The sequence below is a fragment of the Cygnus atratus genome, chromosome 2 (assembly GCF_013377495.2).
Source record: "Cygnus atratus isolate AKBS03 ecotype Queensland, Australia chromosome 2, CAtr_DNAZoo_HiC_assembly, whole genome shotgun sequence".
In the NCBI taxonomy this organism is placed as follows: domain Eukaryota; kingdom Metazoa; phylum Chordata; class Aves; order Anseriformes; family Anatidae; genus Cygnus; species Cygnus atratus.
The window spans coordinates 142,519,409-142,591,497 of NC_066363.1; the positions used below are offsets into that span (position 1 = coordinate 142,519,409).

At 40.2% G+C, this 72,089-nt stretch overlaps 1 protein-coding gene across 2 annotated transcripts; it reads right to left on the reverse strand.

Moving 5' to 3' along the window:
* Positions 1-35,146: 35,146 nt before the first annotated feature.
* KCNV1 (potassium voltage-gated channel modifier subfamily V member 1) lies at positions 35,147-45,130 on the reverse strand. Of its 2 annotated transcripts, none has more exons than XM_050709173.1 (4): positions 44,981-45,130; positions 44,058-44,499; positions 41,722-42,248; positions 35,147-35,985 (listed from the first exon to the last, which is right to left on the reverse strand). In XM_050709173.1, exons 1-4 carry the CDS (start codon positions 45,111-45,113, stop codon positions 35,474-35,476), a joined length of 1,614 nt encoding a protein of 537 aa, XP_050565130.1. In that variant the 5' UTR covers positions 45,114-45,130; the 3' UTR covers positions 35,147-35,473. The 2 variants fall into 2 exon arrangements, with proteins under 2 accessions (XP_050565130.1, XP_035402028.2); XM_035546135.2 differs by having other exon boundaries at positions 44,058-44,570; positions 44,981-45,104.
* Positions 45,131-72,089: the final 26,959 nt, after the last annotated feature.

Sequence of the window (72,089 nt, forward strand, 5' to 3'; positions counted from 1 at the left end):
TGAACAAAGCCTGGCTCCATTTTCTTTGCACCCTCCCTCCAGGTATTTACAGACATTGATGAGATCCCCCTGAGCCTCCTCCTGTCCAGGTTGAAGAGGCTCAGCTCTCTCAGCCTCTCTTTATAGGAGAGGTTCTCCAGTCTTTGATCATCTTGGTGGCCCTACATTGCACTCTTTCCACAATGTTCATGTCTCTCTTGGACTGGGGAGCCCAGAAAATAAGTATGCCTTTAAACTATAGGTACCTATTTAAAGTATAAATACACATGTAGAAAAACTTCCAGGACTTAAAAGAGATTTTCGGTTGCCCTTGCTCTGACATCTCCCTCACCCTTCCTGTGCTGCTGCTGTCTGTGTGTCAGCACGCTGCCCTGGCTGCCCTGGCTGGAAGAAGGATCTGTGTGAAACGCGGTGTTTTTGCTTCCCCAGTGTGTTTTAGCAGCCTGGGTGGGGAGCAGGGAGCAGCCAGTCAGAAATACTGAGTGCAGGGGAAGAGCCTGTTGCTCTCCAGAAGTTGAGCACTAATCAGTGTTTCAGGAAGGTGTTTTTTCTCCCTGTGGTTTGTAGCCAGGGAAGCATGTTATGTCCACATAAAGGCACCTCCACAGTCTATGTATATTTAATGCCTATTTTTTTGGATCACAGTTTCGCTGCTGCAATCTACTTTATGTACCTGAATACCTTTCAGTATAAGTGAGAGTTTAAAGATTGTCAGCACAAAAGTAATAAAAAAGAAAGAATGGTTAAAGACTTTCAGGTGATACATATTTTATACTAAATAATATTTCACTTAAAAATAGTAACGGAAAAAATCCATTTTGGGAATAAATACCTGAAAATGAAATCCAGCTGCTGCACTGAGAAAGATATTCATGCTGAGTTTTGACCTAAATCAAAATCTGTCTGTATTTGTATTTGTGAAACATGAAAAGTTTGGTGAGAAACAGAAATAATAAACTAGTGAAAAGTTAGGATGATGGAAAAAGAATTTTTCTTTCATGTTTTGCTATAAAAGGATAACAATCTTCAGCGATTCCAAACTCAAGTCCCATATGAAAACTTAGCCTGTGATTTTTTCATTCTAGTTTAAAATAATAAAAAAAGACAATTTATTAAAGGTATTAATAGAAAATGCTCACAGTTTTGTATATGGGTATACTATGGTATAGCCAATTTAAAAGGGTAACATAATAAGAGGAAGAATACTTAAACCCTTTTTGGAGACAATAAACAGATTAAGGGAAAAAAATCTGCAAAATTCCTAAATTAATAAAAACCTATGCAAGATCTATTTATTTAATTAAAATTTATTACTGTAAGTTGTTAAATACATAATAGTATATGATCTCTCTATGTTTATCTGAAAACGTATGTAGAATATTCTAGCTAGGAACTCAACGAGATTTAGGGGAGTACAAGGAAAAACTACTTCAAATATTTGTTCTACATTTTAAGAAATTTAATAGTATTTTTATTCATAAATATACCAAATAGTATCATTCAAGATCAAATTGCTGTGTTAAATATTTAATAGTCATAGACTGTGTTTTACAAGAAAAATACTGTTATAGCATAGATAATTGTAGCTGGAGCTGTCTTTAAAATATTGGCAAGAGTTAATTAATAAAGGTACACGTCCCAGTTATTTCTTTGATAAATCATAGTTAATTTTTCTTAAATATTCTTCTGTATCTTTTTCATATTTTGAAAAATATGATTAATTATGATTAGAAGAAAAATGGATCTAGGTAAGGGAAGGATGAAAACTTGATGGATGGAGGTCATTTGTTTTATGAGATCTGTGACAGGGATATTTCTCACAAACCAGATCCAGCAGGCTGGATCAGTGTCTGTCTCTAAAGTAGGATAAAGATGTTAAAGATCCATTCTCTAGCGAATTAACATGAATACCCTGTTTGATTCTAATTCATGAAAAAAAAAAAATGTTAATAGAATATTCGTTGCGGTAACGAGGTCAGAAGTAGAGTTTGCCTGTTGGACTGGAGCATCCTTTGTATGCAATTGTAATCTGCAATATAAACAGATGTTGTTAAAGCAGAAGTTCTCAGCACTTTTCAAAATAAGGATGCTGTGTCCATAAAGAGGTGTCATCCCTGCTCTCGTGTTCACCTTGGTTCATTCCACAATGTAAGGACTAGTTGCTTATACTGATTAATATGAGGATCTACAAACTCTCCTGTTCGCTTGGGCCTGAGATGAATCCTCTCTTTAACAGGCATATTTCTGCTGATCAAGAGAACAGTTTTGGCCAGACTCAAAAACCTGCTGAAGTCAGTGGAATTTCTTCCATAAATGCTGCCAGAATTTCCCCCCTCTGTTATTAATGGTAACAGTCTCTGCATATGTTTTTGTGAATTTACAGGACACTTATTTCAAATTAACCTTCAGCACACAGGTACAGCTGCAAGGAGCCCTTGCTGGGGCCAAGCCATCCTTGGGTGTGCACATGAAAGGGACTCGGCCGCCAGCACAGATCTGTAGCTGCAAGGACTGCCCATGATCTTGGGAACAGCCTGGCTCCATTTCCTACTGCTAAAAGAGCCCTTGTTCGGAGCCAGGTGCCTGAGCACGGTGTGTCCTCCCTCCTTGTTTTCTCACCATTTGGCATACCTGGCCGCACCACCTCATCGGGGTGCTCCCTGCACAGGATTCCAAAGCTTTGTCACCTTCTGCCTGTCCCTGCTCCCCCTTGTCCCCTTGGGTCCCTCTCACCTGCTGCGTGCTCAGAGTCCTCTCCCTGCTTGGTTGGCCCTAACCCCATGTCTTACTCATGTTCCTGGGGTAGGGGACAAGGGTGGTTATCAGTGTCCTAACTGTGACATGGGGGCATTTCCAGCATCCAGTAAAATACTGTGTTTTATTAAATATCTGCCTTGTGGTCTAAACAAAGCTGCTGAAGCTGGTGTGCATGCTGAAGCTTAGGAGAACAGAAACGGGCACCTGGCAATCACAGCTAGCTGCCAGTTTGTTATTGGCTGATTACGGGCTCAGACCCCCAAAAACCAGAGATGTTCCAGGTGCAGCAGAGAGCTCCCACATGCAGAAGCTGGGTGTTTCTTCACCATCCTTGAAGGACCTTGCCCTACCTTGCGACTGTCTTGTGGAGTGAGCACTGCTGACTGCTTTGCCATCCACGTGAGATTGTCTTCAACAGATAGCGATTTTTGTCAATTTCCAAATGTTTCACCATGGAATATATCTGTTTTCCACACTGAGCTGTTGTGTGAATTGCAATTGCCTCTGTAACCATGTGAAGGAGGTACCTCTATTTGCCTGTCCTACCTGATGACAGCTGGGGATGCAGCATTCATCTCAGTGGAATTGTGTCAGCTGATCCAGCCGAAAACCTGATATTGTGGTTGTTACATATGGCCAGAATTAGCAGGATGTGTAGATGCAGTTTTGGAAAGATGTGAAGACAGTTGCTAATAATAAACTTATCACTGAGCATTCATATGACAGAAATAAATTAATAACTTTCGCAGCTTGCATGTGAAGGGCCTAATATGTTTAAGAGCATTAAGAAGCTTGTGTTAAGAAATCTTTGTTGTTGTTTTAATGCTCCTGAGACTGCTGAACAGCTGCCAGCTGTACCTGAGCAGAAGAATACGGCTACTAACATATTGCCAAGAGAATACTGTATTTTACACTGTTGCATATTTTAATTGTGCTAGCCATTATTTACAGTTCAAATAACTGAGGCATTCAGAAATTGTGTTGTTATTTGAGGTAAATTGTCATTTACTAATTTTTTATTCTAACATATGTATTAGGTCTTGATTTGCTTTGATGAATGTAATTTTATCTAAATGGGAATTCTGTACAAATCTAGCCTAGTTTTGTGATTTACTTAAGAAAATAATACCAGCGAAATAGAATACTAAGGTTACTGGTAAGAAGCTCTTATGGAATATAAGGAGTATTGTCATATAGTAGACTCCTATTCGAATAAGCTGCTCTTTATGGCCCAGGTTTACTCCTGTGGTCTGTTATTTCTGTTTCTATGAGGCTGGCTACTTGTGATAGCTATCACAAATGGACTGAAATCTAGTGAAGAAATAGAGATCATTGATGTTATTTAATCACTGCAGACATCCGCACATCGATGATATATACAGTGATGAAACTTGACTAATTTATATTTTTTCTCCTGGAATAACATGAAAAAAGAAAGAATTCTCCAGAATTAGTCGTTAATGTTCATCACTGCTGAAAGAATAAAATTCCTCATCCCTCACTAGACTGGATGGTGCTTGCAGTTTCAAATTTGGGCTAAGTACTTCTCAGAAGGCAATCTTGAAAATTGCCATATTTCTTAAAGGCCACGAGCAATCTATAGAGATGGCCTGCTGGTGTCACACAGCTCCCCATTTCCCCAGGTGTTTGTGAACTTTCAGGCTGGTCAGAGATTGAGTTTGTTTCAGAGGGGACCAGATTGTTTGTGGTTAGTTTGTGTGTTGTGAAGCTGGGTACAAGACTCCTGAATTTCAACTGAGTACCATGAGCCAAGATACTAGGAGGAAGCAGAGGTTTCATCTTTTATTAAACACTTTTCTGCACTCAGATGATGTGATTTATTGCTGCACAGGCACTGAAATATTGTCAGGATAGTGTCGTTCTGCAGAAGTGGTGGGGAACCTGTTTGGAGCAATCTTATCCAGTGCTGCTCTGTCTCGGAAATGTGTAACTTGGTGGACAACTGCCTCAAGGGCTGCCAAAAGCTCTGGAAACACTACCCCACAACTCACATTCATGTATCAATACTTTTATTTCAGTTTTCCCTTCCCTTCCCTTCCCTTCCCTTCCCTTCCCTTCCCTTCCCTTCCCTTCCCTTCCCTTCCCTTCCCTTTTCCTTTTTTTCCCTTTTTCCTTTTCCTTTTTTTTTTTTTTTCCAGATGATGATCTGTTCTTCCTAAAAGAGAGCTGGCTCAGTAATTTTGAAAGTTTCAGGGTTGGAATTTTGTGTCTCAGCATACCTATTTCCCACACAGTGAATTAAAAGCTTTTGCAGCTCTGGGTCACTGGGCAGTCTCTTGCATGTGCTGCTGGAAGACCCCAAAAGCAGCACAGTGATCACATAGTGGTTTCCGAGTCCCAAGACAAAATCCTGAAGTTCTGTGTCTCTTTTTAAATCCCATGCCAGATACTACTATTTCCAGATCTAAACATTGCAATGTAAGCAAAACAAGGTCAGAAATACCTGTTTTAGCTTTGGTGCAAAGAAGGACTTTTGAAACTAACATGCTGTTTTAGTAAACAATTATAAGTCCTTTTAACACAACTTTAACACTAATGATCATAATGTGTCACGTTTTTATTGAAGAACATTTATCCTTACTGACAGTCATATGAATGTCATTGCATACGGATGTCATCATGATTTGAGAACATTTCAGACTACAGAAATGTCAGGCTTGCTCTTGAAAATCCCCTGTGGACAGCAGACTAACATTTTATCTCTTTGGCAGTTATCTTCTTGTGCACAGGATTGAGCAAGCAGTGTTGCCAATTAGTCACTTCAGTAATGTTTGTCAAGATCTACTTATGAGCAGCAGTGCAATAAAACTTCTGCTAATTATATTTTGTGAAGTTGAAAACTGGATCGAAATCTGTTTGTTATAGGCCAAACTGGCACGGAGAGGAGCAGCATCACTGTCTGGCCACCGTGCATTGCGGGTTAAGCTGTGTCACCCAGAGAGGACTGTGGCTAGTGACAGAGAGGATGGGGTCAACATAGACTGAGTTTGCAAAGCTCCTCCTTTAAAAAGAAAAAAAAAGAAAAAAGAAAAAAAGAAAAAAAGAAGGAAAAAAAAAAAAAGAAAAATCAGGAAACCAGACCTAACAGGCTTTGAGCCTGACTGTGGGCATCAAAGATGCTCCATGCTTAACAAGGTCTGCACAGATGATAGGAGCTTTAACCAGTGCATCAATGGGAACTGGACCATATACCTTTCGGTGTGATACTTAATTAAAATTTATATATTTTTTTGATGTGTCGAATACCATCTCAGGTTTCTTCAGGGTTATTTTTTTATAAAGAACACTAAAAATGACAAAAAATATCTTTACTAGGGTATCTAGAAGTACTAGAGATTAAAGGGTGTTTTCTTTTTTTTTCTTTTTTTTTTTTTTTCTTTTTTTCTTTTTCCTTATCTATTGTTAAACAGGAGAAATATTGCAAGAGGAGACCTTATGCATAACACTATACCCAGAATTCCTCCAGTGACTCTTGTGGGTTTCAGTAGGCATCAGAAATTTGTGAGGCAGAGGTGGAAAAATCTTGCTAGTCTTTAATTTTTTCTCTACTGTGTATTAACTGGTCACAGATGATTAAAAATTATTTTAGAAGTTGTAGAGAGCAGTAGGAGGATCAAATATCTTCCTGAAATAGTTTCAATACCCACTGCTTCAAATAGGTGAAGACACTATTGTTGAATTAAGTGCATGTACTTTACTGCAGGAGTAAGTACAAAGTTTTCTTGGGGATGGGGATTTCCTAGTTTGAGGAAACTTCATTGTCAGAACATTGAACAGAGTTCAGAAGATGCTGGAAAGAGGAGAAATATAATAATAATAATAAAAGCTGACTATTTGACAAACTACCATTTAAATGACTAAATTACATAACCTGTATGCGTGCTTGACATTTCATTGTCACCAAATTAATTTCATATGAAGATTCATATTTTTACAGCCAAAATAATACCAAAGTGTATTGGTATTATGTGTATTGAAATCTAACTTGTCCAAGGCCATGCAGTAGGACATTTCTGAACCAGCAGTAAATGAAGGAAGACAACATTTCCCTGCAGTGCACTTGGCACCACACCAACAACCAGCCTGCAGCGAACAGGGTGAGGGCCCCAGGAGGACAAATCAAGGAAGACACGGCTTTTGTGCTGGCCTTGCCTGCCTCCTCAAGCTCAGAGACACAAACTGTGGTCCCAAACCATGTGTGCACCCCAAATAAGCAGAATTGTTGTCAGACATCCATTGACTGATTTTACTACATCATGTTAGGTTACAATAGGCTATGAGAGTTACATTGAACAATGTATTTCAATGTATTTTCTCTTTGATATTTTTCAATGGACTAGTGATTGTCTTTGACATTTTTTTCCCAGGTATGATATAGATCTAATTTTTCTTAATACTTTGTTTTCCTTTATGATAATACCATTAATTTTGCATTTTCAGCTAGGCTGGATAAAAGCCTGATGTGAATAATTTACAGACAGCTGCAAAGCATATTCAAATGTTTTCTGCTAGCTGCTTCTTCATGATTAGTATCTAGATTTTTTTTCTTCAAATTAAAGTTTCTTAATGGAAGTTTGAGAGCATACAGCCAACATTACTCATGTTGTTTCTACATTCTAGTTTCAACTTGGGAAATCTGCTCTGCAAGTTGCAGAGCTAGTGCTGAAATCTACTGACTACTGCATGTATGGTTTACTTTGCACAGAACTTAATCTGAAAGAAAAATCTTTCTCCTTTAACCAACAGACTGATGATTAGAGTGTCTACTAGGTATTCTAGAGACTTGGGTAAAAAACCCTTCTTTCCCTAAACTATTGGAGCCTGTATGAAAGAAACATGTCCTAACCTGTAAGTCACAGAAAATGAAAGAACAGCTGTTTCTCATCACCACAGTCAAAGTGTTTCAACTCTGTAAACACACTTAGCCATTCCTTGGGGAACCCCATAAGAGATACAGCCCTCCTTCCTGCTACGTGGCTGCCCTGGTGGTGGGGGCTCAGGCCCCTAACCTACATAAGCTCTTAGTGTATTCCCCTCAAATAAGAGAAACCCTCCAGAAAAGCTTTTGTGGGTTTCCCACATTGTGTATGAGCATGAACCGTGAGAAAAATACAGTCTGTCATTGTCTGCTTTTTCTGGGGAAGCTTTATAGTAAATTTAAGGTAAATCTTTTATTGGCACTCCCCACGTAACTGCAGTTTCCCCCTACCATGTGTTTAAAATCCAGTCAACATATTTTAGTGACATCTAGAAACAACTTAATTTGAAAACTATGGGAGATAAAAATGTCATATTTCTATGGGAAATTGCACAGCCCAGTGCATTTGCATAACTGTTATCAAATCTATTCTAAACTATATGATAACCTGTTAAAAAATCTAGATGGAATAACTGTCTTCTGAGAATGAAATTTAATTAATTGCTTGGAGACAATTTGAACTGGCAGAGCTTAAAGGGAAATAAAAAACAACTATGAAATGCTCACAAACAATTTTATATAAATTGAAGAGAGAAAATTTAATTGATAAAAAGTAAATCAAAAGTGTCTAGGGATATGGGTGATATTATCTTTAAATAAAAAACAAAGATAATTAGAGACTTCTGAGGAAGAAGAGAATTAACACAGCATCCACAATGTCATAATTATTGCAAAAAAAAAATGTAGCTTCCTGGGAAATATTTCAGTAGTTGAGACGTAACATCCATGTATTCTTGAAACTGCGGGTATGCTGGGATGGCTTAAGCCAGGTTCTTCAAGTGAATATTGACCTAATGGTTTCTTTGTACAGCATTTTTGGGGTTTTGACTTGCCATACCTCGAAGAAGTGGGATCTCTCAGAAGGTGTCTGGATTTAGAGAGCTTTGAACTCCATATTGCATCTCATATGAGAACTTTGTGTTTGTCTGTCTCTTTGATGTAGAAACATTTAAAAATTAGTTCTCTCATAGCTTCTCTTTTCACCTATGCCAAGGCAAAGTCAGTCTGGGCTGCAATCCCAGAGAGGCAAGACATCACGTGGTAAAACAGAACTGTAGAGCAAATACGCTTCAGAAGGCTAACTCATGAGGAAGAATGATCATGTATTTCTTAGGATTTATCTCAAGATACACACTTAAAATAGTATGGGAAATGGGGATCTAGTCACTAAAATCAAAACTGCAATTCAGACCCAACACCCGTTTGTCTGAATAGCTCTTTACATTGACAGTAATAACTTGTGATTTGGTTCTCTAAATATGAGTGTCTCATCATTAAGGTGCCTCAAAGTATCCTGCCTGTCCTCTTTCAATATTTGTTCCAAAATATCTTGAGTTTCATGTAACTCTGTGTCATACCTGTCAGTCATGTGAGGTACCTTAGAGATAACCTGGATGCCCAAGAGCATCTCAAGTGTCAGTAGAAAATTCTTGTTCGAGAAATGAATCAAATTCTAGAAGTCCACTGAGTTTAAAACTTACCGTATATGTGATACATGGATTTTGGTATGTTATCTGCAGCTGAATCCCATCCGTTGAGGATTTTAATTCAGCTGGCTGCATGTATGTGCCCAGTAACTCCTGAGGACTCTTGGGGTATCTCAGACATGCATATGAAGCTGCAGATATGACACAAGCTATCTAAGAAAACACCACCTTTCCCAAGTGGCAGTTGGAGGTCAAGGATGTCAGGACCCTCAGTGCATCAATGAGCCTTAGAGACCCTGATGAGTTTCACCTGGAACCTCCACTAACATCTGTGGGCCCAAGAACTCTATTAAGGTCCAGCCAGGGGCCTTCACACCCTTCCTGAGCTACACTGGAGGAGTGCTGGTCTCCAGCTCAACTGGAGCTTTGCCCGGCCTGGCCATGTAGCCCCTTGATCTGGACCTCAACACATGGACTGACTTGACCTTGTCCCTGCCTCATCACTGTAATATTGCATGGCGATCTGACCTCCTGGCTGAACATGGACACCATCTCTGGGGATGTTCTGCTCAGGTATGGTGGCACGGTCCTTGGCCAATGGGGCCCTTGCCCTTCTGTCCCTGGGATCCATGTGGATACTTGCATACCTTCCCACAGGGAGCAATCCCACTCGTTCTGCTCCCTGACAAGGGGTGATACCCTGGGTATCATGCAGCTGAATCCTGCTGTAGAGTTGAACTGGATGCTATGAATGCTTTTCACAATAGCATTAGCTCATTTCAGCAGTAGAGGACAAATTATCGCAAAGCCTTTATGTAGAAAATAAAATTATGAATCCAATGATGTTGCCACGGTAGTTTCTGTAAGAACCCTGTGTGCATCCTCCCCGTTCTTGGACATTTGGCTACATGTGCTAATGGCCAACTTAGAGCCAGCGCAGCTGTGGGCTGTCGCTGTCCCCTTGGGAAGGCTCCCAGTCTACCCTGTGGGGAGACAGCAGCTTTTCAGCTGGGGTTGCAGGGCTTGAACCCTGCCTGAGCTACAGCCCCCACCGCATCGCAGCTGTGCCCCTGAACAGCATGGGCTGCCCCCTGGACTGCCCTGCTTCTGTGCTGGAAGTGGTGGGACAGGACCTGTCTGGTGAGGTCTTTCCCTGCCCACCCCTGTGTGGGTCCCCTGTGGCATCATCTCAGGAGGCTGCTGATCCATGATGTACCCTAATAGAGGCCAAAGACTGTGTGAAAACAGTGGCCGTGCACATTTCTTTACCCCAGTGTGACATCTCCAGAAATGATATGTAGCATTACAGCTGCATCTGCATACAGGAAGCTATTCCAAAATCGCTTTCTTATAGTGCAGAATGGAGTGAATAATTGCAAACATGGGAGCATGCTCCAGATGATCAAGTGGTTGAATGATCAACCATATTACTGACTGTCGTCACCCGTTAGGCCAATAATAGTGTTAGCAGTGGTAACAGGGTCTTAGTCAAAAGACACCATTTGTCTTTCACTTCACGTGAATGGGTTTGAAAACCAAGCACATCTACAGCAGCATCTCAGGAGAACTGCACAACAGATGAAGGTGGCTAAGATGAGTCTGTCTTTAGAAAGCACGTGGTAATAGGTCTGTGTTCATTATCTGGAAATCTGCTTTTTATAGGTGGAAACAACACTGTCACCAGATGTACTTTCACCACTATACCTTGGTAATCCCATGCAGGTACCCTGAGTTTTCAGCATTCAGATGGCAACCAATGAGAGGACACTCACAGAAGTTTGTGTGTGTTCTGCAGAGGAATAATGAAGTTGCAAAGACAATGCATGGATTTAGCTGGTTTTCCTAGCTGTGTAGGCTGGAGAAAGAAAAGTAAAAACTTCATAAATTCACGTGGTTGGAACTGGGATTACTTCCAAGTGTCAGTGAGGTTTGGTGTACATCCCCACCATGTTAAAGCCTCACGTTGACAGGAAATCTAGGTGTACATCACCTTCTAGTTGACAGACACTGGTTTTCACAGAAAAGAAACTTGAGAAGATGGACTGAACATGAGTACAGGGTGCTCTGCTTATTAGCTAGATATAGGCTTTTGGTTCCAATTCTGTGAAGAAGAAATCTGTGTTGTGAGTTATTTAAAAGAGTAGGTTGTATCTTGCCATCTTTGAAACAGTAGGGAACCTCGCCAGGTAATATTTTATCCAGACCTTAGCTTCAAAAGCATTGCAGTTTCTCTCCTCTCAGAAGGCAATATTGAAATTTGGAAGATTCAGTTAAGAAATTTCTAAAGTCAATCCATTACATGATGTCTTAAATTATTGCCAGAATAGTTCAAGATAACATTGACATCCTGATATAGTGCTATAACAGAAAGGCATACTAGAGGATGACAGAGGAGGAAGCAAGTATAATTCTGTTTGGTACAAGCCTTGAGGACTATGGACTGGCTTATGCCCTCTCTTTCTGCTTGAAGGAGCTCTGCAGCAGAGAGAAAAGGTGGAGGATTATTTACAAGAGAGGCTGTTGCAGCCCATTGACTCAGACCCTGTGCTATTGGCAGCTGAGGAAAGATGCGCAGCCAGCATTGAATCATCTGGCTGCTTTTCTCTCCATTTGTTCTCTGTCCAACATGTATTTGAAGCATGTTTTTAGTATAGCTGGCAGCATGACTTCCATTGGGTGCCCTTTCACAGCAGGAAAGTTTGCAGGGGTACAAGCCTTGAGGCTCAGAAGCTAGGCTGTAGCCAAATCTTCACTAAATAGTGCTACTTCTGTTCCTCAGAGTGTATCTGTACTTGTTGTTGACTCTCAGCCTTTATTTCCATTTATTTATTTATTTATGTAATTCAGTGACCTACCCTGTGAGCTTTTAGTGTCGGAACACAGTCCTTCTGATATCTCCTGGAAAAAAGAGTTGAAGACTCTTTTCTAAAGACCATATGAGACCCTTTTCACCTAGGGACATTGGTGCAGTGCAGCAGTTAGCCATGTCTGATTGCCTTGCCAGTGCTACCAAAGGTTTCCAGTTCATGGAGATGCATCTGGACTAATGATAGGTCTTTCCACTCACTCGCCTTTTTTCTGCTTCTGAACATTATTTTCTTTAGTAGATGAAGTGATGTCAGTCTTTTTTTATTTTTCCATTTCTTTCTCTTTCTGCCCTATAGGAACAGAATGAATGGCCGCCCACCTAGCTTTTTTGGTTCAGTAGCAGCCAAGCATTTCACGTTGTAGAGATGATGTTTGCAGGGGTACTTGCTAACGGCTCATACCCCTGCTCACTGAGGAGCATGGAGGCAGAGGACACCAGGGGAACCCCAGGGCCCCAGTCAGAAACACGAGGCCCTGCCTGGCCCCCCAAGGCTGTCCCAGGAGAGCATCAGCCCCATGGGGGGTGAGACCCAGCATCTCGAGTCCATGGGGGCACTCAACTGGGCACTGCACAGACTGGGGGTACTCGCCCTGGGAGGGTGGGATACATTATGGGATGCAGGGAAAGAGCATTCTGGGATTGTTTGAGACTTATTATGGGGTGTTTAGGGGAAGAACCAAAGCTGGGGAAAAAAAGGGATTGAAGCGGTATGGGGAAGGACAAGCATAGGAAAATAGAAGGATAAGAGGATAAAAGGAGTTGGCTGCCTGGAAACAGTTTGCTGCTCAGTATGTTTGTCTGGCCGTGCTCTTTGCCTGGGCAGCACAGCCTCTCCTGTCTTCTCCTTAAACTCCATTTCCAACTCTTTTTCTGAATAAGAGATCTCTGTACTATGTGCATCTGTGTGGTTGGGGTCTGAGTGCAGCAAACTGGACTCTGGCCATGCAAGCATCCTCTTGTGCACGGTGCAGCAAGTGGAGAGACTGGAGTGTGTGCATGGCATGTGGGTGTGCATGTCAGGCTGTGATCAGCAGAGAATATCAAGCCAGGCTGGCAAGTGAGCTATTTGGTGCATCCCTTTTGCCCATAACAAGACTGACTGCAACAGAATAGTGGGCATATGGAACAGGAGAAAGTGCAGTGACTGCATCTAGTTCTTCTGCCTTGAAGGTGGGTGAGTTTCAGAGGCTTGCTCACAGCATGGAAAGTGGATCAGAGTCACTGTTAGGGTAACTGGGCTGCTAGAGGTCAGAGTGGGACTTTGCTAGCAAAACTTTCTCACTTGATAACATTTCTTTGTTATTCCAATCTAGCTAAAGTCAACAAATTAAAATTTATTTATTTTTTATTTTTTAGAATATAGGCAGCATATAGTTGGCACTGATCAGGGCAAGCAGCCTTTTTCTGGGTAGAGCAGGTGTTGTTTGTGCCATTGCTTTTCCTGGGAGCATTTTTCATTGCATAGCTCCCATAAAGCTGTGATTCAGGTCTCCCTTGCAAGGAGGGAGGCCAGCCATGGCACAAACTGTGTCAATATGCTGCTTGGGTGCCCTCAGCATCTCCCCTGGGGTCCTCTTCATGTCCCCTGCTATGCAGAAGCTGGTGATTTGCACTGGCATGTTCCCTTCCCATGGATGTTGCCAGATCCCTCAGACCTCCCCTCTCCTGATTCCCCACCCCAGCTGGGCTGCTGTTGCCTCTGCACCATGGGCACACTATCAGCTGCCCCCTCACCAGGTCCCCAGTCCTCAGGTCCAGGATCCCCAGGATCCACTGGCTGATCGCACCTAGCATTGGTGGTGTTGGTGCAGGAGTGGATGGGTAGAGGGGCCCAAAGAGTAGGGAAGACCCTGTGCAGAGGTGGATTTTGCTGCTCAGAAAGAAGGATCCCCATGGGAGGGGACTTTCTGTAGGTAGGATAGGAATTCTGCTCATGTCCCTTCCTCATGTAGTGCCTGGGGCATCGAGGTGGGACCAGCCACAAACAATATTTATGATTGATTTTTTTTTTTGTCTTTTTGGACCCAATTTCCATGGGTAGTTTACTTTCATCTCTATTTTCTCCCTGCTTTTAACTGCAGTTCTCAAGGTCTCTGGGTCTGTGTTTCTGTGGCTGACTTCATCTGGCCTTCACTAACTTTTGTGTGCTAAAAGGTTTGAGTGTGGCCAGTGTTCTGGACAACTTCAGAGATGCTTCCGTCTTGCTTCATACTTCATCTTGTTTTTTTATACAGTGGGAGTGCCCTATGAGTAAAAACCACTCAGCTCTTACTGAGGTAAATTACAGGTTGCTGTTAAAAAGGGAACTGAAAATTACTACTGTAAAATCAGATTCTTTCAGATTCCAAACTAAAGTCCTGATCTTGCAAAAACATGTGAAAGTGAAAAAAGCACTGCTTAAAGTAGAGGGACTGCCAGGTTAAAGACTCCTGAGATGCCAATTTTTGGTGATTTCAGTGTCTTCTACCTTCTTTGCATAGCAAAATAATGTCAAAATGCATGTTAAGGTGTTGTTTATGGGTCAGTAGATTGCATGTTCATGCGTTAAAGAAGCATAAAGCTATAACTGTTTAAAGTATGTCCCTGCTGTATAAATGTAAACAGGTGCACATAATTCTTAACAGAAAGATATTGCAAATTGCATTCTTATGTAAACAGTACAACACCTCATCTGATTTTCTTAAACATTTTTGATCTATTTATGGAATATTTTGTGATTTTTCTTGATCTTTGATTAGTTCTCAGATTATGATTTGGTTAATTTTCTTCTTATTCGCTTAAATGAAACTATAAATAGAAGAATAAAGATACAACTGTAAATGAATTCAACATTTCCTTTTCAAAACATCTTTGAGTGTTTGTTAATATTCACTAAATATTTTTGTTTTGTTTTTGTTTTTTCCTTTTACGCTCAGTTATGATTAGCTGGGAGAAAGAAGTGCAAAATATGTGGCAAAATACTACGATGAAATGCACATTGTAAATTCAATAGAACCTATTTTTGGAAAAAAAAAAGGAAAACAAAGTGCATATCAGTTATACACCTGGATAAAAAGTCATAAAGCCCTTTTTGTAATTTAGGGTATGAGAATTTGTACCTCTTTTTGATGAACACAAGTCATTAGTTCAACACTCACCTTTGGGATTATTGTTTTCTCTTTTAAATGATTTTAACTGCAAATTTCATTATGGTTCCCATCTGGCATTTCTTACATAATCCTATGCTTTTGCTTTAGTGCATTCATTAAGGTAATTATAATTCAAAGTAATTTCTGAAAATAAGCCTGCATGCAACTACTGTGTTCCTAAACCTTTATTACTGTTTGCATATATGGCACTAAAACTGTCAGGACTAATAATTCTGCAGTGCTTGGCTTTTTTTCTCTTTGTTAAAATGCTCTTGCCACTTGTTATTTCAGACTTGTTGTTCTGATTGTCTAGGAAAAAGAAATAACAAGGTCTGCTAAAGGGACTGAAAGGCACTGGAATTGCCTTCCATTTCTTTTTAAAATCAGAAAAGCTTTTAAAATCAAATAACTGACTGCTTTTAATTCCAGCTGTGAGGTCACATAGTTTGAGCAAGTACCTAGAGAGCCTGTGACAGAAAAGAAAGGCTCTACAGTAGAGCTGAATTTCTTCAGTGGCTGTATCCAGTCTTATTTCTATGGGTCTGCAATAATATGCTACCTTCATCTCATCCTAGTTTCCAGCTGGTATTTTAATATCTTGTCTCAAGTTAAACAAACTCTTCCTATTAGTAAATCACTGAGCTTAGTCTCGACAGAAAAGACTCTTGTAAAATGATGGTGTGTTAGCTGCTTGATAGATGGCAAAAACAAATCTATAAAAAGAATTTCCATCTGGAAAAAGACCAGGCTATTTTCCCAAGTATTCCTTCACACTTTTTTTTAGTCACTGTTGTCTTTCTTAGAGGTGTGAGACATCATCCTATCCTCTTCACTCTATTGCAGCTTCCTTTCTCTTCCGTTTTCATTATTTTAGTGTCTATTTCCCTTTTTTCCCATTCTATCCCCCCCCCCCCCCATCTTTTCTTTCTGTTGTGGAATCTTATTATACTCTCTTTAATCTTCCTAGCACTACCCATCTACCCCACTGTAGCCATCAGCCCCTCCTTTGAGACACTCCTATTTTTGTCTTCTTAATTCTTATCAAACTCGGTGAAGAGCTGCTCAGACCTTCCCCCTAGAATTATCCCAGAGAGTTTCATGACCCTACTGGCCCTAGCTTGGGTGGCAACTTCACTTCTTATATGTGAAGTCTCACAGACTCATAACTGGATAAGTCTTCTGAGAGATGAGAAACTAAAGAAACAACAGATCTTTATGTTAGGGATAAGCTCTGCCCATTAAGTCTAGAAGTTATGAGTGAAACCTGACAGAATAATTTATTTTGCTAATGCTCCAAAGTCTTATCCAGACTAGAATCAACTTTTATTATTTTTGCTCTATGAATTCATCAACTGGAGCTTTTTATTGTGAATTCTGCAACCATGCTTCATGAAAAAACACTCATTTGAAATCTTCTTACTTCTTAGCGTTATTAGTCTTCCTTTATTTCTCAGATTGGGTACACCAATGTCACAGAAGTCTGTACCAGCAATTCCTCTACTGACAGTTTGCTAAAATACCTTCCTTCCAAAAACCCATCTCTCATCCAAGTAAGCAACTGAGCCAAAGGCAATTACTGTTACCCCCTGCAAATGGAAATATATAAATGGATATTATCTTGAATGCATACAGGAGAGTTTAATTCTTGAAACTATAATCTTTTATAATGAGATCTGAACATCAGAACGCATAAAGCTGAGTATATATATATATGGACATAAGACGATCATCACTCTGGAGATGTCAAGTTGAATATATATTGGACAAAAGGGTCTTATCAACAAACTCAGCACTGATGAAAGCTTTTGCACATAAGTTATTTATCTCTGAGACGTGGCTATCTCAGTCATTTGGATGAGTAATTGTAAGCAGTTTCTCTGTGGAGTGCTATTATGCTTGACATATTTTACAGCCAGAGAAGTGTATTGTATTTTAATATTTCTTCATTGTGTGGTATACTCTGAAATGACTTTTCTTCATGTTCTTGTATCTCTCATTAACATTTCTATCTATTGTGTTTAAATTAATGCTGTAATCTCTGAGGTGCTATTAAATACTGTCAATATCACAAATATGTACTGACATAAAAAAAAAAAATCCAGTTTCTCGTTAAGTCACACTCCTTAAAGTGCTAGAACAACTTTGGGTCACAGAAGGAGATATGTCTTTGGCTAATTGTTGCTTCAGATTACATGGTCAAATGACCTTGTGGCCATATAAAACAGCTTTCACTAATTCACTGTTTTACGAACAGGAAAAAACAAAACCAGACAAACAAACAAACACATAATGACAGCCATTGATCTTTTCAAATGTTTTTTCTTAAGTCAGGTCTTGTTAACTTGGGAGTTTTCAAAGCTACTTCCTGTAATGCTATGTTTAAAAGATATCTTCCTAATACAGAATTTCAATTACTTCATAATGAATTAAAGAGAATGTATTTGAAGGAAATAATCTAAGGCAAGTTGTTTCAGTAGGTGGAAGGTCAGGCCCATTCAGCAGATAGAGGAGTGAAATTTGATTAATGTTTCCCAGTTTAGCAGGGACACTCCACAAGACTGTGTCTGCATTCTTTAAGAGTCTGCGCTGAAGCCTCTTGAAGATGAATTCTTCAACTATCCAAACTCTTTTGATCTTGTCAGTTGTTGACAGCCCCCTACACATGGCCTAGGAGAGCTGGAAACCCTGAAAGAACTGTGCTGGGAACTGCTGCTCCCCAGTGTGCACCCTTGAAATATGTAAACCAAAAGGCCAGGCATGGCAGGGTCCTCATCACCTATGGAGCTGAGTGCATGGGTTACCATGTCTCTTCACCAGCTACATCCTGGTGAACATCTAGCCTTAGTTTATTGAAGAACTAGGGTGTTCTACCACTAGGTTCAATGCCAGGAGGGCTGCTCTCCTGAATCTAAAAGGAATCCCATTGAAATACTTTAATAAGCGAGGACCACACGGACAGCTGTAGCTTGAAAATGCTTTCCTTTTCAGTGACTAACTGAGACCCACTCGGATGATTGTTCACACTTCAGGACCTTTGATTTACAGAGACAGCGTGCCCTCCCAAGGGCTTCTGCTCTGCCACTGTTGGCCGAATGACAAGATCAACTTTGTCAGAAGACCAACATTTATATAACAACCTCCCACACTGTAAGAATATCAAAGTGGCTATTCTGGGCTAGACCTAAGGTCCTCTGTTCTCTAAAAGTAATCTAGAGGACAACTGAGGAAGAATATGTAACATATTCTTGCAAGGCAATTATATGTAATATTTTCCCTGTGTACTTCCCTATCCTCTAATTTGCAATCAGAGACATTATCTATATATGTAGTAACATTTAATGTGTTTCTATTCCATTAACTTGTTGAAACTTCCTTTGAATCCAGCCTACTAGAATAAGCTGATATGGTATTGGTCATTGACAGATCATCCAGATGAGCATGTACATGAGGATGTACATTAAGCTCTTTGATCCCATCCAGTGCACAACTGGACTGATTTACCCTCCATTTCTCCAAAAGACTACACCCTTTTTAAACTAAAGCTACACCATTTTAAACAAGTAACAACAAAATCAACAGCCAACATGTAAGAACAATGGTACAGATTTGATTGATGTTGATGTAGAATGAATATAGAAATTGATCAAATAAAATTGATAAAATACTATTTATCTGGATACACAACATCTCATGTTGTATGAGCCTTGATATCCTCTTACATTTGTCTCTATGCTGGCCATCTGCTACTGTCTTCTCTTTATGGGCTTGTGCTGCTGTGTGGATGAATGGTACAAGGACAACATGGACCCAATCATCTCTTGAGGTCCCTTCCAACCCCTACAATTCTGTGATTATGTGATTCTGTGAACTCATTCATTATACAAGGTGGGGATACAATGTGATAGAATTAAAAGTATGTAAGAAACCATAAACATAGCTGTTCCTAACTTTTGTGTGTTCGAATATACAACTTTAATATCTTTCTCTTAGGAGATCTTTGTAAGTACACAGAGAAATAATAATTTGCATTTCGGTAATGTCCAGAAGCCCCAGTTTGGATCAAGCTTATTTATTGTACTGTTGATCAAGACGATAGTCTTTCGTCTTGCAGTGAACAACAACAGGACACTGAGGTCAGAGGAGAGAAAATGGCAAGAATACATATGCTGCTGTCCCATCCTGTCTGAAGACACCTGTCTCTGTCTACAGTTCCAGCCTACTGACCTCCAGTGCAATAAGCCCTGCAAACCTTTTATTTTGCCGATGGAAAGTGAGGTTGCCAATCCCAAATAATTCATATAGTCCGCTTCAGAGACTTCTGAAGCCAAACATCCAGTACCTAGTGCTTTAGGGCCCTGAACCATCCAGCTAATGAGTATGTGCTGTATTACATATAGTGGACAATTTTTGTTTGTTTGTTTTTGTTTTTGGATTAGCATGTCAAAGTTCTTAATTTATGAGAATAGCTCTCACTGGTGCTTAATTGCTCCTGGTCATTCAATACTATTTCCCACTGTCTTCCTTGTCTTTGCTACTCATTTGTAAAAAGCAGAAAAGCAAGATTTTTTTATAGCCTCTGAGTATACTTTTTCCCCAGTCTTCACTGTTTGTCACTGATTGCACTTGGCTGCATGTGATGTGAGGTGAGAATGAGAGGTGTATCCTCTGTTAAAGAAAAGAAGGTAGGAGCTTGGAAGATTAGGCAATAAAAGAGGATTTTCAATTTTCATAAAACTTCTCATTCTTCAGAATGTCTTGCTGAGAAATAGTTCAATTGATTAAGTAAATCCTTTTGACCATTTTAAACAACTTTTAAATTAATTTGAGGTCATTGCCAAAAAAGTCCAACTCAGTTTGCATACATGCTAAAAACAATGTTATATTGTATGGGGAAAAGTGAAATCCAACTACTGATTATGTCCATGTCATATAAGTTAATGAAAGCAATCTCACACACTGTCCAGCTGCAACTGTACTGATTATTATCCCCTGAAGTACTACTCAGAGTGGTGCTGTTTAGTATCCCTGGAGAGGCAAATGATTTCCTTCTTGCAGCAGCAAGTCCTTTAATCAATCTTCCATAACACCTCTGGTTTCTTTTTACAGATGTATTTTGTTCTGAGACAATATTTCCCCTCTATATAATTTCAATTTTCCAGGATCCTATCTGATCACGGCAGAAGAAAATTCATCCCTTAGTTACATTTCTGCAATATTATAAGCTGAGAGGAAGGAAAATACGTTTAAACTTTTGAAGATATACTGAGAACACTCTTACTCTTCTCCACAATGACAATTTGTTCTTTTCAAATTAGTATTTATGAAGTGATTAAAATAAAACAAACAAACATACCCTCAACAACAAGAACAGTAACAGCAAAAATTGGTGTATATATATGTGTAGTTAATTAGCCACTTGGCAGCCGTCAGAAATCAACATTTTTATTTCTTTACACAATGACTGGTATTTTAGAAGGCATCTGAGCATCATAGCAATGAAAAGGATGAACAGATACTGAAGAGCAAATGTGTTTTCTGAGGAGTAACAAAATGGCAGGTTGCAGAGAATAATTGTTTGGTTCTTTATAATACATTGCCCTTTAATTCCTGTTCCCAGGAACATAATGACCTTATTTTAAGGTATATACTATATCCAAACTATCCATGTGTAGTATTTCCTTTACATGTTAAGTATATATTTTTTTGATCTCGCAACGAAGTAGTTCTGCACTTAGGGAAAACAAAGCAAACAAACAAACAACAACAACAACAAAAAACAAACCCAAACCAAACCAAACAAACCAAAAAAACAACAACAACAACAACAAAAAACAAACAGAAAATTTCACCAGTACTTGAGAGAAATGTCTTTCATTTTCTGCTTTTCTTTCCATTTGCTTTGTTTAGTCTTATTTAGAAATCAATGTCAATTATCCTATCAGACACAGAGTCAGATTTACTACCCATATTCAGCTTTGTAAGGGAATAGGTAGCACGCAAATCAATGTCTGACCAGAATACAGCCATCTGCACATAAGAATTTTCAGTGTAAGCAACTGCTATGCCATAGACATGTCCTGAACATTACTTACAAGATTTAGTTCACTTTAAGTCAATTGAAGGACTCCATTAAAGGGAGATGAAATAAGCCCTTAAAAGTATGGCACAAACAGTGTAGAATATGTATATTTTCAGTACCAGCTGATCGCTTTCACTTCTCTTTCTCTCTCTCTCTTTTTAAAAATGAGACATGCTGATTAATGTGGCTTGTAGTTTTGTAATAAAAAGTGTCAATATAATTATGCAGTCATAAGGGAGGTTCTTTCTGTATATTTAGGAGGAGACTCAAGCTTTCTAACTTTTTTGATAGTCCATATCTTTGTTCAAACTTCAGTGTACTGAGAACGTTTTCCTTTAATCCTTTAGCATTCTGGTCATTCTGGGCAGATGAGTTTCTGAACAAAAATTCAAACCAGTATAAGCAATGTTGCAAATTTGAAAAGTGACAAAGAAAACGCAAATTAAAAAATAAAAACAAATATCATATCACCATTACTGGAAAGCAATAGCTCTTAGTTTTTACTGGTCTGGTCTACAGCACAAGAGCTCTGGTTTTTACTATGCTTTTTTATGTTTTTACAGAACTGTGATTCAAAACCTCTGAGAACAGAGGCTTTCTAATTCCACTGCTTTCAGATCTATATATTCATATTTTAGTATCCTTATTCACTTTATATGAGAATGTTATCTTAAAGCAAACTAGTTTTATTATTATTTTTTAACTTGATTAGATATTCTGTTGATTCAATGTAATTGGTCTCCAATGTCAAAGATTAATATGCTAAAAAGAAGAAGCCAACTAGTTTTCTTTAAGCCTCTTTGGGTTGTCTTTCAGTGGAATAAGAAATTATGTCTCTAATGTACTGTTCAGAAGCAGAACAGGCTCTGATGGAGACTGCAGCTCTTCTTTCCCATATAAGAGAAGTCCCTTTTGAGGGTAATTCTAAAACAAGTTTTGTCCAGCTTAGCTTAAAACACAAATACAAAGCCTCAATAAAATGAAGAATAGCAGGATGGAAAATATAGATAAGATTGTGAAACCTCAATAAAAAAATATTGTGTGGCGAGGTGCAGCTAACTGGAAGGAATGGAGACAGTTCCCCTTTCTTCCTTATCCTATTCAGCACATGTATAAGATATTTGTCACTCTTGGCTCTCACAATGCAGTAAATAACCCAGCGGCTGTATCAAATTTATTCCATTGTGTGAGGCTTCTTTAAGCTCTTAAGGCAAGCAAAGCCATGCTCTGTGTTCTGTTGAAAGTGGCTTTCATCAAAGAGAGTGCCATCAGTTAGGAGAGGGATAATATATGGGAGCATGCTGCTGACCCTTCAAGCGCTTTGAGAGCAGCACTCCTCTTTGCACAGTGCTAAGGGACTGGTCGGGGACTGCCCAGCTGTGGGCAGATTCCCAGAGCAGAGTACATCAGAATGAGTTTCCCCTCTACTTTAAAGCTTCAAGGTTTCACAACCTTTAGTTTTGTTCTGCACTGAAACGTGAAAGAGCTGTCTCATCTAACCCAGACTATCCAGCAGTCTCATTATTTCCCAAGGACTTTGGAACCAAGAGTTAAGCGCAGACTGCCAAACCAGCATCCTAGCTGTGAAGCTCCTGAGAACCTGCCAATCAGGAGGAGCAAGCAGCATCACAGCATGAAGGAGGAATAATCCATGAACTTTATTTGTTTACTAAGCATGAAGAAACTGGAGTCCTGGTATAGAAAAAAAAAGACAAACAAACAAACAAACAAAAAAAACCCACAAACTTTTCAAGTGGAACATTGGTGAAGGAATTAAAAGAGGCAAAAGGCTACAGTAATTCAGACAGTCTGTTTCCTAAACTGACTGGCTTTAAGATAAGATCCTCAGTGGAGGAGAGTAATCAACTTACCGACTTCTAAGAGGAAATGCCCCTGGCAAGGAATCATTTCTTTAGAGAAGTCTCAATGGTATGGCATTTTGTGGAGAGCAATGGCACAATATCTTACACAAATGCTTCATGCTGAACAGATAAAGACAAAGAGCAGTTCACTGAAATGGTTAATGTGTTCTGTGGAAAAAAAAAAAAAAGAAACATTAAAAAATAAATCTGATCCATTGGAGTCTATTATAACACCCATATCCTCACAGAACAGAACAGATTTGCACTCTCACTGCCATCTGGAATGGAATTATGTTAGGAGTCTCTGAAAAACCACAAATTAACTATTTCACGCATTTCTGCAGTGTGTTCCTTTCTTTTCTTACTCACATCCCCTGTTCAGTTAAGAATGACAGCTTTAAGGTCACTGTGTGAATGCTGCATTTGTTCACTGTTCAGATAAGAAAGAGTAATAATGTCTGTAGAACAGAAAAGTGAAACATGAAAGACAATTTAAAAGGAGTCTTTCCCTGTTGTTGAATTGGTGGCCTTTACTAAGATATAGCTATAACAGATGCAGCTTCAACTTGCTAGCATATAGTCTTACAAGTAAAATGAACATCAGGTACGTATGCGTGATCAGTCTTTTATAGGTATTTAAAATAACATGCTTAGCATACAAAACATGAAAAACATCTAAAGTATAAGAATCTCTTTTTTACTGCTGGAAAGGAGCCCACAGTAGATTCATGTTGTTGTTCAAATTGTTCATTACAATTAACGTTCAGTTTTATAGCAGCTCTGCATCTGATTTGGAATTCATTCGCAAAATGAGCTTTTCTCTTAACTATTTGTTATTCACAAGAAGTTGTGGAATAGCTTTGCGTAAATAAGTTTCAGACTCAAGGCTGTTTTTGAAATGCTCACTTCAATGACTCAATGTTTGTGATTCATATTTTGTAGCTCACATGGTATTGTTCCTATGTGAGAGGAAGACATAAAATGGCGAATGTGTAACTCACCAATGGATGGAAGAACTAAAATTTAGGAAAACGTCAAGTTTAACAAACTTTCTAAGATTATCTGGTGTGTGCTTATGCAGTCACAGAAAACAAGTAAGACTAAAGAAATAAGATCATAAATATTTAACCATTAGTCCCAAAACAACCCAGAGATGACAAATTTTGCTCTGGCTGGTCTCAAAGTTTATAGCGGTGAATTATTTCTGTTTATTAAGCCTATTAGATTTTTATCTGTTTTATCCCATGAATGGCTTCATCTGGAGGTAGTGAGCTACATCAAATTGGAATGAAAGCAATGTCCTGTAATACATACAATATAATTATGCCTAGATTAATTCCACGAACGTTTAGGCATTTCATTCTTGGATTTACCTGGGCTAATGGAAGGGGACACTATGGCAGCTTAAGAAGCATTTTCAGCTGACTCTGTGACTGAAAGAAAGAGAAATTACTAATTCTGATGATTATTTCAAATGCAATAAATCTTCCTAAGGAAGGCCATCACCCAAATTGTGCTTAGTTCTCCAGCTGCAGCCCAATTAGATTCAAAGCAGTCCCATCTGGATCCAGAGTGAAAACATTTGCTGAAATGTGAACATTGGAATGCCCAAACAATAAATTTGCTATCTTTCCATAATTTTGAATTATAACATGCAAGCGTGTTTGCCTGAACTCTGAAGGTCCCTTCAGCCAGTGGAGAATAATAGCTGATTTTATTTTAGACATCCTATTTTAGATTAAATGACTCTAAAGAGTCATTATGATGATCTGTTTTACTGCAAAGTTTTCTACACTTTTCTTACCTGTAGTTAGGTTAGATGATGTTCACTCCTCATCGCAATGTAATTCACCCATACTGGAAGTTCTGCTGTGAGTTTTAAGGCAGCAGATCAGACCCTAAACTTTTAAAAAGCCTTCCTGAAGCTTTTGCGTCAGTACTATGAAGCTATCTCAGGGATATCAGTGCCCTGCAGTAGACAATGTCAAAACAAGGCTTTGTTCTAAGTAAAAATGCACAGATTGGGCATGTTATTTTGGATTTAGTAATCTTGCCTTACAAAAATCACCTCTTTAGATTTATTTAGTTTTCAGGGTGCAGGTGAGTTAAATACTTCCGTATTACATTATATAACATTGATTTTGCACAGTTGCCTAGAAGTCTTTCACAAGGAATTCAAAAGACTGATCCCACTCTGTAGATACAGAATTAAATGATAGCTTTGTCTTACTTCAGATGGAACAGGATCCATGTGCATTAATGAAGTGTTGTCATCATGCTGGCAAGTATGCATAAGTAACAAGACAGATGATAACGATGAAAAGTAAAGGAGAAGCAGCCCAGATGACCAGGTGGAGAGTTGCAGCTTAACCTTCTTTTCAGGGCTTATCTCAGACAAAGACTAATATACTTATTCTACAGAGCAAAGCCCTTGGAAGAGAATTTGCATCAGGAAACCTACAGTGGCAGGAAAGAAATACAGTCTGACAAGGCTTTTGTTTTTAATTGCTAAACCAAGTACTGATGTGTTATCCACGACCAGCAGTATTGTTTACAGGCTTGGTTGCTGTAGTGATAGCATCGTATGAATACTGCAATTGAGACTGAATCCTTCCGGCAGCAGAATAGGTTTTCAAGCAGCTTTTAATTGCTTGTTTACAAAATCCTCTACAGTTTTCTGTGCACACAGCCCAAAAATTAGGAGTAGATCTGTAGAAAGTCTCCAGCATTGCCTTTCTGTGTAAAGGAGAAAAACTGATCCCAAGTTGTAGAATAAAAAAGCAAGAAGAAAAAAAACTTAATCAGAAGGCAACTGGCATGGATGCTCCTGCCTCCCAGGTAGGCAGGTGGGAGCAGGAGAGTTATTCCTCCACTGCCAGGCCCTGGAGCAGCCCTGAGATGCTATATTAGAGGGACCTCTACAAGCCACAAACCTGCAGCCTCTCTTCTTAAGCCAGGGTTTGGGTGCAACTCCAGAACCCCATAAAGTAAGGGTCAACACACCTAAGTCAGACACCAAAAGATCTGTAAGCAGTGACACCTTCCCCAGCATCCCAAGACTGACTCTGTGTCGGGTGTGGGTGTCAGCTCTGAAACCACCCTGAAGTTGGAATGGAATCATAGAAACACAGAAAGGTTTGGGTTGGGAAAGACCATCTAATTCCAACCCCCCTGCCATGGGCAGGGACACCTCCCACCAGACCAGGCTGCCCAAAGCCCCGTCCAACCAGGCCTAGAGCACCTCCAGGGATGGGGCATCCACAGCTTCTCTGGGCAACCTGTACCAGTGCCATACCACTTTTCTGAGTAAAGAATTCCTTCCTTACATCTAATCTAAACCTACCCTCTTTTAGTTTAAAGCCATTACTCTTTGTCCTATCCCTACACCCCCTGACAAAGAGTACCTCCCCAGCTTTCCTGTAGGCCCCCTTTAGGCACTGGAAGGCCACTGTAAGGTCTGCCAGGAGCCTTCTCTTCTCCAGGCTTGCAGCAGGTAAGTGCTGCTCCAAAGCCATGTGGAGTGCCCATGCTGGCTGCTGCCAGACTCCTCCTTGGAAGGACAAGGATATACCTGTTAATTGTAGTATAGCTTGAATAAGCATGGGAGATTTTCTTCGTATGCTACCATTCCTGCCCTTAGTTGGTTTGCTGGAGAAGAAGAGTGGGACCAATGGAGAAAATTAATTGTTTCTCTTTTATGGTTTCCTTGTCCTTTCTGTCTGTCTTGTATTGTCTTACGCTCATGTAGAAACAACCAGCTTATTCAACGTGTATAAAAACTCAAAGTGCAAAGAGGGTGCAGTGAGGACAGAGCCAGGCTGTGTCCAGCGGTGCCCAGTGCCAGGACAGGAGGCCCTGGGCACAAACTGGCCCCCAGGAGGCTCCCCCTGAGCACCAGGAGCACTTCTGTGCTGTGTGGGTGACGGAGCCCTGGCACAGGCTGCCAAGAGGCTGTGGGGTCTCCTCCTTGGAGACCTTCAGAAGCCGCCTGGATGTGGTGCTGGGCACCCTGCTCTGGGTGTCCCTGCTTGGGCACGGGTGGCACCAGGTGGCCTCCAGAGGGCCCTGCTGGCCTCAGGCTCTCTGGGATCCTGTGATTCACTAATATGATAATTTGTTTTCTTGTTCTCTCATCCCCTTATCATCATGCAAGGACTGTACTGCAGTAGCTAACACTTCTCAGATGTCTGAAGCAAACATACAGCTTAGCCTTTGCCCTGATGTGAAATTTGTCCCAAGTGTATAGCAACAAATTTAAAATATTTTTTCTACAATGTCTCCAAGGTTTTTCAGGAGCCTTTTCCTGGAAAAGAGCCTGCTCTGTGTATGTTGGAGTGGGAAGGGGGGAGGTGAACCTGGCAGAGCATTAACCTGGTAGCGTGATGAGTGTTCAGCTGTTTTGTGTTTTAAACAAATGCTTCAGATCTCTTTACTCCAAAAAGGAACCAAAAAAAAAAAAAAGTAGGGCTTTTATTATTTTTTTAATTTATTATTATTATTATTATTATTATTATTATTATTATTATTATTTTAATGTAAGAGTTTAATAGCTATTCAGGTTCTAAAAGGAAAGTATGTATCAGCTACAACTTTTCTCCTTCACTCCAGGACAGGTCTTGTCCAGATCTATTAAAATTGTTAAGTGCTTGAATTTATGTACCTAACCAGTAAGCTGGAATCCTACATGAGAACTCTCCAGTCCCCACACACAGTGCAGGACGAGGTGCAGATAGCAGTTCACATAGAAGCTGCTGTATGCCAGATGTTTAGAAATACTTAGTATCTGAAACAAGATCTCATATTCTGGATTTATCTTACATCTTTTAGTAGTTTCTGATTTTTCTGTCTTTTTTTTTTTTTTTTTTTTTTTAATTCCCAGCCCCGCCACCCTGCTGTTTAAATTTTAATTCAGTCCTTTAACAATTTTCTTTTTTCTTTTTTTTTTTTTTTACATTTAGCAAACTATCATGTATTTTCAGCTTGCCTGTCTTACTTAGACTCCTAGTTGTCTTTACTTTGCTAAAATCTTCTCTTTAATTAGCAGATTATATTTTGCCTTGCTAATTGAACACCTCTACACATGTGGGGTAGGCGAGGAAATGAAATTGTCTAGAAAAAGTATAGTGTGCTGGCTAGAATCAAATGTGCAAATGATGCTTTATTGAATGTGCAAATAATATTTTATCACTGAGCAGTCAAATGCAAGAACATTCATTCCCTGGGCAAGTTCAGTGGCATTGAGCACACGTGGTGCGGTTGGCCTACTGAGGCCTCACACAATTGGCCTGCTGAGGGCTCTTACAAAGTTTTGAGGGTCTGGCTGGGAAAAATATTAGGAATACCGAAGCTGGAGAGGGAGCTGAGGATGTGCAGAGCAGCTCCTTCTGCCTGTGTGTCTCATAGGTCTGCACTTCATAGGGCTCCTTTAATGACTCGGTTTTGCCTCACAGACTGGTTTTGGGTTTCAGGGTCCCAGAAGAAAAGCTGTGGCTGACTGCATCCCATATAGCATCTTCTGCTTCAGAAACATGCACTTGTGCAACTTCCTGTCCTGTAATTGTTCCTGTGCTGTTCTCTCCAGACCATTAGTAGCAGTACTTTCTAGTAATTTTGTCAGGACAGTGCCTGCACCACAAACTACATCATTCCATCGTGAATCATCTAAAGAACTGTGTCTGTCTGGCAAACATAGCTCTGATCTGAGAGCTATGAAAAAAAGGCAGACAAGAATAGCACACTTGATCTTAAGAAACTGGAAAAGATAATGTGAACGGAAGCATATCATGAATAAATGAAATTCTTGATCCACCAGCTGGAGATAGGTCTGCAATTCATGATGACGTATGTGATAGGGAATGTAGGCAATGATTACTGACGTACTGAATTGTCATTGAAAAGAGATGTTTTTGGTACAGAACGGTACTGACTAGATAACACCCATCATTTTTGTACTGAAAATTTCACTTACTCTGGTGCTGAACTCTAAGAACATTAAATAATTGGTAGTGAAATGCACCAGCTCTGAACCAGACTGAAGTCCTGGTGATAGGTGAGGGTAAGAGCTTTCTCCTTCCATTTTATTTTGGCTTATGTGTCATCACATCTGTTCTAATCAAGTCTCCTGCTGGACTGCTGATGCGAGCATTTGCAGCATAATGCAACCTCCATGCTATAATGATGGCCAGTGGCGTTTTGTTAGCTCAGTCTGCTGGTATTTCCACTGCGATTCTTGGCACAAGCAAACTGGGTTCATCTCCATATGTGAGGAGGCAGCCTGCATAAGAGACCACAGTCTGGATGTTGGTTTTTGTCCTTGTGGCCCAACCACACAGCAAAGCCTTACAGAGCATTGGCTGGAAAGTGGGCAAATTCATCCTGGTATAATTCCAGTGCATCAGTAGGTCTGATGTGGGGAACTTGTCAATTTTATTCTTACAACAAATCCCTATGAAGGCTTTTTGGTAAAACTTTACACTGTCAAATAGAATATAGGGTTTGGTTTGTCCTATACATATGGATGGCAGGGCCTTTAGGAAAAGGCTGTATTATAATTTAGTGAAACTCTTGTATTGTGGTATCCTGCCTCTTGGCCTGTTTGCAGTACAAATTATATAAGCTCTCTGAACCCAGCAGACAAGTATTTTCTCAGAACCATACTCATTTTTATTTGTTACTGAAGTCTGACTTCTTACTGATAGAAATAGATGTGCTACATGACAGGTTGGCTTTGACCAGCTGTAAGCATATAGCTTCCAATAATTTGGAAAAGTGGGGTTCTGTTGATTCCTAATTGATGCCATCCCTGTAGCTGTGAGAGAAACACTACACTTTTTTCTCTTGACTTTGATTTTGTTTCCAATATAAAAAAACAGACCACAGGTTTATGGGGTAGGTTTGTCTACATTTTGACACTGAAAGGCTGTGATTGGCAATTCTTCCATCTGTTATCCAGCAATTACTGCCAGGAAGAGAAGATAGGAGGGTTAAATGAGGAATAACAGCAGAAATAACAAATAGCAAGGACTGGAAATAGATTCAACCTGATCTTATTCAGTTGCAGTTGAAGTTCATTTTTACCAAAAAAAAAAGGTTTTGTTTTGTTTTGTTTTGTTTTGTTTTGTTGGTGTTGATCTATAGAAGGACGATGCAAATACAAAGCCACATGCATGATTCAGGAAGAAGGCATGTCTGATATACAGGGCTGCATGGCTAGGATGAGGTATGAATAATTAATGTGATCTAATTTGTGGTATGGACATATGATGCATGTCAGTTAATGAGCTGAAAATAATTTCTTCCTCTGCACTGAACCATGTGTACTTCATTTCTCATGAGAAGATATGAGAGGTAAAACACATAGTCAGTCACAAAAAGTCACTGGTATATCTCAGCTGAAGTATTTCAACTTCTTATTTTAAATTAAAATTAAGTTTAAATTAATTTGCTCTTTCCTGTTCTACCTTCCATTATTTTTCTTCTATATACTCAGCATGAATAATGGCTTAATCTGTCTGTTTGGGCTTCAGTAATAACAGCTTTTACCACTGCAGCATCTAACACACCACAAAAGCTACGGAGGGATCCCACAGAGCCTGTAACTGGAAATTTCTGATAGCATGTTCCAAAGTCCGTAACGCTGTTGTTCATTTAGGACAAGAGGGCTGTGAGCTTATGAATGCTGCTTCACTGGACGGCAGTTCTTAAGCAGATACATATTCATCTCAGAATATTTTTCCGTAATTCAACATTGTTGGGTTGCATAATGTGTTTGGTACCTCAGGCTGAGAGCCTCAGTTCAGGAATCCGTAACACTGCCTGCTATGAAAAATGACATCATTAGTTATCTTTCAACTATTTTCAAGCCAATTGTCTTTTTCAGGTATGCTGAAAAAATGACTTAAGAAGAAGAATTCAGAAGAATTTATTTTATGTGCTTTTGGCAAAAATCCCAATAGGATTTTATGAATTCTCTTCCCAGGTCTCCTCATAAACTGATTCATGCAACAGGTAATGAAGAGAGTCACACACACTTCATCCATTTCCCAGGACTTATCTCTGCTGCACAGTTTGGGAAGAGAACTGCCTTTCTGAGACAAGCTGTTGGAAGTGAAATGAATGTGTTGGTTGCAGGACTACACAGTAATACTACATGACTTACCAGCAGGTTTCGTTTTATTAAAAGCTGTACAGAATTAGGTATAATTAGAGGAAACCTTACATCTCCATGTGTCTTGCTTTGTTTGGCAAGGAAGATGATTTCACTTTAGGAAGTTTCTTGCAGAGGCATGCTTTTCTGAGATCATAATATGCATTTGTACATAGTTTTAATCCGATAAACACAACTGTATACATCTTTTAAAAGATCTGGCTTAACTGCAGACTCTTCTGGTTCCTCACCCTTTGGGATGCTATAAATCCATCTCACAAGCAGCTTCTTGGGGTTTTGAGAAAGAGCTGGGAGTTTACATTGGCTGGTGATGGACTCACTGCTGTGACACTAGGTGGGATCCCTTTCTCTCCCTCACGCAAGTAGGTTTGTTGTTCATATATATTTTTTTATTGTTCTTTACACATAGAAATCCTATAATATAGCCACCTGCACCAAACTGCATTCCTGTTTTCCTGGAAGAGGGGGTGTGCAAGCTCACACTTTTCTAGCCCATCTGAGAGGCACACACAAAACAGGCCATGCTCTCCCTCTTGCTGATGGGGCCATCCTCTAGCAGAAGCGCCCACCCTACAAACCGGGGTCAAGTTTTGTCAGAAAAGACTCTATTTCACGTATCAACAACAACAAAAGTTAATCATAAGGGAATTCTTCAAACTAGCCTTTCATTAAAACACATTTTCTGAAGGAATGGCTTTAACTACTGGCTGTTCATCAGGTCAAGCACACTACACCAAGCTTAAATGCCTCATCAAATTCCTGTGAACTGAGTGCATGGAAGCTCTGCTTCCACAAGAGATGTGTTTTCTAGTATTAATGGCAAAACTGCAATAATTATATGGATGGTTAAAACTCTCAAAAATTGGAAAATTAAATTGATGAAGGGTGAAAACTGAAGACTGCATCTCAGTCCTAGAGAGATTATTGACTCTAGCCCTTCCGTTCAATGAATGACATTTTCAAGAGCCCAGAGCCCTGGAGACCCCTTGTCTGCAATTAGAGGTGTGACTAAGGTCTGTGCTGCCCTGCCCTATCTACAGTGATAAGAGCAGATAAGAGCACAGAAAACCAGGTACCAGCTGCATCAGCAACAGCTGCTCTAATGCATTTTAGATGGTGGGCATCTCAACAGAAAATGTTCTAGCAGAGTTCTAGGTATGCAAGTACACCTCACTGGAGGTTTAAGAAGACAATACTGTAGAAAATGAGAAAATTATGTTACTCATTATCAAGATAATATCTAGATGAGAATACACCTCTTTAATGTCAGAAAACAAAAATAAATGGGCATTATATGTAAAAGGCTTCATAACTTTCTTCTGTGTGCTCCTTTTTGTGCTCAATCAGATCCACCACATGGCAATCTCACAAGCTCAGAGTTGCCCAGCAAAACTCCTGTCTGAGGGGAACACTGCTCATCTTACATAGCTTATATCAAGTCAAGATTGAAGTGGTTTATTGACTTACTAACAACACAGACTTGTGTTCAGTGGTCAGTGAATTGTGCATTCAGGATTGATATCCGTAATACAAGTAAATCATGATATTAAATCGTTGTGAAATATTATTGAACACAGATTTCTAAATACCTTTCTATAACTTATCCCTAGAAGTTATAAATCTTCCCATATGCCCCACCTCTCCTGGATACAGGGGTTCCCCAATGGTCTCTGCAGCCTGGCACTCCAGTATTTTTTGGACTATCTCCAGTATGTCCCTGTCTCACCTGTTTTGCCAGTTCTTGCCTTTGATGATGGTTTTTGGAAGTGCTTAGTATTTTAAGCTAAAATGGGGAAATTATTGACGTTCTGACACATGATCCTTTCTGCCAAGTCTGATGTGTGATGGAAATGGCAGAACAGATGTGAGGACAAGAGGTAGTTTTGTACTTAACTTCAGCATGATACTCTAAAGATAGCACAGTAACATCCTTAATATGGTGTCTTAGTGACAAAAGAGCTGTTTTCCAAATTTGTGGCAGTAGGTAAACGGCATAGATTCGTGTTCTAGCTTTGTAATGCCCTGTACTCTTTGCTGCTCAGTATGAATGCTCTGGTCCTGTCCGTAAGAGCTGAAATCAGAACTGACCTTCATCTGCAAAATGATTTGTTAGTCTGAGCCCATAATGTGACAGACAGCCTTGCTGAATAAAAACCATGATTGACAAACACTTCTTCAGAGACTTTGAATTTAAAATAAAGAGGTCTGAAAATAGAAGCTGAAGCAGCTACTTGATAAAGTCTCAGCCACTTTTCCCCATGGGCATTTCTAGGAAACTTTATCTCCAGACCTGCTGAAAGGAGTGAATCAAGTGATACATCCCAGAACATTTCTATCATTCTTTTGAGTCCTTTGTAAAAAACACAGGATGCAATAAAAGCAGCCTTTCCCTAAAGAGAATCAGTCATCTATCTAACTGCATTTCCTTTCTCAAACAGAGATCAGATGCTGTACGAGAAAGCACAAAAGACATTACAAAACAGTCTTCCCACAATGAAAGCTTCTTCCTAATTCTCTATAATTAGAATGACTTTTGAATGAGAAACAGCCTGTACAATTTGTGCAGCTCAGAGACTTCCTGCTCAAAGGAGCTATGAAATAACCTAGAGTGGGCTGCATCAAACCTTTCCCTGTGGAATCAGTTTTGCCTCCTGGACATTCAAAGGAGTTTTGTCGTGGATTCATAGAACATTAGGGCAGAAAGGAACACTATGATAACATAGTTTGACCTCTGTGTAACACAGACCATAAGACTGACCTAGGAATTTTCACACCTAGTCCATTTCTGATAGAGGAAGACAAGTCTTATGGTCTCTTAACATTTTACCTCAGCTTCCTCCTGCCTCTGGTGACTGCTGCATGTACTGCATTGATCCCAAATCCAAATGCTGACTGATATCAGCTGACAAATCAGAAGCTGAAATTCAGTGAGGTTTGCATCAGGGTTGGAACCTTTGAAAAATTTTCGCTTTCTGTATTATGTTTACAGGGAATGGGAGGAAAATACACTCAATTCAAAACAAGTATCATGCAATATTTATTAAAAGCATTTTTTTTACCCATTCATATATACTCAAAGGCAGTCTAAGCCTTCTAAATACATAAATATCTGATCAAATTAGATAATCCACAGCTAATATATGTATTGTCTTAGGAAGTATGTTGAATTAATGTCAAATGTAAATAATGCTTGTGCTTACATTGCTGAAAATGAAATGAGAGAGGTCTGTGATTTTTGATTTAACCTACAAAAAGATTATTTATTGATTTTAAATGTGGCCCACTTACTGAAATACTTACTGCTTTTAACAGGCGACAGAGAAATGAGTAACATGTTATCTTTAACCATTTCTGTTTTGTCTGGTATCCACTGATGACTTCACTTGAGCACAAAATCTGCTTAGCTGCACAAGTAAGTTATGAGAAACAAAACACAAGGAGAAGGCATGCTGCAAAGGCTGTATTAGCTCCTGCAACTTCTACAGCAATTGCAGAGGGTACTCTAAATCATGGTACCTATCTCATGACTATTTTATACTTGGCTGCAGATCTTGCATCGGCTTGACACTTTCACCTATGTCCTGATACCCACCATGAATTTGGGAGCCATTTGCTTCTCCTGAAATGAAAAAAATTCCCCCCCCCAGGGTCTTGCAACCTCATTTTCATGCAAATGAAGTAGAAAATATGGCTAACAAAGGGGAATGAGATGAATCTCCTAACAGGAATGTCATCATAAATTTATTCAACATTCTACTTCCTTAGACTTCTCTTTTCAGATTTTCTTAATGTCTCTAACTTTTGTTTTTCTACTGTAAATACAAATCTTACAAGTCTTTAAAATTCAAAACACCAAGGCAATTTTGACTAAGACTTTATTACTATACATTAGCAAGGACATAGGATTCATAGACGTGTTCGTATCACTGCTTTATTTTGACAGACCCATTATTTCCCCTCTCACCCACCAAGATCCAGTTCTGGGATCAGGTTTCTGAGCCCCCTGAGAGCTTTCATATTTTGAATTCTTCCTTTGTATACACTGGCTGTATCAGTCTGTCCAACAAGTCAAACTCCAGATGGAAAAGGAAATACACTATGTGGTGAATAATAAAAAAAAAGAGATTCTTAATACTACATTTTTGAAGTAGTCTATTTGCTATACATGGCTAAATAACTTAAAAGTCAAAACCAGAAATCATCTCCTCCACTGCTCCGAGTGCTTGCTCTCTCTCTGCTTTTTAACCGTAACATATCCATGACACTGCGTGCATATATGTCTCGCAAATTCAAATTGATATTTGAGTCGCTGGATGAGTTCTTCGTGAGTCTCTTTAAAGCTTCACGCTGCCGGAGAGCAGCTTCTTTTATCTTCAGTGTAAAGTAACAGGCAGAAAACCGGTCATTTATGATAGCTATTGGCAAAGCCAAAACTAGTATTCCTGACAGTATACACATAAAGGCCACTACCTTACCAATAGTGGTGTCTGGCCTAATGTCACCATAACCAACAGTTGTCATGGAAGTTGTTGCCCACCACCAAGCACCAGGTACGCTCGTGAAAGTTGTGCCTGGCACACCTTGCTCAACAAAGTACTCCACAGTGGAAAAGATAGAGATCCCTACGGACAGGAAAAGCAGCAGAAGGCCAACCTCCTCGTAGCACTGTGCGATAGTCATTCCAAGGGACCGCAAGCCTGAAAGACAAGAAACGCTGTCAGTAGGTTGATTCATGTAGCTGCCTTCAGAAGTTTGTGAAATATCTCTTATTTGAAAGCTGATTGTTTTATGTTTTTGCTTTGACTGCTAGTGAACACGTCTTAGGAAAAAGGGGTGCAGCTCTCAAAATACTGGGAAAATGTGATTTAGAAAGAAACAGATTAAAATATTAGACTGAACCACTGACATTATTCCGGTTTTCTTAAAACAGAGCATATAAATCCTCCTTATTACTTATCATTTGAACTACATACAACATTTAGAAAATTACTCTATTTATTTATTACTACTAAATCTCCATTGAATAATTGGCCATAATGCATTGGCCTTAATTTTTATTAAGTTACCTAAATAACCATTTAAAAACACTAAAAACATCTGCTCCCTACTTCCAGTCTGAATGTGCCAAGCTGTATTTTCCAGCCCTTGTCACATTTTTCTCTTGGACCAAACAGCCCTATGTTGTCAAATTCGTGTTCCCAGGTGGGTACTCGAAGCCTAACTCTGTCACACTACCTTCTTTGCTAAGCACCGTTCGCAACCCTTTTACAGTTCTCATAGCCTCTCTTTGACCTCTCTTTCTCCCCCCAGCCTATCAACATATTTATCTGTAGAGATCAAAACAAATGCAGCAGTTCAGCAGCAGCTGCACTCGTGCCAAAACTGGAGATAGCAAAGTCTCCCAATGCAAACGTATTCTCCTGCTAATTCACTGATGTACGGCATCAGTCCCATTGCCCACGAGTCAAGTCGCACAGGGAGCCCGTGTGCAGCTGACTGCTCTCTGTAATGCCCCACATTCCTTTCAGAGCTGCTGCCTCAAGCAAGGCCAGGCTGCCTGACAAAGCAAGCAGGAAAGTAAATCCAGTAACAGTGCAATGGATAAACGTCTCTCATAAACAAAGAAGGAAGATAACAAGGCACCAACTCAGTTGAAACACATTGGAAACTGAAATTATCTTCTGAATAACAAGTGATTTTGGATCGCTTTTTAACACCGTTCTTTAAGAAGATGCTGTTTTCCATAGTAAAAGAGAAAACCATGATGCTTATCAATTACCCTTCACGGGGTACACTTGTAACTAAAGCAATGTTTGTATAATGGCTTACCGGAGCTCTGCATCTGCTTGCAGACTTCACATGCTCATTGGAGTAATGAGCAATTTGCTTTGCTTTACTTTCCACAATCTCAAACTAAAAGAAGTTAATATTTCTTCTTGCTTTTGACTCCATTTCTTTTCCCCTTTACGTCTAATGGGTTTTACAGTTTTTGTTTAAGTACAGCAAACAGTGGAGGTACAGACTAGATTTTGTAGGGAATGTTTCCTTTTTCAAAGTTTTCTTCTACCAACTCCAGTTAAGGACTTGCTCATATCCACGTTTTATCCTGCTACAACTATGGTCTGTTGGTTAGGATGTTTATTATAGCGTTATAGGTTAATTTTGCAGCAGAAGGGAAATATGATTTATCAGAGTAATCTTTTTTTCTATTAATATGACTGCCTCCGGATTTTGAAAATATACTAAGACAAGCAGTGCAAAAGCTGTGAATGGGACAACTGCAAGGATCCAGACCAAGTTCTCATTTCCCAAGGAAGTTACTATCATCCCCTGCCATATAAAACTTCACACTGATCAAGGTAGAATTCTTCTTCACCTTTCAAGTGACCTAGGAATAAGGTACTCCAATTTAAAACTCTCTAGCACTTCTTTTTAAAGCATGGTTAGGTACTGTAAAAGCCAGGCTTTGCCCTTTGCAATGGATCTTGAGAATACTGCAGCTAAAACAAACAGCACAACTCTCATAAACCTGGTCTAAATAAGCAGGAACAGCACTGTGGCTGCTACCTCTCTATATCACATTGATGAATTATCAGCGAAGTTGTGGTTCTCCATCACTTCAGGTCTTCAGATGAAGTCAGGAGACATTTTCAGTTGAATCTATGAATCAGACAACTTACTGGGCTCCACAGCTCATTCTGAATGGGAATTGGTGCATTCAGAAGAATAATGTCTTCTGCTCTATTGTCTTGTAAATTTTAAAAATTCCTTCTTCAGCCACAGCACACAAACTACGGCTGTTCAAGCACAGAGCTGTAACAGCTCCTCATCAGGAGCTGTGACAGCCTGGACAGCCATGCTGGAAGGTGCTACGGTGCTGTAACAGAACCAGCGTGGTACCCAGCATGGGGCAAACAAACAGCCCCAGCCCTGGGACCAGCAGGAGGAAGGAGAGGCTTTTCTGCCATGCATGTCAAATTCCACCTCTTTGTTGCCAAAATGGACTTGGTAATACAAGCTCATTTTCAGGAGCTTCAGTTTACACACAGCATTTAAGTCATCCTAAACTTTTAGCACAGAATTCTGAAAGTGCTGAAGTTTTGCTTTTTCATGTACCCAAAAGCATCTCATCCTGACACATGCTACAGCCTTCTCTCAAACTTGTCCACTGCCATCACAAGTAAGATGCTCACATCCTACTTCTCCTCAAGGAGTTAATCTCTAAGTGCTTCCCAGAGAAGGACCAGCAAAGCTTCACATGGCACGTGGCCCCAGAAGGAAGCCTACAGCTGAGGAGCACCAGAGATTGTGAAAAATGCAGGTTCAATTCTCACCTGCTCCTACACCTAAATCCATAATTTCAGTATCTCAGAAGCCGCCTCACCGCCTAGCTATATATTTTCTGGATAGAGGTACTTTTAATTTCTCAATTGCTCCTTGACAAAGTATAGCACTTTACATAAATAATTTAACACTCGCTCCAGTCTAGCCTAGGTGTTTCTATGTATTGCATCCATCCTAATAGCTGAGTTCAGCTTTCAAACGGGCAGAAATGATGCTTCCATTTTTCTTTCACTTCTCCACAAAAAGGGTTAATCTGCCATTTCTTCAAAAATAAAGGGAAAAAAAGAATTGCCTTCATGATTTTTCCTAACTCATTTCTGCCTCCGATAGCAGAACCACACTGCTGTTGGGATCCCAGCTTCGCTAGGGGTCTGCACAGTATTACAGAGATGTCCTCCTTGTGACTGTGATCGTCCCTCCTCGGTGACAGGGGAGTTGCTTCCAGCAGCTACAATTTTTCCCATCTCTTTTCTTCTGATCTTGCACTCCTCTTGCCACACAGAGCAGGTGAGCAGTGCATGAAGCTTTGATCTGACAGTGGAGGAGTCAGTTTTAAGCTGCCTAAAGTACGAGCACAGAAGAGTTGTGAGTGCCACCCCTAGGCACTGGCATTTATCAGGACTACCCAGATATGTGTGAGCAGGATGGTCTGTGTATATGGTACTTAGAGTTCATCTTACACTGTGGTTTAGGGTGTGTTTAGAACCATGTTAACTCAACTCTCTTCTACTACAAATCTCTAATGGTCAGAAACCAGACTTCAGATCTGTTAGTGTATTTTTCTGTTTTGATTTATTAGGTTTATGTTTTGTCTTAGTAGCAGCATCTTCTCTGACAGAAGATTGAATTCATGACTTTCTGCATTTAAATTATACAAAAAAGAGCCAGAATTGATTTAGTGTCCTGGGCCATGCAACATGACCAGCAACCCTGAACTACCAAAGAAGCAAGCACAGCAACAGCAATGCTGTTCTGAACTGTTTAAGTAGCAATGTAAGCCACTTCTTGGATGCTGAACCTGGTATTTTGGTTCCAGAAAAAGACGATAGTTCACTGCCAGAGTAGGAGACTAGATTTTGATACCATTAATTCACTTCTTCTAACATGGCAAATGAGTTATTCAACTCTTAACAGCACTTAATATTATGAAATAAACTATGGTAGCATTGTAATGAATTCAACTTTAAAAATAAATAGGCACTAAAGCTCACCCCATCTCTGAAAGCTAACACACCAGGAGTTAACCATTATTATGCAGACAACTGAAACTCGTGGTTTCAAGGTGATAGAAAGAGTCTTAGAACTGAGTTTCATGCATTCATTTTGTAACAGTAAAGTTTGATGAAGTGAAAACTTTGGAAACTTTATAACTAGAACCAACATAGTTCTGGACCACAACCTTGCTATTTAGCACAAAAGTGCCTTGATGTGTTCAAATCTTTTGCTTATTTTCAAAATAGAACTAGAGAAGAATACATTCACATTACTGCCACCATTGAAAGTGGGTAGCACGCTTCCTTGTATAAAACAAGAACTGTAAAAAAATTATAATGAAGCAAAGCAAACTCACTGACAGACTGAATCACTATCTGCTTCCTTTCAACTTCTCTCTAAGGGACAGTTATGCATTGGTATAGGCACAATCTAGAGCGGAGGAGTAAGATTAAGATAATTCTCAAACCACTAGCATTATGCTCAGTGGTATTAGAGCTATTCCCTGCAATTGGTACGTAGGTTCACTGCTCTTCGACGGGAACAAAAATCAGAGACATCCTCCTGCTATAATGCCCGCTAAAGTGGGGCCAGCTCACAAAGAGGATGGAGATGGCACTCCAAAAAAATGAAGCATCAACCATTCCTGCTTCAGAAATGCAGGAAGGATTACATTGAATGCCATCTAAGAATGATTATCATCATCTTCAGAACAGGCCAATAGCACAGAACAGAGACAATGATTTACTATTGGGATCTGATTTTTCAAAGCTCCAAGTTTTGGCAGAACTTTTCTCCGTGTCAAATTCATTGCCATGTTCACCACTGATTCAAGCGGGAACATAATTAAATCATTTTGAAAATACCAAGCACTGGATAACATCATGGCATAGGCAGGGTGTGGTGAGGGTCTGCTTTTATTATCTCAGATATCCAGGCACGCACATTAAGTAGTAACACAAAATGGGGGAAACACAAGACCTTCTGAATATTTCCAGCTTCCTCTGATAAATTTCCACTTGAGAACATTATCTTTTATACCTTTCCTATACTACTTAGGAAGAGTGAACACATATGTTCCCAGAAATGCACTCTGCTATCCACCACTTTCCTGTCTGCTGTTCATCCGTCTCTCCTGACACTTGCCAGCAGAGCTTGGGCATGAAGGGCCCCACATCAACAGGTGAATGCTGATGAAACCCGACATCATCACTCTGTGCTGCACCTACTGCCAATTCAGTAAGCGACCCCCAGCTGTGTTCAACATGTCATATAGATACCAATGTGTTCAAAGGGGCCAGAGAGCCCACCAACCCTTTGCCCAGTATGATTCAGTTTAAACACTTTTCTAGAAACATGATCTATTCAACAGAGGATGTCTGTTTTCAGGATCTGCGATGTAGACAAAATCATGATACATTTATTTGCTTAAACTTTTTAGTGTAAAAAATTGTGGTAGGTGATTATGAGCTGTCACTTGTAAAACTCTGACAATACAAAAAGCGTTGGTCAATGATGATCACTTACCGTTTCTTCCTGTGCTTCCCTCCTAACCAACTCAATTACAAATGTTTGCAAATTAGTGACATCGTGAGAGACTGGTAAATCATTTACAGCATGCAGCTTTGGGGCCTGTTTTTTGTAAGTTTTCTATGCAAACTATATGTATTGGCTTTATGGAAACCTAAAATTTATTGGAGGAAGCTCCTGCCACTCAATTACCAATGTCCCAAAGTACGAGTTACCACAAGGCATTACTGGTAACTTATTTGTGTAAATTATATTGTGCAAAAAGATAAGGCAGAAATGCACACGAAATAGGGGACTACTGTTGGTAGAAGGAATGAGAGCTTTCACTGCCATGTGGCTAAAAGTACCTGTTGAATGTCTTCCCAGCTTCAACATCCGCAGGGCTCTGAGCAGTCTCAGCACTTGGACAACGCGCCCCACGTTTTCCAGTTCCTGGGAGCTCTCCCCACCACACAGACTCTCTACCAGCAGGGTGATGTAGAAAGGTAAAATAGCAAGGAGGTCGATGATGTTTGCCACACTCCTTAGGAAGTGACACCGATCCCGTGCACACAGGAACCTCAGAACAAACTCCACAGTGAACCATGCAATGCACAGGTACTCTAGGGCATCCAGTAGCGGTGGTGCCAGCCAGCTTAGCTCTACTGAAATCAAAGCCATGTTGGCAATGGACACAACAACAAAAGCCATGGATAGAGTGCCGAAAGTCCTGGCTGCTGCGGAGGAACCAGGCTTTTCCAAAACTTCCCAAAGTTTTTGTCTGACATTAGGACAGAGGCTACCAGAAAAGTCCTCTTCCTCATCTTGGGCATCCAGTTCTTCTGCATCTTTCTTGATGTCTAAGGCTTCACTCAGCTCCTTCCTCCTGAAGTACCTGCCCACAAATGCCCCACAAATAGATTTTTAATACCAATATGCATAAGGTTTTCTTATCCTCTACCAAGAGAGGCGTAAGAGCACACATTAAGGTATACCTTACAGGAACTTAGGAAACCCTGTGGTCAAGTATGTCATGGAGGATTTTATTAACTGAAACCCTACAGCCTGTTTCCAATGACCTGTTGTTCCTGCTCACCCATGTCACACCAGTGACAGTTTTTACGTGCACAATAATTTTATTCTGATGGTGTGTTAGCTTTATGGATCATGTTAACTACAGCAGGATGAGCTGCATGACTAACTTGCGCTCTCATAAGCAATCCTGGCACAACCCGACCCACTGTTTCTAAACTCTCTTCAATTTTATTAATCATATTGCATTTTTTATTGCATTGGTGTATATCTGCAATGTTAAAAGGAGAGGCATAATAAAAGCTATGCAGTTTATGTATGAAATTCTGATCAATACATGCTAAGATGACTTATCTTTCTTTAAATATACAGGTTGTCACACAACAAAGCATGCAAGCAACTTTGCTGAGTAGAATTTACAGATTGTAAATACGTAGTTGACTATTTTTTTATGGCAAGAGTGTATTTACAGAACTATTTCATGGAACAACAACATTCTCAAAGTACACTGAAAAAAGTCCTTTTTTTTCACATCTGTATTCCTTGACAGCTGCAGAGGTCAAGAATTAAATAGAGGGGCTATGCAATTTTGCCTTCATTTGATGCAGTTACTCCTGAACATGCCAAAGAGGTCCATAGCTCCTTGTACCACCTAAGAAGTAGCATCTTCCAGTTACACCTACCACTGAAGGAAGAAGGGTATGAAAAGTAGGATCCAATTCTCTCTGAGTTGCACAAGTGAGTCATATCAGGATAGGATAACTTTAGCATTTGTTTTTTAGGATGGTAGGAGAGGGGACAGAGGGGTGGGTGGGTGTTGCTTGATCATTTCTTTCTAATAATTTTGACATAACCACTTCAGATAAATAGCAGTCATACTTTTTAGAGGATTCCATTCTTCAATACTACAAACAAACCAGTAACACTAAAAATGGTGGAAAAGATGTCTTCAAATAGAATTAACAGAAACATCCCGGGGGTGGTTCAGTCAAAACCCACCTCGTTCCTAAGCTGCCTGTTACAATTTGTCTCCACTGAGCCACATTCCCGCTGTTGCTGCCCCCTCCCTGTGAGCTGCTACATCCATGTGCGATGCTTGCCATCACGGCTCCTCCTGGAGCCATGCCACCCACACTCAGCCTGGCAGGTGACCGCTCCCTGCTTCTGTCTCTCCAACTTGGATCTAGAAATCATCCAGAATGGAAAGGACAGCGTGGGGAGGCTCCAAACCCTTCTGATTCCACATCTGCTCCCCCTGACTAGGATAACCCCAACATGAATGACACTGAAGGACATTTCTGCCTTGACAACCCTTCCTATCTCCAGCACTGTCACTTTCCACTTTGAGCTTCCAAGGCCAGTCTGAAGATGGTGCAGAAAAAAACAGACCCTGTTCCTGTCAGCGTCCTGCTATCTTGCCCCCACTGCCAACCTGTCCTTCACGGCAAAGGTCAACAGAGACCTCACAAAACACACACCTCCTCCTCCCATTTCCTACTCCCACCTACCTCTAGCGTAGGTTTCAGTGCTGGATTTGCCCATGCTTCTCCTAGTGCTCTGCCACCTCACCTGCCCCCACTGCTGGATCCCTCACCTGCCCATCCCTGCACGCAAGCCAGTGCTGAGCTCACCCAGCCCATGCTCCCACGCCTCATGTCTTCCCACAGCTCACCGGTCTCTGCAGCAGGAATCGATGCTGAGCTCATCCAAGCCCCAGTACTGGATCTCCTGCAGGAAGGAGAGCGCGCAGAGCTGCTCCATCACATGCAGCCTCCCCGTCTGGTAGTAATTCAGGATGTAGTGAAATGCCTGCGAGCTCCGGTCAAAGAAATACTCATTCTCCACCAGGTTGGCATCATCACAAAGCTCGAGGAGGCCAGAGGCCACATCCCGGGCGGCAGAGACCACTACAGCCAGTTTGCCGAGACGGGTGTCAGGGTAGCATGACAAAGTTTGCTGGGACATCACAAAGCGGCTGCCTCCTACATTGATAGTAAAGCAGTCCAAGGAGGGGATGGCCTTCTGCAACAGGGGCCCCTGCTCTTCCTCACTGGAGAACACGCTGGAGTCCAGGGAGCCCAGGGACGTGCTGTTCCCTTGTTCCTCCAGGGACGCTTGGGAAGAAAGAGACATGCAGCAGGGAGGCGACTTCATCCTGGAGCTGCCAGCAGCAGCCCACTCTCTCCTGGATTGAAAACACAACAGACCCACAGAGAAGATCGCCCCACGGGGGAGCAGGTGGCGGGGCAGCCCAGGACCGCCTTACCTTCACAAGCTTTGCCTGCTGTCCCTAGGACGCCTCACCATCCCCGCTCCTCCCTGCCATGCCTCCACCGGGGACAGAGGTCGGGCGGGCTGCCGAGGAGGAGGCAGCGGCACCTGAGGCAGCTCCGCCGCCTGCCAGCGACCCCCCACACGCAACAACAGCGGCACGGGGGGGGGGCGACCTCGCCCCGCGGCACCCCCCGACCCCACAGCCTTGCCCCCGGGGCACCCCTCAGCGGGTCCCCGCCGAAGTTGCCGGTCGCTGCCGCCTCCCCTCAGGGCAGCCCGGCGGCGCTTCGTTCCGCCCCGCCCGGCCCGGCCGCCGCTTACCTGCCCGCCCGCCGCCCCGCTGCGCCGCCCGCGGCTGGGCGCCGGCTCCCGCCGCCTCCTCGCAGGCAGCCGCTGCCCGCTCCCCTGCCTCCAAACTTCTGGGCAGCGCCAGCGCGCCTCCATGGCGGGTCATGTGCTGCGGGGGGCCGGCGGGGCGGGACGGGCAGGGACGGGCAGGGCCGGGCTAACGCCGTCCCCACCGCGGGGCTGAGCCGCCACCGAGGGCGGCCCGCCCGGCCCCCGGGACCGGAGCCATGACCGGGGCTGAGGCTGGAGGGGGGTTCCGGAGCTCCCCGCCGGGGCCGCCCGCCTCAGGCAGCCCCCGGCCCCGCTGCCGCTCTGAGGGGAGGAAAGGGGGAAAAGCAGAGCCGAACTGCGAGGGAGTTCGCAGGACGGTGTTGGACACCACCCCATCGTGTCCCCCTTCCCGCTGATATACATAAAAGCAAGCGTGCTTCTGAATGTGTCTTCTTTAATGCTGCTCCCTCGTATGAAAGGCTGAAGCCGGTCAAGTCAAACAGCCACCGTCGTGGCCAGGCGATGCACCTCAAATAACTTGTTTCAACTTAGGTGCATTCAGCCTTTTTTTTTTTTTTTTTCCTGAAATAGTGTGGAATATGCTTGGCACTGTCCTGTGTTGACTTGTAGCTCTGCTATATCATGGTGCAAGTTAGATTCACCCTGCTCACATTCACCCTTCTTGCAGTTTTGTCCCATACCATGGGAAACTATCAATTCTGACAAATTTTACACAATTTGCTTCTATAAGCCTGCGTTTTCTGCTGCCTCTTAGTTCTTGCCTCCTGTGTGGCCTGCCTGTGTGGCTCTTCCATGAAGCCTGCCGGGGTAACATTCAGGAGCACAGAAGATGTGTCCACATGTGTCCTGCTAGCACTGCATGTCCTACCTCCAGCTTTTGATCCCCGGTCACTAGAGTTAAGTACAACTGTGTAAGTTGTACTTAATAAGTACAATATGCACTCAGTAAGTTCAACTGTTATGTACCTTTCTCACATTTACTTCATAGAGGTCTCATAATGGTTCATCTTTTGGATACCAGTTATCTTCTATATTTTATGTTAAGATCAACTGAACACTTGACTTATCACTGTTTTAGCAACACCTGTGGAAATCTCTCTGCTCTGCTCAGTACTTGCAGGTGTAGGAATCCACTCTGCGCATCCATTCATTGGAAAAGTGTTCACTGATCAGAAAGAATCCAGAGGAGAACAGCAAGAAGGGGGTCATGGACAAAAAGAAGAGGAAGGATGGGATAGCTGCAGAGCGGAACAGGCATTATAGCAATGTTCAGATACATGAAAAGCTGCATGCAAAGTTGAAGGGTATAATCTGTCCTCCTTGACCACACTGAGCAGGCATAGAAGTAAGGGGCTGAATGACAAGAATGATGTTGAGGGTGGTGATTATGAAGGTTTCGTTAGCCAGGATGATGAAGAAGTGGAGGAGATCCTCTGAGAAGTTGGTCTACATCACTGGCTGTCAAAGAACTGACTGGAAGAGGGTCTGTCAGGAATAGCAGAGGTGTGCTTCACCCTTTCTTGAGGCAGGCTGGAAGCTTTAGATGACCTTGTGAGACCGTTTCCAATTCTGAATTCAATATTTCAAGAGTGTTATAAAGAAATACAATACAGGTACATATTTGCATAGATATCCTACCTTTTATTGCTTAAAACAATTAAATTGAAAAATAATTTAGGTGAATAATTGCAAAAAATGTGAATTCATTTTCCATCAAAACTGTCACCAATTGCTGTTATGAAGCCAGCTTTTGGGCATAGCCCACATTTAGTCCAGGATTGCCATCTGGGAGTGGAGACCCTTTGATGGAAAGCACTTAAACCAGCACTTAATTATAAACAATAATTAAAAAATTCATTAAGTAGACCATCAGTAATGAGAAGTAAGTACTTCACCACAGCAAGATGCCTTACTAAGTGTAATAGACCCATAATTGTTCAGTCATAAACCTACTTAGTCGACCTCTTTTCAGACTATTCTTTTCAGTAGACATTCTTTTCTGTCAGCAGGAAATGGTTTTCCAGACATATCTTCTCCATTGTTGTGGAGAACTGAAAACGTTCTCCTCATTATTACTGTGATTCAAGGGACAGGTACTTCCCCTGTGAGTCCAGATCCACTAGTGTTTCTAAGAACCCAATTAAAAAAATTTGCTGTTGTCTATTCAAAGTGACTATCTAATTCACAGCATCATTAAAACTGTAGATCACTTGTTCTGAAAATACCCTGATGTATAATTTTCGGCTTATGTAATTTCGGCCAATGTAATTTTCAGCCTTTGAGTAACCAGGTTCAATATTGTGTTTACCTGTGTTGTTAATGTAATAATGACTGTATATAAGTCACCTCAAAGTTAATTTTTTGTCTGATTATCCATTGTTCAAACTAGGATGTTGACTTCAAAGTGCTGGAGATGCACTTGAGGCTGTGTGCTAAGGTTGCGCTTTCCATTAGTTTTGTCCACTTCCTATGAATTATTTGTGCTCACTTCTCACTGCAGGAAAGCAGCATCACCCACAGACTTCCATAGTATCCATAACTTCCATAACGTTAATTCACGTCACTGTCATTAGTCAGAAGATCTGGGTGTGATGTAGTGTGTTACCTCTGAGTTCTGACTTCCTGCTAGTTTTCAATTAATTTTTTATTTAAAAAAAGATCTTTTAGAAAACTGCTATAAAACTATTTTCAAATGTACCAGTAGAATAAAGCTGGAATGTTTCGAGAAAATGAAAAAAATGTTTTATGGGTAGAAAGGCTCAGAAATAGAGGATTTATTTTTCTGTCACTAGACACAAGGAACAGGGATTACTGGTGTATTTTTCGTTTTCTGGGGAACTCTTAAAGGATCAGCTATTTGTTGTTCCTTTTCATTGGTACATGAGGAACCAAAACAACAGCTCTCATAATTTTATCATTCCCCTGGCAAACCCACTCAGGCAACCATACTCTTATGCCACCGGCGTAGTGGCAAAAGCTAATACAGCAGAACAAAGAGAGTCATTTGGTTTTACAAACTCTGCCAGTGAAGTGCTGCTGCTGAAGTGAACCATGGCCACTTCCAAGGCTGTTTGGCTCATGGAACTTATAACGTTGGATAGTACCACGTCTGCATGGTTTAGAGATGTGGTTCAGACCAAAGGCGTTATCCAGTGCTGTTTTATCATAACAGGAATGTCTGCAACAATTGAATGATAGTGACATATGTCTAAACTACTGTCTTTACCAATGCTCCAGCTGATATTTCCCTGGCACAATACCACTCACTGAAGAAACAGATTTCATTATTTCAAGAGACAGTACAATTTTTTTTTTTCTTGAATGCTGAAATATGAGTTGGAATCCAGCATGTCTGTTGTGGGAGTTGAAAAACTTGCTTCAGCAGAAAACCAGCTGTTACAAAAACCTTTTTTTTATAATCTATTTTCCTAATCTTATGTACTGCTCATGTTGAAAGCTATGATTTTATGTCAATTTTGTAGTCACATCTTCCAGCTGGAATGTTATGGTATACAGGAAAATTTGTCCTTATCTTTTCAAATAGCATTGATTCTCTTCTCACAGGAGTAATGCTTCACAATAAGCTGATTACAAGTTGCTGGGATTTCTGACACATATTTCCAAATTTTTCAAGTGTTTTGATCTCATATATTAGTCTATTTGGAATGTAGAAGTGCTTCTTCTGGACCTTATGTGGTAGAATGGAGAAAAGAGGTTAAGAAAAAGAGTATGACTGGTAAGACATACCTAGAGAAAACTTTCCTCAGGAACAGCTTCATAGTTTCCAGCATCACAGGGACTTGAAGAACCAGAGGTTGCATCTATCCTAACATGTTCAATAATGTTTTATGATGCTGCAAATCCATTTTGGACTCCATTTCTGTTTTAATATCCATAACATTTTGTGCATGGCTCTTCAAAAGTTAACTGTGCCCTGGGTGAAAGATACCATACGGTCTTGTTAAATCTTCCTTCATTCTTTTGCTGTGACTGCTGAATAATGGGCTCTGCTCACATTGCCAACACCATTCATAATTTTGCTGGCATCTGTCATACTATAGTTTCTGTGGAAATGTTCAGTGTCAGTAGTATATCTTTAATTTTTTATATGCATCCAAGCTCTGTGAGTAATACACTATATCAATTGTTAAAATTAATGGATTTGGGCAGTTCCAGTATTTCATCATTTGTCTATCGTGAATATTTTGTCTCAGTGCAAGCCTTTGAGCCCTGAGTTCCATTACGTTCAACACTAGATATAATTTGTATCATAAACTCAATCCCTTGACATCGATCAAGGGTGACTTCCTTAACATAACAGTGGTGCTTAATCTTGCCTTTTGGTTAGTATGAAGCAGTGCTTTTAGGGAGCAGTTGCGGTTCTGTTATCTGAAGTTATCCTAGTTATCTGAAGCCTGTCAGTCTTTCATCTACCCTGGGAGCTGCTTTAACCTCAGTCTAACAGTAATAGGTGAGAAGAAATGAAACCTGGAATTTCTCTAGGCAACTCTCTTCTGTTTCCTTCGGCAAGTGAAATAAGAGCTTATTAGAACAGATTTATTCCCTACAGGGATATTCTGCTTTTCTTGTGGAAATGGTACAGCCGAAACCAGTCAGATCTCACTTTCTCTGAGCTAGCTGCATAGATCAGAAGACGACACACAGCTTAGTCCACATTGTGTGAAAACAGTTTAAGGGAGTAGGTAACCAAGGCTAAGTTAAGAAAGCTGTTTTCAGTATCTTTGAACACTACCCACTTTCAGACCCTATTTATTTTCTTGCCTTTTACAATGTGGTAGGAAGTAAAAAAAGAGTAGCTGGGGAGGTAGTTCTGTAGAGCAACCTACACACATGAGCAGTTTTATTTTCAAAGTAAGGGCTAACTTTGCATACACCAACTGCATTGGCAGGCACGTGGCTGATGTTTCCTACTGAAAATGTAATGGAAATGGGCTTTAATATATAAAAATGAGTTTAGGAAACAGTGTATATAATGTTGGGCTGAATTATGGTTCTTTCATTTTTAGTAGATTGGGAAAGGGGATTAATATGAATTTTATCATGACAAATGTCCCAAAGTCCTTACAGATGAATAAAAGACAGGCAATCAGACCTGACTGTTGACCTACCTAATGCATTTTTTAGAAGCTATTACTTCTTTCTTCTATCACTGAACAGGTGCAACCCAGGAAAGCCAAGGATGATTACATACAAATATCAAAAGGAAAAGTACTTTTCTTTAAGTAGGGCCATGGCTTGTTTCTCTGAAGGAAAGCTCCAATATGTTAGTATCCGAAATAATGCCTTTTTTGAAAGGAATCATAAAATAGATCAGAGTGAAGTCATTCAGCACAGGATGAGTTTTAAAACAAGCTACGATTCAAATCTATGTTATCAGAGACAGGAACAACTTTTGTACAGAAAAACCTTTTCTGTCTTCACCAAAAGAGACTACGTTTTTGGATATTAAATGCATGCAATGAAGTATGTACAGTTTCTGCCCAGAATTGCTTGTTTTGTTTGGCAGCTAAGCTCACTGCTTGATCAGCCAACTAGCAAAGCTTCTGGTCCACTCTTTAAATAAACTTGAAATTGCTTGTCCTTCAGATTATTAGAAGATTATCATCTTCTAGTTTGGCAAATGACAGTTCCTTTCTGCTAACATTTCAGATAAACTTTCCAACCTTTAAATCTGTGTTTTATTCATACTTTCATGTGGCCTGTTCCAATGACTACTTTTTATTGTTTATGTTTCTTCACTTGTTTCTGCTGTGCTAATTTACCACACAAGCTTTTGCTTTCCTTCAAGACCATACACACCTTGTTACGTGAGCTATTTCTCTGTCTGTATGTAATCTGAGCTGCAAGTGCTTAGCTTACTGCACTTGAGGCTGGTGGGCTCTAGTCAACAATGCAAAAAACTGGTTGGGCCATCTTATGGATCCTATCTATCTTGCATATCCTTTGCAAGGAAACCAAAATGTGATTGAATAGGAGGTAGATCAATACAGACTTTGGGCAAGTTTAGGATTCACACTTGGACTAGAGAAGCTGAATTTTTTCCAGATCTCACAGGTCAGGCATATTTTCATTGCTGGCTTCTGTAAATCATTACTAATGATGCATCAGTGCTTGACTTGTTAGCTGCTCTCATGCCAGATTTATCACCTTTTCTGCTCAAGCTATATGCCCTGCAATTTCTATATGAAGCAGTCTTAATACTTTACATTCTTCTCTCTCCAAAGCCTGTTTTACAGTCTGTTTTATTGCCCTTCCCACAAAACGTAACTCATCAAAGTAAGACCACCTTTGTTTTAGATTATGTCTTTTTTTCTGGTACTTATGTTCTATGTCCGTTTGTGCTACCCCTCTGTCCCACTGCCCAACAGGAAAAAACAGTTTCTCATGAAGTTCTAGATGAAAAATTTTCACACTGTTCAAAACAGAGCAGAAATGAAAGAGAGGTAGTCGAATGATTTGTAGGGAGAGACCTTCCATCAGGAATTTCAAGCCAGCATCAATGCTCTCTGCTCAAATCCAGATGCTTCTCCTTGGACAGTTGCTACATTCTTATTTATAACTTGACATCATTCATGGTAGCAACATGTTTTCAACATGTTTTTGACATGTTTTCTCAAGATGTACCATTTATTTTTAAAGTAAGGAAAATGTAATGAGTGTGGCTCAGATTGAGTTAATTTTCTTCACAGCAGTCTGTGTAGTGGGGTGTTTTAGATAAGTGACCAAAACCGTGTTGATAACACAACGTTTTATCTGTTGCTCCACAGTTCTTAGTGTCAAGGCCTTCTCTGTCTTCCACTCTGCAGGAAATAGGCTATGGGTGGGCAAGAGGTTGAGGGGGTAACATAGCCTGGACAGCTGACCCAAACTGACCAAAGAGGTATTCCATGCCATATAACATCATGCTCAGCAATAAAACTGCGGTAGGGGCAGGAGGGGCAGGAAAGTTTTTTGAAACTAGATGTTGATTAGAGACTAGTTGGGCATTTGGCTGCTGGTGAGAGTTGGTGAGTAAATTCCTTTGCATCGCTTTTTTTCTTCTTTTTTTTTTCTTTTCTTTTTTTTTTTTCTTTTCCTTTCCCTTATTAAATTGTCTTTATCTTGCCCCATGAGGTTTTCTTCCTTTTGCCCTTCTGATTCTCTGCCCCATCCCTTGGGGTGTAAGTGAGCGGCTGGATAGGGGCTGAGCTGCTGGTTGGTGGGTCAATCCACCAGAGAAAGGAACTCTCGAGACTGTATATCATGACATCACTTGCTGCTGTAACATTATACTTAGTAAAACCAAGTATATGAAGAAGTGATACTCACACTTCCCTTCATAACCTAAAAGATTTCTAGAGCTGTCCCCATTTCATTTTTTTTTCGTTTTTTTTTTTTCTTTTTTTTTCTTTTTTAATGCAGTACTGACATTCTGATGACTGTCTCATATGATCAGAAAAACACTTCTACAAGCTACTTTTTGTGTGGAGACCTCTGTGTGAAGACTGTGTGAAGTTAGTGATGTTCCAAAGAGAAAGATTTTGCAAAGAATTCTCCATATCATTGATTTTATTCACTTTTTTGTCTGATTTCAAAATATTTCTCTATCTAGGTAGTTGAATAGCTGGGAAAGGAAGAGGTCAAGACATACAAATCTTCTTAGTCAGGGACTTTGCTCTTCTTAGGGGGAATATGTAATTTTGAAGATAGTAAATAAGCAACTGAGAATAAATGTATTATTACAAATATATTACGATACCATAGTCAAATATACAAAAGAAACAAACTGGACAAATTTTTACATGACGTGTGTAGTTGATTGTTCACTTAGAAAGCTGTATCTGTAAATCTCTTGATATAAATTAAGAGTAGGCTCTTTGAGGAAGTTCCGTTATAAACTGTTTTCTCAGCAGCATATTAGTAGAGATGGAAGACAATGCTCTTTTAAACTTTGAACATCTCTCATGTAATGAAGTCCATACCCTTCAAAGAAATTGGCTCCTGAATCTGTGAACATTCATTGTGTTATGCAACACATCATGGTCTTCTGGTAGAATACTGGATACCAAAATGAACCTTTTTTCATAAGATTTAATTTTTCATTTATTTTTCCCACTTACAAAAGGATGGAAATTGTAACAGCCAACAGCAAGAATATATTTAAAAATGATGTAATCAGTTCCATCCTATTAAAATATTAGGTAATATTTATGTAATAAATCAGTATCAATCTTTGAACAACTGCTAGGATGGAAAATATCTATTTTATGCAAAACTAACCACTGCTTCTTAAGAATTTGTGTAACACCAGGAAAGTGTAGACATTGCAGTAACCTCTGGCAAATTTAAAATATTTATTAAGCCATTCAGAAAGCATGTACATTGTAATAACTTACATATCCTTATTAACAAAAAAAAGATCCAATCTGTCTGGGTACTTGACAACTCCATCTACAGTTCTGACAGGCATAATAGCTAAGCTTTGTATAACAAGCAGGAGAACCAGAGCAGGCATGTCTTTTTACAGAAAAATCATCATCATGGAAATAACTTTAGATGATTTCATACAGTGCAAAAGAGAAACATATTCTGGCAACTTCATCTCTGCTGCCCTTCTCTGCTGACTTTAAGTGGGGTTCCTTTTCCCCCACAGTACTGCAGTTTACATTTTAAGTGTTGAATAATTTTCTTCAATTAATAATGCAAAGGAAACTTATGTGGTGTAGTATGTAAAGTGGCCATTCACCAACTCTTCATTCATTAAAAGTAACTTAACAGCCTTTAAATTTACAAAGTTAGTTTGAATATATTGGCTAATCTGACATATATCATTATAGCAAGAGGAATTCATTTTGTAAGAGGAGTTGTGGTTCTTAAGTGGCTGTTATGTATAAACTGACTTCCTGTGTATGCGACTATCAGCATAATTGACCCACTTTGTCTGTCTATGAGGAGCAATTCATTAGTTTTATACACCTCTGTGTTAGGATGCGATGAATCACACCTTACATGTCTCCATTCGTCTCCCCGGATTCTAAGGGAAGGCTAGACAACAGCTGAGATAAGGTATCAGCATTGTAGATATCTGTGGTTTATCATATGAATTCGACTTGCCTTTTTTTTTTTTTTTTTGTATTTGTTTATGTTTTGGTAAAAACAAAATACTTCTTTACTACTTAAATCAGTTTAGTTATTAGTACTTGTTTATCAACACAAACATTTATTACCAGTGTATCACACATATTCTTGTAACAAGGTAAATACTTTGTACTTTTGAAATAACATCATTTGTCGTGGATGTTGCAAAGAATTTTAGAAATGCAATAGTTGATTAGTCCTCTCAACATCACTATGAAATAGGTAGGTCCCATTATGATTAAATGATGACAGTCATAATCCCACAGCTGCCCTGTGGGATTAAGCTGTTCTACACCAGATATCTCATGCTTTGAAGCGGCTGAATGTCTTGGAGTAATCTGGATCATATAGGAATGCATGACAAAGTGCGGAACTTCTCAGGGGAGACATTTATTTCTGGTTATGGGTGCAGAGAAGGGAGAGTTTTGTTTGTTGACTTCTTAGCCCATGTCCTAGAATTTATTTGTGTCTGGAGGTGGAGTCCAGGTCCACTGGAGAGCTTTGGGAATGCAATTCTGAGAAAACTTCCTTGGGCAGAAACAGTCCTTATTTCTCAATTTCAGCCCGCCACATTTGCATAAGTAGTGCTTCATTAATTAGTCATAATAAATTTTCCACGGTTTAGAACTAGGTGAACAATGTGACATGAATACTACTCACTGGAATGGTTCCTGTGTTTCATACACTGGGACATGCACACATGACATGGACTAAATAGTCTTTAGGGTCCCTTCCAACCCAAGCCATTCTATGATACGATATGGCTGTAGGCATGAGGACTGATGATGTTTCATGATATTTTGTTGTTAGACAAGACTGGATTCTAAATAATCTGGTCACATCTTACTACATTTGAACACTAATAAACAATTTCTGTTTAATATCTGAAAAATAAACCTCCTTTATCACATCTTGCAGGTTTTACTGCAAGGAATAAATCATCTCACAAATGATTCCCACACAGTATTAGTAACTTCTGGTTTTGGTTGAATGCGTGTAACAAGAATAAATAATGGCATTGCAATGAATGTAATCACCTCAAATGTCTATAAAACTAGATACAGTAATATTGATTCCCCTTGAATACAGTATTCCAACTGCAATTGCTTCACCTTCAATAATTTTGGTTTTCACTTATTAAAACTCCAGCAGGCAATGCTTTTATAGATGTCAGTAGGTGTATGTTTATGGGTATGAGCCTGTCAGAAAAAATCTGTTTAATGTCTCCAGTTTTTGTAAGTCCTTTATTGTTGTCAGACAGAATTTCCTAGGCATGGTGATGGGTGTGCTTATGGATTTCACTCCTTTCTTCAGGCTGCATGCAACTTGGTATAGATTTGATCAAACACGTAATTTTCACAAATAAGAGAGAATTCATAATCTATCAGAATCCAGGATGTTTCCTTAGATAGTGCTAACAATAAATTCACAGACTATAGTCATAAATGGTTCAATGCTCAAGCTTTGGGTCCCACTGACAGTTTCCAAGGAAATTTTGCAACACTGTCTAATTCTTCACTTGATTTTGACTTTTAGGGTTTTGAAGCCTAAGGGTTTTGTCAGTTTCTAGGTCCCTTCCCTTCCCTTCCCTTCCCTTCCCTTCCCTTCCCTTCCCTTCCCTTCCCTTCCCTTCCCTTCCCTTCCCTTCCCTTCCCTTCCCTTCCCTTCCCTTCCCTTCCCTTCCCTTCCCTTCCCTTCCCTTCCCTTCCCTTCCCTTCCCTTCCCTTCCCTTCCCTTCCCTTCCCTTCCCTTCCCTTCCCTTCCCTTCCCTTCCCTTCCCTTCCCTTCCCTTCCCTTCTCTTCCTCTTCTCCCTCTCCGCTCTATACTGCCCTAGTTAAATGCACATTTAAGTCAATAAGTGATTTTCTTTCAGTTTCAAAGGATTTCAGGATTATGCCCAGACTTTGTCTGCTTGAGCTGTAGAGAGGAAAGCCTTTCTGCTTAATTCTCTTGGTTCTTCCCTTCCGTGTCTTGAACTATTGAGCATTGAAAGTGAAACCTTCAGCTTGCCTGGGAAAAATACAGTTGCATTCCACCTCTGAACACTACTGCAATACCATTAGTGATAATTTATGTTATATCTGTAATATTCTTAAGTGACAATAAAGCCATAAATAACCATAAGTAACCATAAAAGAGTAAAGTCATCTTGACATCTAAAAGGGGATCAGAACTGAAAAAGAGAGGGGAATCTAATTCTAATGTCCAAATCTACTCTTTAGTAAGCAGAATGACTCTGTTTGTGCTGTACTGAGGTTTTGCCTAAAAGGAATGATAGGAAGCCTGAAATACTTCTGGCCATGTTGTTTTCTTCTTTTTCCTACACTACTGCTTTTTATCCATAATTTCTTTCCTTGCCAGTCTTGATTTCCATTTGCCTTATTCATGCTGCTGCCCTTGATAGCTCTCAGCTTCTGACTCAGTGGAAAAATCCCTGACTGAAGTACCTCCCTCAAAGAATGTTTGAAAACTTCTCATCAAGGAAAAAAGTGCATAACTTTAACATGCAAATAATCCCAGTAATTTTAGAGAGAAACCTTACACTCAAGCACATGCATACAATTTTCTGTAACTGTACATATGTAATAATCCTAATCAAATAGATTGCAAGCTTGATGAAAGATTGCTTTGTGATTCTGTAAAAAAATCATTTTGTTTTGTCTTTTCAAAGCCTAATTAAAGGTATGTGCCTTTCTTAATGTCTTGATCATGGTATGATCATTTTTTGTTAATGATTAAAGATGTTTTAAAAGTAAACAGCAGAAATATTGAGCATAGGCTACTGAGACATGAATTCTCTGTGAATTCATAGATACTATGAATGATCCTTTTCTATACAGTATTGTTGCTTGCCAGAAAGCACAATCCCAGTAATCTCACCTTGATTTTATTTATTTTAAATTCTATTCACATGACTAGCAAAATTCTTTTGATAGCCTTCATCAGTTTTAACTAGATTTCTGTGCTTTGTGGAACAGATATCATGTTAAGGTATTCTGTCATGTTTCGTTTTTATTTTATTTTTGCTTGCTTCCCCTCCTGCTTGAAAAAATTAAGACTAGCCAATGGCTGCACCCTGTCCGTTGCTGGGTTCCCTTCCCTTCCCTTCCCTTCCCTTCCCTTCCCTTCCCTTCCCTTCCCTTCCCTTCCCTTCCCTTCCCTTCCCTTCCCTTCTCTAATTTTTGTTTCTAGATCATCATATTTAATAATTATACTGAACTATATAAATCAAGTCTTTCCTGCCCCTTTCTTGCTGCTATTTTTAATGATTTCCAGAACCTCAGTGACTCAGGGCTCCATTCATTCATCTCAGCCTACTGCTTTGAGCAACACATAACTGCCAGCCCCTTTAAGCTGCCCTGGGATAGAGTCTGCCTCTGTGTGAGAGAAAGCTCTCCTGCTTATTTACTTCACAACTATTGCTGTTTCATGGCTCCAGGTGGGGTATATGGCTAAACTGTAACCGCCAGGTTGGACTGTTTAGATTGGACATCATTAACTAAATCTGAGATAACTGGTGTTTTTTTTTTTTTTTTTTTTTTTTCCTGGGAAGTGATTTATAGCAATTCTTTCTCTGTCCTGGGTTTATGATGTTGTATATGACTTTTTAAAAAGGGCCCCTCTACTTGTTTTCCAAACCAACTTTTAAATGGTTCAGAAGAGGGTTTTGTTGTCTGGATAGGTAGGGAAAAGATCATTTTTAAATTAGTTTTTCCTACGGTTGTTTTCCTGCACTTGACCCATCATTTTCAGGTCAGCTGATTTTTGCTGTAATGTTACTTACCTGTGTCTGTAACAGACTGAATGTTAAGCATATATAAAAATGAAACACGTAGAGGAAAACTCACTGTTACAAGAATGCTACAGGTCTGTTCTTATTTTTGGCTAGTTTTGTACCAGCTGAAGCATGTATTCTAGCCTTGTTTGCCCTTGCATGCAGATTTGAAGGAGATGACAATCTAGCCCTTAACCCCACAGCAGAGACTAAGACAAGGAGTCAGAAAAGGAGACAAACTCTGGGGGCCTCTCTGTAGGATACCCTGCTGTAACATATGAGCTGGCACTCTCAGAAGAAAGCTGTGTGTAGAACTCTTCCTGGAGACCTCTTATGTTGCTGAGAAATTAGCTGCTGAAGGTGCCACTTGTAGATGTCTTATCCTGGCAACCCGCAGAGATGGAGTTCTTTATAACTGCTTTGGAGTGGAAGTGAGGGAGGGAAGCAAGCAACTTGTCTCCTTAAAGAAAAGGTAAAATCTTAGCATTATTGATTCCTGTAGAGAAGTCTTAGTGATTTGATTAGAGCCAGGACTTTACTGTGAGCAAGGCATAGAAAAATCAAATGTCACAAGTTGTCTGCTTGGATCAGTAATATGTTTAGGGTCTTCTGAAGTACGGGCTCAGTACTCTTGTGTTAATTTTTTACCTCTGTTCCTTGATGATCCCTCTGACTGGAATATTCCTGTACTGTGGGTTGGTCTTGATTCTATTAGATAGAGGGTAACAGACAGGATGGATAACTGATGGAATTATCTGGAAAGGACCAAGCGAGTTGCCCAACTGTAGGCATCTCATACCTCCTTACATATGCAAACAAGCACCTGCTGCTTGGCCTCCTTGCTTCCTCAGGGTACCACGGATCTTTTATAGGTTTTGCATCACCCATGCACCCTCAGAAATATTAAGTGGCAACAGATAACTTCACTTATAAGGTGAGTTAAGCCTAAAATGTCTGTGTTAAAATAATTCAAACAGTGTACAGTTAAATGAATAAAATTTCAAATATAGAAAGTCAAGTCTGAAAGAAAAGATCTCATCTAAGGCTAATATTATTTCTAATCTACCCAAAGTTTTCCTTGAATTGAAAGCATTACTTTTGCTAAAGCAATTCCTTTCCTTTTGTTTTCAGTCCTCCTTTTTTTTTTTTTTTTTTTTTTTTTTTTTTTTTTCGGTTGTGAGGTACCAGCCCCACCTAGTGAATGATTAATGAATTCTTACAATACAGCATACCAGAAGAGTTATAAGCAAATGCTCATTTTTTTCTGGACTATATAGTCTTTTTCTCCAGTTAAAGACCTTGGTAATTCTTAACTTCATCAAAGCTGTATGTAAAAATTACTGGTGGAAGTGAAATTAAAATCAGAATCAGGCCCAATGGCTTGCTGTCATGTGTTACAAGATTAGTTATAGCCCTCAACAGTTTTAGCATTGTGGTATGATTCAGAGTAAATAGAGCATCAAAGAAATACAAGTTTTGGACCATGGAAGGGAGAAAGAATATTGATGTGTTTTCCAAAACTGTCAAAGAGAAAAATATGTAAAATACATCATTAAACTAGGTACTTATACTGTAATCAATGCAGTGACATATAATGGGACACAAAGTAGTATAAGCAAGTTTAAAGTATTGGGCCTGATTTTTGGTTGGAATAAATTGGAACAAGTTGGAATAAATTAGAATAATCTTCTTTGGCTTGAGGCATGGCTTTTATACATCTGGGAACATGGCTTGCTAATACTTGAAGGAAAGGTCTTACTGATAGAAACAAATTATTCCTGCTGTTCCACCCAAACAGTTCATACATCCTTTGAAGAATTTAAAACAGCATGTGCTAGACTTTAATTTAGCTTAATTTTAAATTGTAAAAAATGATGATTATTATTTTTTTTTCAACTCTGTTTTTTCTTTCCGTGGCAGCAGAATACCTTGGAATGTATTCTAAACATTGAACTCTTGAAATCACATGAAGTGACATTTTAGGGACTTTACAGACTTAAGTACTTCATCTAGAAGGTTTGTCTTTCTGGGTTTTCTATGTAGTCCTTCACCTCCTCCTTCTGACAGGAGGTTTAGTACAAATCAGGTTTTGAAAGCACTAGAAAGAATGTTGACCATTACTAAGAGAAGACAGAACACGGGTCTGTAACTGTGGGCTACAGGTCTCAGCAGCATAAGTGAGATGAAGCAATGTCCCTCTAGATGCTGTGTATACACAGGGAGGAGGGATAACACAGAGACAGCCAAGGGAAATTAATTAAACCACTTAAAAAGGATTCCAAATATTACCTGTTCATAAACAGGCCACTAATATCTGTTCATTTCATTTAACAAATCTCAATTAAACAAACTTCAAATAAACTTAGAATCACAGAGGTCACCTGGTCCAACCGCCGTGCTCGAGTTCAGTTTGCTGCAGTTCATTCCATGTGAACCATGACATACCATGACAATGAACATCTAGATGCTGCTGCTGCTGCTGAGAGTTAGGCCTAGTTTTGGGCATGGAGGGGCAAGAAGTTATCTTCCTGATGGGAGAGTGTCGCCCCTTTTGTTTCAATGGGAGTTATGTATGAAACTCAGATAGCATTAAATGTTTGGCACTGCATGGGAACATTCGGGTAACACACCTAATTTATTCCCTACCTTCTCCATCAAGTTGAACAAACCAAGTATCTTCAGCTAGTACTCACAAATCAAGGCTTCTAGTCCTTTCACAATCTTTGTTGTCCTCCTTTGGACACATTCTAATATTTTATATCCTTCTTATATTTTGGACCCCAAAACTGCACACAGTACTCACAGCAGGCCAATGGCTCTACCTATGTCCAGGTGGAGGCCGGTGATGAGTGGTGTCCCTCAGTGGTGTGTCCTGGTCCCAGTACTGTTTAATGTCTTTATCACTGACATAGACAGTGGGATCAAGTGCATCCTCAGAAAATTTGCAGACAACACCAAGCTGAGTGGTGCAGTTGATAAAAACAGAAGGAAGGGATGCCATCCAAAGGAACCTGGGCAAGCTGAACAAGTGGGCCCATGTGAACCTAGTGAGGTTCAACAAGTCCAAGTGCAAGGTGCTGCACCTGGCTCAGGGCAGTCCCAGATGTGAGTACAGACAGTGAGAAGAACTCATTGAGAGCAGCCCTGCGGAGAAGGACGTGGGGGGTTCTGGTGAATGAAAGGCTCGACATGAGCCAGCAGCGTGTGCTTGCAGCCCAGAAGGCCAACAGCATCCTGGGCTGTATCAACAGAGGAGTGGTCAGCAGGTTGAGGGAGATGATTGTCCCCCTCTGCTCTGCCCTCGTGAGGCCCCACCTGGAGTGCTGCATCCAGGTTTGGGACCTCCAGCACAAGAAGCATGTGGATATATTAGAATGGGTCCAGAGGAGGTCCATGAAGATGATCAAGGGGCTGGAGCACCTATGAAGAAAGTCTGAGAGGGCTGGGGCTGTTCAGCCCAGAGAAGAGAAGGCTCCAGGTAGACCTCATTGCAGCCTTTCAGAAATTAAAGGGGGGGGGGGGGGTAGGATGGAACTGGGTGATCTTTAAGGTCCATTCCAACCCAAACCATTCTATGATTCTATGATATTATGATACTCGAGGTGAGGCTGCACCAGTGCTCAGTATGGAGAGACAATTTCTTCTTTCGACTAGCTAGCTGTACTATTCATAATGCTCCCCAGGATACAAGTGGCTCTTTTTGCTGCCAGGGCACATATGTTAACTCATATTGACTCATCAACGAAAACCCCCAGATCTCTCTCTGCAGGGCTTCTCTCCAGCCACTTGTCCCCCAGTCTGTATGTACATCCAAGATTACATCATCCTGGGTGCAGAATTTAGCATTTGTTCTTAATAAATTTCTTATGGTTGATGATTGTCTGGCATTCTTACCTGTCAAGATCTCTCTGTAGGGCCTCTCCACCTTCAAGGGAATTGATGTCTCCTTCCAATTTATTATCATCTGCAAACTTATTTAGTGTGCACTCAACTCCTATACCTAGGTCAATGATAAAATCTTTGAAGATAATTGGCCCTGAAACTGAGTCCCGGGGAACACCACCAGTGACTGGTCACCAGCCTGATTTTACCACATTTACTACAACTCTTTGAGCCCCACCTTTCAGCCAATATTTACCAATCATATTGCATACATGTCTAGCTGTATGCTGGACATTTTGTCCAGAAGGATACTGAGAGAGAATATCAAAAGCTTTGACAAAATCCCAAGAAACCCCCATCCACTGCCTTCCCTTTGTCCACTAAGTGGGTAACCTTTTCATAAAAGGATATTAAGTAGGTAAGGCATGACTTTGCCTTTATGAACCTATGTTGGTTTTGACTGATGACTGTATTGTCTTTAAAGGGTTTTCAGTAACTCCTTCTATTGGGTTTATATGTCAAGCTTTTGGTAGCGGGGGGCTGCAGGGGCGGCCTCTGTGAGAAGAGCCCAGCAGCTGCCCCATGCTAGATAAGGGCCAGTTTCAGCTGACTCCAAAGGGACCCGCTGCTGGCCAGAGCTGAGCCAGTGAGTGATGCTGGTTGGGTGCTTGGGAGAACAGACTGAAGAAAGAGGGAAAAATAAATAAAAAAAATGAAACAAAACAAACAAACAAACAACAATATCAAAAAAACACAACCTGCTGTGCAACAGCAACTAGGAGAGAGGAGTGATAACCAGCCCTGAAGCCCCCCCCAGGTCAGTGCAGCAGGAGGGCAGGAGGTGCTCCAGGCACGCAGCAGCAGTTCCCCTGCGGCCTGTGGAGAGGCCCCTGGTGGAGCAGGCTGTCCCCCTGCAGCCCATGGGTCCCACACGGAGCAGATCTCCACGCTGCAGCCCGTGGAGGAGCCCCCGGTGGAGCAGGTGGATGTGGCCTGGAGGAGGCTGCGGCCCATGGAGAGCCCCCGCAGGAGCAGGCCCCGGGCCGGAGCTGCAGCCCGTGGAGAGGAGCCCACGCAGGAGCAGGGAGTCTGGGGGGAGCTGCCGCCCGTGGGGGACCCGTGCTGGAGCAGTTTGCTCCTGGAGGATGGACCCCGTGGTACGGAGCCGTGTGGGAGCAGTTCTTGAAGAGCTGCTGCCTGTGGGCAGCCCCCGCAGGCTCAGTTCGGGAAGGACGGCATCCCGTGGGAGGGACCCCATGGGGAGCAGGGGCAGAGAGGGACCGTGAGGGAGCAGTGGAGATGAAGCGTCAGGGACTGACTACAGCCCATATTCCCCTGTCCTGCTCAGGGGAAGGAGGTAGAATAGGGTGGGAGTGGGGAAAGGTGGTTTTAGTTTGTTTTTAGTTTCTCACTGTTAATAATAGGCAATAAATTATATTAATCTCCCTATGCTGAGTCTGCTTTGCCTGTGACAATAATTGGTGTGTGATCTCCCTGTCCTTATCTCAATCCTTGAGCCCTTTTCATTGCATTTTCTCCTCCTTTCCATTTGAGAAGGGGCAGTGAGAGAGAGGTTGTGGTGGAGCGCAGATGCCCAGCTGGGTAAAACCACCACATTCCCAGAATAATCTCCTATTTTTACCAGGCACCAAAGTGAGACTGACAAAGACTTAAAAGGTCTCATGGGATTTGAATACTTTAGTTTAGTAGTTTATCCATTTCTGGCCTCACTGGAGATGGGTTGGAGTGGTACAGGGTTAGAATGGTGGGCAAGCTTCTTCAGCTGCTTCCCTATCACTGGCCATATGTCAAATTGTTGCTTGAAAGAGGAGAAAGAGTGCAAGTGAGATGGCTTGCCCTGGGCTTTCTATTTTGAAAAATTTCAATGACCCTTTAAGACTTTACAAAATGTCATACTATGTAGAGTTGAAGCAGTGCATTTTGGCTTAGGTTGCCTGGCACTCCTCAGCATCCTAGCTGCAGCCCAGTGTTGTGTTTGCATCGTGCTTCTCAGTGGAGGAGGTGGTGCCCCACTCTGTGGCGATGGCACAAGAGAGTAAGATTTACAGACTGATATAGCATCCTCTGTTTCATGCTTATGATTAATGGAAATTGAAAACTTTTGCATGGCATAGAGGAAGATGCAGTTAAGCAGATGGTTATTCTTCTGATAGTTTGGTTGGACTTCATAATAACGATCCATACTTAGTTTATCAGTCATATGGACCAGTGAGTAAGCATTTGTGCTTTGGAAGTTTGGTCTCAGTGTGGGAATAAGGAACTTAGGAAACACATCAGCTTGCATTACAAACGTAAAGGACAGAACCATTCAAAACTACTTCATAGATACCAAACAGAGAGCATGTATATGAACAAATATGAGTGTAGTGATTCAAAATGGCCAGGCTACTGTTCCTCATTCATTGTGTCTGATTATTTCCAGACACCTGGTAAATATTTCAGTAATGATCTATTGCTTTTAAGAAAGAGTAAAAGCCGTTTTTCCTTTGTTGTTAAGCATTTGTTGTGCATTTGTGATATATGTGGAAGTTGAGGAAATTTCTGTTTTGTTGTCTTCTTAGATAAGTTAGGATGAATAGTTTTAGAAGAAATAGTTATGCATGCTCTGGCTTACTTGTATTGGGAATGTAAAACTGGGGTGGCTGAACACAGCAAAAGAAATCAGGGCAAATGTACTGTCAAATGTAATAGTTCAAATCCAGGATTAGAACATTGCAAGACTCAAATGGTTAATCAAAGATAAAAAAGACTATTTAGCAAATCATATTTAATTATTCTGTGCAAATTTACATGCCACTCACATTTCCATTTCATTATCTATGAATAAAATCTGATTAAATACGAACGTGAGTTGATTGTACCAGTTTTGATGTGGCAGTGCCACCTGCTGTTACATTATACGATTTATATAGATTTTTTTTGAGTAACCTAGAGGTTTACATATACTTTGAAAAGATAGACACACAGGAAAACTTAGCAGCTGTGATGCTAAGGTGGTATATGGAGTTATGTTGACCTTATTCATTCTCATATTTGATTTGGGAAATGGATTAATTTCATTCTGAGGGACTGAAGGACGCACATTCCTCTGAGAGATGACTGATTAATGTTCATATCTCTTAATGGCCTATTGAAGATGGAGTCCACTGGTAGAATTATGGAACCCATGACATTTCCTTCTCATATGATTTAGGACCACACCTAAAACAACACCTTAGGGTGTCTTTACAGATTAAAATTTAGGTGTCTGTAAGGAATTTTAAGAAACTAGAGTATGGATTATATCATCTGCAGGAACAGTTGAACTTCTCATTCTCCACTGTTCATCATCCTTTTTAACTTTCTCTAATTCTGTTTTATTCCTTTAGAAATGTAGAGTGGGAAGGGGCCAAAACAGCAGAAGATGCCCCATCAGGGATTCACCTATAATGATCTGCTCTATTTTATTCTATTTCTCTTTTTACACTTTTTAACATTCTCTGTGGTTTTTTGACCTCTACTGAGCTCATGTTTTCATAAGTACTGTTAAAATATCAAGAAATACCAAGATCTCTTTCTTGGGTGATAATATCTAATTCAGAATCCTATAATCCTACAATGTAAATGTAAGGTAAGACTGTGGTGGTGTTTTTTTGTTTTGTTTTGTTTTTCTTCCAGTTTGCATTAGTTTATTTTATCTCAATTGGCTTTTATATGTCACTGAATTGCTTACCACTATGAGATCCTTCTGTTATTTCCTCAACCTGACCCACTGGGCAGTTCCTTTTGTGTCCCTGAATAACTTGTTGACATAAGAAAACTGTGTTACTTAATTATATTTGTTCTGTTTTCCACGTGTTGAATAGTCCAAACCTGAGAAAACCAGTAAGCAATTCTTATTTTTGTTTGACTTTGTTTCCTAGCTTGAAAAAAGATCTTTATTCATATGGGGACTTCCATTTTACTTCATGGCAGCTTGTTGTCTGTGACTGGCTTTGGTGAACAACCTTGTTGAATGCTTTCTCAGGATTCAAGCACATTATACCAAATGGATTTTCTCCAACTGATTTATGAGATACAGCTTCTCTTTACAAACATATGTTGACTCTTCCTTAAGATATTTTCATCCACACTTCAACTAATGCTACTGTTCATTATACTTTCCAAGAATTTGCTTTGTACAATTTCAGATTTACTTCTCTGGAGTTCTGAGAGCCCTTTTAAAATATTGTCATTGTGTTTACCACTTTCTGCACTTGATACTGAGACAGTTTTAAGTGCATGGTTACACATGGCAGTGAATTGATTTCCTTTAGAACTTTTGGGGAATGGTATCGCTTCTTTTTTGCTGTCTTCTCAGCCTAGCTGCTCCATTTACAGTGTCTAAAAATGTAATCTCAGAATTGTCTCCTGATGTGATGCCTCATAATTATGTGCGAGCAATTCCACAGAGTCTCTCTTACTTTTGCAACTTTTTAGACCTATCTCAGCATGTCACAGCATGTCATCTGATGCTGTCTTGGTCATGCACTGGTACTATAGTGATATTATTACCTGTAAAATATATTCTGTGTTATAAACTGGTATCGTCAATTAATTTATTGGCTTTGACTCTAAGCAATATTTTATAAATTGCTGGTCTGTTACTAGTAGAGCAGTGTCTGTCAGTCCTATGTAGTTGTGTCCTGGAATGGAAATGTATCAGGGAAAATAATATATGCTAATAATGTGAGTTTTAGAATCAGTGGGCTTTAGTGATAAGAATTTTTGAAAGTGCAATGAAGCATTTATCTACATTTTCAGACACACTTTCAGATGCATATAAAGTTGCAAATGCAAGAAAGACATTTTCCTGCCTTACCAAATAAAGATTTTGGTAGTCATGGCCAAGTTTATGTTATTCAAACTATGGGTACCGACAATGAAATATTAATGCACTATAATTCAAATAGATCTGCCATTACTCGAAGGATTAGTAATAAATGTTAGGAAACTGCAGAGAGCTTCATGTGTTCCATTTCCTTGAGATATTTTCTTTAACTGTGGACATTTCCAAGAACAAATAAGCACATTTCCCTCCTTTTCACTTACTGTGCTCTCAAAATAAGACAAGTGCTGTCCTATCTTCTTGTGTCTATACTTCTTTGTTAGGACTCTCTAGACAAGCTCTTGTCTTCCCAGTTTATGTAAACTTCTCAAGTTCATGTAAACTTCTCAAGTTTATGTAAAATCTTGAGAATTCCTCATTCTTATTGCTGACAAGCCTATGTTGCTGAGGAGGTTAAAAATTCTCAGACGAATGAAGTTTATGCATACCTTGGCCTTAGTCCTCACAATTTTTCTACTACTGAAGTTTCATTAGCAGTATTTTAATTCTTAGCAGTTGCAGAGGGCTTCGGGTAAAATTCTCACAGCAGAGTACGTAGAATATCTGAGATTACATTTTAAATTAAATTTACTTATATGCATTCTGTTTGTAGCAATAGTTTCTGTAAAATCACATTTGATAGGGTCTTGTTAGATGTATGAGTTTACTTATAGCTTCTCACAGCATTAGGTGCTAAGGACGTTTTTGAAATTGGAAATTTATTCTCCAATAATTTATTCCTTTTTTTTTTTTTTAATTTTTATTTCTCTTCATGCTTCCTCTCCAGTTTAACAGGTTCACCCTTAAGTGAATCATTTCCCTGTGCGTAGATGAACTGAAGTGAGAGAGCAAAATCATGAGAAAACCAAACTGTTTGTCTAGACAACCTTTAGCTAATTGCTTAGGGGAGGAGTGGGAGAACATTTTAATTTTTCTTTAATCATGTAGTTTGGTGTTGATTTTTTGCCAAACTTGCTCTGGAGGGAAACTATTTGCTGACTAAATTACTTTGTTTGACAAGTTAAAATGGGTAGATTTTTCTAATGCTGTCCAAAGAAAAAAGGGTACCAAGCAACAGTTCTCTCCTAATAGTTTTAGTGTATTTGAGCCTTCCACCCCACAGAAGAGAAAAGTTTTATGGTTTCATGCATTAAGAGGAAGAGAAAATTTGATAAGAAGGTAAGGTGTCTGCATACTGAACAGCTCACATTTGATGCACAAGAATATTTGGAAGAAAAGCACGGATGTGTAATTGTGTAGCCATTTCTCCCTCTGTAAGGGGCAGATTCAAGTTTATAGAAGCTCCTGTTACCTTCAGAAAAAATTGGATCATACCTAATGGAGCTGATTATTTCCCACAAACCTGAAACATTCTGCATCATCCCACAGCTTCGTCTGCAGGCTGAAGGGAGGATTTGGGCTTTCAGTAAAAAAATAAAAAAATAAATAAAATAAAGTAAAATAAAATAAAATAAAATAAAATTAAATTTAAAAAAAGGGGGGGGGTGGGGAGTTAAACAGATTTTATGTATTTAGAGTACAGGCAGCCACTACCATTTGAAATGTGTTTTCCATAAACTGTCTACAGCCTGCTTGTGGATTTGTGTATGGATACAATAGCTGAAACATTTATTATTGGCTTGGATGTGTTCACAAGCACTAATCTCATAGCTCAAGTGAAGTGAACACACAACAGAGATAGATTACCATTTGTGGTGACATATACCTATGGTACAGGAAATAAAGAAGAAGGAATGCAGATGCCTGACAAACAGTGTAAGAGACACAGTGCAGAGCAGAGAGAAATTTCTGTAGAACAGTGGGTGGCACTGTGCACATGTGCTAAAAAAATTAATCTCTCTCTGTAACCACTAATATGTGCAGTGTTAGAAAGGCAAAATGAAGGTGACACTATATATAGTACAACATTTTATCCATAAAGAACAGGGCTAATATTTCCTATTTACACATATTTAATACTAGATCTTCTTCTTAGGCAAATAATGATGATGGTGATGATTATACTTTACAGCTCCATTAAGCCTGTTTTTGGGGGATATCAAAGCACCCTGCAAACATTACTGAAATCAGCATAACATGTTCCAGTGAGACAGATAAACACAATTCCTTTCTTGACAGGAAGAGATTCAGAATTATTTTTATTCTGGTTCTTTGATGGTTGGAGGAGCGTGCCGGCTCCCGCAGCATGCACCGTACTTTGTTTTAGTGCTGGCCATGGCACTGGACCACACAGCTGAGGATGGAAAGGCTGGCTGCCAACGAGCAGCTCAGATAGGGAAAGATGGGTTATAGCACACAGTAGAAACTCTTCTTCTTTCTGCTATCCCCCAGTGCTCTTTGTTTTGCTGCAGGAAGCAGTGTGATCGCCTTTGCTCTTCTTAGACAGAAGCCTTATGTTTGGATACCTAAGTGGCAAAATACCCTCTGTAATTTTCTAGTGCCGATCAAGGTGCAAAATTGTGGATATTTGTTTCACTAAATAATCTTCAAATAGTAGAAGAAAAGGCTGTATTTGCACATATTTCTTCCTTATTCACAGGTATGCATTATTTCTTGTGTAGACCTAATAGAAATTGCAGTTCTCATATGAATATATTGAAAATTCTCGAGATATTCCTTTGTATAGGCACAATGAAACTGACTTTTTTCACAACATGAATAAATCCAGAATTAAAATGCATTAAGTTAAAAGAAATATTTTTCTTAATCTTTGCTAAAAATACATAGGCATTACAAAAAGATTAATAATTCAGACTAATCTTAGTCAAATAATGAAAGAGTGGGCAACCTAAAAACCACATCTGTTAGTTACACTGTGCCAGATATTTAATGCATGACATGCCCAGCACATAAAAAAAAGACAATTCAGATGGGTTTCCAGACTACTACACAATGATCTGATGAAAGTACACATTCAGATCATGCATCTTTTTCTGCAGCTCTCCTCAGCAAAACTACATAACAGTGAGAATGCGAAACATGGCCAGAGCTAATATAATAAAGACGAGCAAATTAAATCTTTCAGTAATTTAAGGAACTAATTCTTCACAGCCAAGTAATGCTCCAAACAATTTCCCCCTTGGCATAACAACATCAATGGGGTTGAAATTAGTGACCTAATGCAATGAAACTTAGTCAAGGTGTAATTTCTCTTGTGTACAGGTGAGAACCTAGACATACGACAACGTAATGTATTTACAATAAGTATCTGTAGTGGTCTAACTATTTAGAGTGGTGGACTGCTCATTTTCATAACAATGACCAGGCAACTCAGTTACAAGCAAGGAAACTGTGGAAACCTCTATTAGTGGAGCCACAGCCCAGAGGATATGTTAAAGAAGCCAAATTTACTTGACTTGAAGACTTGGGGGAGTTCTGTCTGGTGCAGATACACACAGAAAACACACGTCTGACTGCATGGATCCACATGGAAAGTTCCCCAGTGTGCACCCCCTTCCTCCTCACACCCCCTTCTCTTGGTCCACTGACACACACACAACCTGGGGTCCCTCAAACCCTAGACCTGTCTGTCCAGATCACATTGGCCTTGACTCCCTGCCCAGGCTGTAGGCTCCAGCTAGGCCTCCTAGGACTCTAGCTTCCAGCTTTGTCTAACCAGGTTTTGTCTGAGGGGGTCAGCCCATGTTGAAGTTCCATAGTGAATCATTCCTCAGCCCCCTCACAGAGCAGAGAGGCAGGTTTCACAGCAGGTAGGTGCAGGGCTTGGCCAGAAAAGTACACCGAAACAGCTCATTTACACATGAGGCAGTGGTTTTTATCCCACCTCCTCTGTTTCTTATGCTTCCTTCTCCATCCGTGGGCCCACAGGCATGACCTCTCAGTGTGCACACAGTGTGGAGGGGTTGGCTTCAAGCTGGTTAAGATAATTAGCACATTTGGGATGAAACCAGTGCTGGAGTAAGTGATTACTTTGGTGAAGTAGGATAAACAACTTTATAGAACAGCATGGACTATATTTTCACCATTCCCAATGGAAAACTGCAAAGAAGTCATATTTCTGATTTTCATATTTTGGATGAATGTGTGTTAATCAAAACAGTTAATGTACTGTCATGATGGCACACAGCATTGTGCTAAAACACGTGTCCAGGGGAATGGGAAAGGAAAGAGGCTGATGCTTCAGGAGTTCTGAAGAGGACACACAGATTAATTTAGGTGGTTTGCTTTCTGTCTTTTTTTTTTTTTTTCCTATACGTTAGCTGTAGAAAAAAAAATGAATGTCTGTAAAATGATCCAGCCTACTTAAAAGAAATTTCTGTTACCTTCATTGAGAGTATCGGTAGCCAATACCACAGGTCAAATACCTGCATCCACATACTCCATTTGGGATTCAGTATACTTAATTTTCCTCTGAGAATTAAAAAGACATAATTATGCACAGTAAAAAGACCCATTTTTTGCACAATATTCTATAAACTAATGAAATTATCTGGGTTCATGTGTCTGGGCTGCCCAGATCATCTTTGCCTTCCCCAAAAGTAATAACTAACTAACTAAATCAGGACTGGACAGTAATTAATGGTAAACTCAAGTCAGCCTCCAGCTAACCTGTCTTTTGAGTGCTTCTCCAATAAGAACTGACTAAATGATTTCTGAATAAATTTCCTGTCCAGAAAATGATTACATAGAAGGGAAATATCATCACCATGTCAAATGAAATTAGCAGTAGTCCTGACACATCTAAACTTTCATGTTTTTCCAGGAATGTTAATAGGCTTCAGTGCTTTTCGCCCTAAGCCTGGATTGTGATGAGTGTTCTTATCTTACCAGAAAAGGTATCTTTAAGAACGCTGGGTGGTGCCTGACAGATGGACCCAAGGGATTATCAAGTTAAGGAGGAGAGTGTTTAATAAGGTAGGTAAATAAGAAAAATTGTCTTGGAAAGTAGGCAGACTACTCTGCTACTTCAAATAATAAGAATAATAAGTAGATTTTGGATATATAAATCCAAACTTAAAACAGGATGTAGGCTGGTGAGATTTCATTTTTATTAACTTCTTAGGAAATTCCATTGTTGTTCTTTCACCAGTGACATTGACATTAATTTTATTTTGCTAACTGCAGTCTGTGACATATATTCAAAGAAGGCTCTTTCCTGAAGTTTTTTGCCTAGTTCTAGTTAAAACTGAATTTCATTTCTACCAAATAATTCATTATCTATGTCTCTGATGTGTCTGGGTTAGAAAATAACAAGTACCACATTCTAGGAAATCTGCATTGAGTGGAAAGCAAATAACTCTTTTTCTTAGACTCCCCTGATTTTTTTTCTTTTTTTTTTTTTTTTTTTGTGTTCTTAAAGCTTTCTGAAAGTTGTCAGGAAGTTCTCTAAGATCACTGGTTGAAGGATGTTATAAAAACACACAAA

Coding starts and splice junctions, on each gene's coding strand:
- KCNV1 (XM_050709173.1), bottom strand. CDS start 45,113: ATGACCCGCCATGGAGGCGCGCTGGCGCTGCCCAGAAGTTTGGAGGCA. Junction 42,249..44,057: donor GATTCCTGCTGCAGAGACCG/GTGAGCTGTGGG, acceptor ATTTGTGGGCAG/GTACTTCAGGAGGAAGGAGC. Junction 35,986..41,721: donor GCTGGGAAGACATTCAACAG/GTACTTTTAGCC, acceptor CTTGTCTTTCAG/GCTTGCGGTCCCTTGGAATG.